Source organism: Dermacentor variabilis, chromosome 6 (genome assembly GCF_050947875.1).
Source record: "Dermacentor variabilis isolate Ectoservices chromosome 6, ASM5094787v1, whole genome shotgun sequence".
In the NCBI taxonomy this organism is placed as follows: domain Eukaryota; kingdom Metazoa; phylum Arthropoda; class Arachnida; order Ixodida; family Ixodidae; genus Dermacentor; species Dermacentor variabilis.
Genome location: NC_134573.1, coordinates 106337351 through 106409439, shown reverse-complemented (window position 1 = coordinate 106409439; position 72089 = coordinate 106337351). Strand labels below are relative to the sequence as shown.

Genomic DNA, 72089 nt, shown 5'->3' with positions numbered 1-72089 from the left:
ATAACAAATTGTGTCTCTCACGCAGCGGAAAACAAAAGTCGTCTCTTCACCACCACGAAGCTACAGGTGACCAACCCCAGAACAATTCGTGCGAAAAAATAAAGATGTCAGAATTTGCGAACTCAATTCGTCTTTCTGACCCTGGTTTTACTCGACGTTTGAACAAAGACGCGCAAATTTACTTTCAATGCTTAATTTAAGGAGTGCGTTGTATTGAATTAGTATGCTGGCATCACCCGCCACCTGAAAAGCCCCATATTGTTTTTTTAATGATCGCATCAATTGAGTGCTGTTTTTCCCTTTGTCGTCAAAGCACGCTTCGGAGATTCTTCGCTCTGCGCAGACGCCTAGCGTCAGTCGCGATTGTTGTTTATATTTAGAATGATTATGTAAGCGGCAATCCCCTTTGGAGATCGCATGTATGTGTTTCTGTTCGCTACTTAGTTCAGCGCTAAAACCACCTTGCTTCAATCTTGCCTACACTAAGCTTTACTTGGGGATTCGTTTTCGGCGGCTCAAACATATGGCCTTAAAATAGGCAAGCGAACCTTATTTATAGCCGGATGAACATGCTTGCTGAGGCTCTAGTCAGAGTATTGCGTCTCTCATTACTTTCTTTAAGCTTTTCCATTATTGTTATTTTTCTGGCTTAACTATGGATGCCAGCGCAAGAAATCTGCGAACGCAAGCAGCTTCCCGGGCCCTGACGTAGTTCAACAGAGTGCACCCAAAAAAAAAAAAAGAGAAAATCTCCACAACAAATACAACAACGCTTTTTCTTCTCTCTCCTCCCTTTTCAGCTGCGGAATTCTACCTTGGGGAGTAAGGTTCAACGCTCGCGATTAAAAAGAAAAAAGGCAACTGTAGTCAGCCATTCCTTTTCAGAGCTCAACCACAGACGGTCGCCCGATAACGCAGATTGGTCCTTACTATGCGCTTTGCCGTGCTTCGGGAGTTTCAAGTAGGGCGAATATTTTATTGGGCTGACTAAAAAAATATGTGTTCGAGCAAGGCACACAGACCTTCGAAGAAAACAACACGCCGAAGGGAAATTACGCTACCCGGAAAGATGAAATCAAACCGTTAAATTTTCTTCCACAAATTAATTAAAACGAGAAAGCACTAGGACGTAGAATGAGAAAGAAGTGTCGTGCTGTTATTCCGGGCAAATTATTGCGAAAAAAAAATAGAAAATGGCTAACACGCTCTGTCTATTGTCCTTTTGAATCCAAACGCGAAACGTTCCGCCAAGTATAACGCTTACGAGCCGTAATAGCTGATCAAAACCATACGCGTAAGGCGCTTTCGCGTTCCCCCCCCCCCCCTTAAAATCACGGCAACTATGAACAATATCCCTATAGTTCTACGAGACTTTGACAAGAAATGAGCGCATCTTCCAAGTATGAAGTCTATAGCCCCAAGCGAAGACTGACGTCAAAAGCATCGCAGCGGCTGCGTGATCAGTACCGTATATTTCCCGAGCAAACTTGCACTTCATAAAGTTCATGTGAGCTTAAAAGACTAAACTTTAGTTGGGTGCTCAGAGTATGGGCCTCGTTGTTTGAAATCTCATTAATATGATTGAGAGAAAGGCAGGGAGGTTAACCATATTAACCAGAAAAGATGAGAAAATAACAAGAGATATGATAAAATCTGTTCGCACAAACACGATGAACGCAAGTAACAACGAATATAGTTCAAATCAAATCAAACACGTTTGTTTTGCAGGAAGAATCTCAGTCGGTCCCGGTTCTTTAAAAAAAAAAGTAAAAACGCTTTTAGAGGAACTCGAGCTGACGTAGGCTAAGACTAGTGTTCAAGAATTCTCTTTTCCGTAAGGGGACAGTTGTAACTCCTGTAAAGCGTGGTGCAGAGCACTTCTCTTTTTGCAAAGAGGCGATTAAAATCGCACAGAGGGTGCGCAATCGTCTCTTTGCACCCACGAACTTAACACCTCGGTACTGAAATTTAGTATACAGCACAGTGACGGGGATGAAACCCGTCGGCAATAAGAAGCCCCGCGCAGAGGCAAATGGGTTCCTTTCTTTAAATTTTCCAAGAGTGAGTATTTCTAAGCGGAACAGTATGAACAGATCCTAGCAAAACTTTATCTGAGCATCTGCAACTTGCATTTAGACGGCGAAACTAATAATTGTGACCACATATCCTAGTCGCTATCGTTAGAAGTTCACGCTAAAGAATAGACAGGTCCTCTACTGACGCAAAAGATATCGCGGCAATAAACATCGAATGACGATTCGGAAAAGACCTCCGTAACCGCCTTCTGTGCTAAGTACTCGCCACTTCAACCGATATTCACCATCGTAAAAACAGTGTCTGACTAACGTTCTAAATGAGTGTCTCATTTCTTGGATTTAAAAAATGTGACCCGTTATTCGCTTGCCCAATTCAGCGATATAATCCGGTCTCTCATACACGACTGTTCTATATTTGCCAACAATACCGCAGAAATTGCCGGCTTCTCTGATCTGTGCGTGGTAGTTATTCTTAGAAGGGTCGGACCGGGGGTGACAGGGCACCGTGTCAAGCGATCGCGAAGCTCCGAAACCCCCGACGCACGCCACTGAACCGCCAATTGCCGATCGAGCTTTTGGACAGAACCCAGGCGCGCACGGGATCAGACGTCGCACGCTGCAAGCCGCCGATGTTTCCGTTGGTTCGTGGCCAGAAATCGCGGTTCTTAACTGGCGCGTGCGATCGGCGACAGAACAGAAAGCACAAATAGGACAGTAAGTCGTTATAAAACGAGGCAGTGCGAAGCAGGACTCACTGTTTGTACTTCTTTTTCCGGCACCGCGCCCTGACGAAAGACGCCATTCTCGCGATCCGATCCGATGGGGCCGTAAGGTCTGCGATAGTCGATGTCCTTCCCGGATGGTGACGCGACCACCAGGAAATGTCAACGCAGCTGGTAGAACCTTCTCGAAGGATCCTTCGGAAGAAGCGTCTTCTGCGGCAAAAAAACCGACTGTGCCGCAGACGGTCTTTCGTCGTTCCCTCGGTTTCACATCGGGCGTTGTCGCCGGAGGAGGAAGATGCTCGAGCTTCGCGCCGTACTTCCGGAATTGAGAGGCTGTACACCGGCGTTCCTGAATCACCCTTCTCACGGCGGTGCAGATCTTACACGACGTTGGTTTGACAGAATAATGCACTCACTTTTTATAACTGGGCACACGCGAGGAATTATGCAGTGCACTCTTCGCACACAACTGGGGATCCGAGTTGCGTGCGAATGTTGATTCACTTCGTGGAGGGTCCCGCAAGGGTGGAAACAGACGCACGAGATAACCGCCCAGCTCAGTGTATCTGTCAAGTTATAGATTATGGTGCTCGCTGGCGATTATCTTCTTTCCATTACATTAAACAATTACAAAGCAACAACGAAGTTACAGCGAATGCAGCCGAGGTCCACAACCATAGCCCTCATTTGCGTACAATGTGTGTCTCACTATAGGAGCAGCTATGTCACGCGCATTTCCTTTTGCTCTGTTCTGGACACAAGAACTAACGATGCAGTTGCCGCCTGTTTCTCCACTATGAGTAAACGGACGCTGGAGTACAGCAGGTTTTGTGCTCCTCCTGGCGGATGTTACCAATCAACGCATTCTTCTCTTCTCCCTGCAATATTTTTTCTCTGTGACCGTTTTAGCTTTGTAAACCTAGTAATAACGGCAAGCGCTCAATCCAACTTTGCGCCCTCTGTTTTCGTTGCTTCTCATACGTATCTGTGGGCTTCCCCGTATTTCCTGGAGTTATTTGCAGGGTTTTCTAAAGGCGTACCTGCAGTGTTGTCTAATATTTGAAATGAAGCACTTAGGATCACAGCAACGATTACGAAGAGCAACTGCGTTGTATGCCCTGAATTTTTATCGGTCTTGGCACTGCTGATAACTCAGATGAAGTTCATGTCTGCTAGCCAAGCGAGGCTTTTTCTTAGAGAGTGCAGCTCTGGCGACGTGTTATTAATCTGACTGCAATAAGGGTTGCGCAATGCTGCACATTCAAATTGCAGACGGGTCCTTTGTCGCAGACGGGATCACATAGACTTCTTCCGCAAGCAGACTGGAACGTGCAAACGAACACGAAGCGTTGCCGACGATGAAGGCTCGACAATCTTGGGCGTCTGGCACCGTCTCATCAACTGTCACAGCAGTGGCAAGGACAGTCGCAAAGCACGTACAACTGCCACGCGCGATGGCCGAGAGAGATAGGGTTAGAAGGTAGCAAATGTCTCACCGGCGACACAAGATTCCCGAGGCACGAGATATAACGGCCGCTCCAAATAGCTCCGATCAACAAGGCACGTTGACGTAGCTGTTGCGCCGGACTGCGACTTACCGGCGGGCTGCACAACCTTAAAGCCAAGCCAGGAGTATCGTTGCAAACTTTCCCGCTTTTGCGCCCCTTCTTACCCTCAGCCTCCGCACGACTCTCCCTCTTGAACTATCTCTTGCACGTAGGAAGAGGAAGAAGACGTTGACAGAGCACGCACTGAACCACGAGGTTGAGCGGTGAAGATCGATGGCCGTGGAAGACGAACCGCGGGTTCTGGAAGGCGCATGTACTCGGAGACGCTCGCGCGGCGGGAGCACGCCGACGACTCGGTGCTGGTTTAGTGACGAGACCACGGCTCGGCTCCCTGGCTCGAGTCGCGTGACCGCGCGTCCGTGCAAGCCCCTCGCTCGCTTGCTCCCCGTGTTCAGCTTTTTACCCCGGTCGGTCTCTGCCGCGCCTCGATGTGGAGTTCGTTACCTCTTTATATTTTTTTCTCGTTATTGCTGGCCGCGCTTTCTCGGTCCTCGCCTTTGGTGCTCTGTTTCTCTTCTCGGCGTTATCTACTCGGGCTGGCGTGTTTGCTTTCTTCGCTTCTCTTTTGTGCTCCCGCTACGGTGCGCCGGCCCTTTCCAACCATCCCACTCCCACCACTCCTACGGGTTCTAAACATAGGTGCCGAACTGAACTCTGTGCGCGCCACGAACACTGGGCTGGAGCAAGAGTTCGGGCAATTAAAGCGAAAAGAAAATGGAGGCGTAGGTGGTGGGTTGAGAAGGTAGCAAGAGGGGAGAGGGAGGGAAATGGGTACCGGGGGAAAGGGGGCAGTTAACGGTCGCGACTGTCGCAACGGCGGAAGCGATTTCATAAAGCCGCTGTCGGCGGCTTTATTTCCAAACTGTGGGGACCTGCATGAAACAAAACAAAAACAAAAAAAAAAGAAAGAGTATAGGAGTACTTCATACTCAAGCATGTGTCGCCAGCGATACTCGTTTGCGTTTGGGTTGGAAGCGGATTAGATAAAGATACAGATTAGATAAAGAAGCAATAACTACTAGTTGGCTTCAGTTATAATAACTATAATTCTCAGACAGGTGCGTACAAAAGAAGTACCGACCTAGGCCTCAATCAATGCGGATGAAGAGACTTATTCGACAGCTTCACGCTCGCTAAACGTCGCAAAAGAGCGCCCCGTAGGACGCAGCAAGAAAGCAACAAACTAAACTTGCGTATTGCTTACATCTGCGCAACCAAAATGGCCAGCGTGGAGACAATCTTATCTAGCTACATTAAGCCTGGAGTGATCACCTGGGTATTGGGAGAGTGAGTACTGCACTCCTAACGATACTTATAGAAACCACTAGAGGTAACATCAAGAACATCGCCTTGTTTTCACGCATCTCATTCTTCAGAATAGGTTCTGCAGCAGTCAACTGCCAAGCTATACGCTTGTGATGGAGCTAGATGCAGCAGTCAACTGCAAGCAGATTGTGATTCATTCCAATTCCAAGAGCCATATACTCGGCTATGACCGAAATTGGCGCGTCCCTATCATGAACGCTCGCGATATATATATATATATATATATATATATATATATATATATATATATATATATATATATATATATATATATATATATATATATATGCGTCTTTTTGTTCGCCTCTATCAGGTAGATTTTATTACAACAGTTGATTTCATCTGAAGAAGAATATCTTGGAGGAGTAATGCATTGTCTTGTAAAACTGCCACAAGGAAAGAAATGGAAGAAAGAAAGGAATGAAAGCGCGAAAACGCACACAGGTAGTTCCTGCCCATGTTGAAAAAGTATGTTGTAAAACGCAACTAAACCACCGACACAGACACGCAGCTAGCTGGCTTACTTCTATTAGTACAGTCTGATGAAAAAACAAACGATAATTTAGACAAGAGAGGCCGTATTTTATTATCGATCCATAACATACACTCTGTAATCTTTAAGCACTTCGTTATTGGCTCGGACGTGCGTGGTGCCGCTGTCGTCGCTGGGATCAGCCACTCGGTACGATGACTCGTAAGGAAACACCAACTAGTCCACTGTCGAGTTTTCCTTAATCAAGAAAACAAGAATGGCAGAGGAACCGGACAATTTCATAATATCGCCTCAGACAAAAGAAAAAGAAAAGGTTGTCAGCGTCAATGGTCACCAGCTATTAGGAAAAACGGGGGCCATGGGTTTCTCACCAACTGGTCCTGCGACTCCGTATAATGCGCCGTGTTGTGGTGCGAGTAATACATCCCCAAACACTTGCAGTACAACGCTCGCACTACCGTGAAACTGTTGCCACAGTCGAGCCTCAGTAACCAACGACGTTGCAGCAGGAGAAAACTTGTGTTTCTGATATCCGATATTCCTTAAAAAGGGGCCAAGTAAAAACCGGTGACGGCGATTTTTTCCATTCGCCGTAGCAGCTTAACGCATTCACTCTGTCGGAACTTTTATTTGTACCATTAACTGCGAAGGCTTTGGTGAACCTGGTCAGCTCTGGTTCCTGTTCACGGATGGCGCAAGCAGCGAAAACAAGCGTTTTCTGTTTGCTCCAGTTGACATAAAATTCACTCTATCAATATCGTGCCACACACTTCGCATTTTAGTTTGCCTCATAGCATCAGAAAGCGTGTGTTTGTGTGTGTGCGTGCGTGCGTGCGTGCGTGTGTGTGTGTGTGTGTGTGTGTGTGTGTGTGTGTGTGTGTGTGTGTGTGTGTGTGTGTGTGTGTGTGTGTGTGTGTGTGTGTGTGTGTGTGTGTGTGTGTGCGTGCGTGTGTGTGTGTTTGTGTGTGTGTGTGTGTGTGTGTGTGTGTGTGTGTGTGTGTGTGTGTGTGTGTGTGTGTGTGTGTGTGTTTGTGTGTGTGTGTGTGTGTGTGTGTGTGTGTGTGTGTGTGTGTGTGTGTGTGTGTGTGTGTGTGTGTGTGTGTGTGTGTGTGTGTGTGTGTGTGTGTGTGTGTGTGTGTGTGTGTGTGTGTGTGTGTGTGTGTGTGTGTGTGTGTGTGTGTGTGTGTGTGTGTGTGTGTGTGTGTGTGTGTGTGTGTGTGTGTGTGTGTGTGTGTGTGTGTGTGTGTGTGTGTGTGTGTGTGTGTGTGTGTGAAGGCGGCGACAATCAACATAGACCTCATCATTGGGAGGTCAGCGTGTTGTGCGTACGGCCAGGCAACCATTTCCAGCACCTATTAAAGAATGCTTCTCTCTCGCGAGCAAACAAAGATTCGAGCTGCTTGTGTGACAAAAAAGAAAGGAAAGTAGCAAAGTTGATAGAAAGGCATCCTACTGAGTGATGGGCTGTCGTCCATTTATCACTGCATTACATAACATGGACGCAATAAACGGGAGTGTCTGAACTGGGGCCAGCTGGAACGGTTGCCGATCGCTGGGGACATACAGGCCTCCGAGTGCGAAATATGGCTGCAGAACAAATACTGTATTTGTCATTACACCAGCAGAGTTTAGCGTCGCATGACATGGAACACATTTAGAGGGGTATAACACACAAGGACAGCTCATGTGACACGGACCAAAGCAGAACGCCGTGAAATGAGGCCAAATGTCGCTTACATATCTGTCACTTGGCTAAGGGCTGCTACAAGAGGGAAAGGTAGGGCGTATCGGCGGCAGCATTGGCGTTATCGACAAGCCATATCCAACCGCCATGCATTGACTGACGTGCCCAAGGTAAAACGAAACGTTGCGATAATTCTCCCCCATGTCGTCCTTTCCGTTCCGGACTGTATACATACAACTCACCCCTTTATGGTGGGTTTGAAGCTTCAGAGTCTGTGGCAGCCAGACTTTGGCAGATTATTCTTAAAATATGACGAAGTGAGAAGGTGTCTTATGTACTACTTCATTTCTTAACTAATCTATACCAGAAGTTCACCGCTACCAAATGAACACCCTGAACAAAATTAGGGAAGCGCCGAAAAAAAAAACGAAAACAAATTAGAAGACCCGCAACCAGCCGCTTCAGTGAGCGACGAACACCGAGAGAGAATATTGTTCCTTTCTTAAGGACATCTCAGTCCACGGCCTATCACCCGCCGTGTTGGTGCGGTGGCTTCGGTCTCGCGCTATTAAAGGGGTGTAGACATCAAAATTTTCGTTCATGCGTTTGTTTATTCAAACGTTGCGTCATGCTTCAGGGAGCACGATACACACAGCGGGATTCATATATATCCGATAAATGATTTAATAATAGCATTATTATACCGAGCGATTTCGGTTTCGGTTTCTGGGCTCCGGGGGATGCTATGACGTCACAGAGGATGAAACGCAACATGGCTTGGTCACGTTGGCCACAAAAAATAGTGACGTAAGACTATGCTGCGTCGTCTGCTCGCGCATACGCATGCTCTGCCAGCAGAGGTCAACAACTGGCGATTCGAAGTGCATGTCGCGATTATTATAATTATTGCGAAGAGCGACAACAACCGTAAGAAAATTGCGGCTTGGGAGAGTCGGTGATTCGTTCCGCAGCGCCGTAAGCTTTAGCTTTGAAGTGAACCGGAAAAGGCCTAGCGACGATATCGGCGGCGCCGAACGATCAGAGGCGGTGAAGCTGCCGTCGGTGCCAGAGTGATCACTCCTAGGTCTCTGATTGGCCGCTTCGCCGTACGGCTGCCGCACAAATGGGTCCCGGGGCCGTCCTCTATAGCGCAAGGAAATCTCGCCGTTCGCGAGCAAAACCGCCGGCGCACGGGGGCCCGCGAACGGCAAACTGCGTGCGGCGAGTTTCCGTGCCGGTAACGTGGACGGGCCCTCACATTGAGAAAGGCCAAGCGAACGAGAGACCGCTCCGGGCTGCCGAACTATGCGACTATGCGAGGAGAGATGCGGACAACACGAGCGCCGCATATCTTGGTCCGTTTCGGAGTCGGCCGGCTAGTGTTACACTCAAGCGTGTAAAGGCCCGTCCGCACGGCAACTCGCCGCACGCAGTTTGCCGTTCGCGGGCCGCCGTGCGGCGTTCCTGTTGTCCACTTCTGTCCTCTTGTGTCCGTGTCTGCACGCCTTACCCCTTCTTTGTATTAAGAAAGGATTTCTATATGCATGTAGCTCGGTCATAGTGGAGGCTATGCTCGGTCGCTCGGCTCAGCAGGCTCCGTAGTCGGCATTTCATCGCTACTCATCATACGTCACGTTTTTGTGCTAGTGTGCTATGACGTCAATATTTTCGTTCCTCCTCTGTGACGTAGCAACTGCCGCGCTAGCGATGGGTCTCGACTACGAGAAGGAGTTTTTAATGACTTTTTGGAGCTGAATTAAAATTATTTTGAAATGTTTGCAGCGTCCAATACCTCGTTCTGGGTGTCCTTGCATACGGAAGCAGCCTACAACATGCTTTTTATAGCCTCAAAATTTGGTGTCCCAACCCCTTTAAGCACGAGGTCGCGGGATCAAATCCCGATCGCGACGGCCGCATTTCGATGGGAGCGAAAACGCCCATGTACCGCGTATTTGTTGCACCTTAAAAAACACCAAGTAGCCAAAATTAACCAGGGGTCTCCCACTACGCCTCATAATTATATCCTGGTTTTGGCCCGAAAACTCCTAAACATTGTTTTTTTTTTTTCATGGCCTATTATCTGCACGACCTTAGACTTCGTGCCCAAGCAGATACATAACGCCCCGTCAGCTGATGTTGATCACACTCGACGGCGCAGAATTGCTCGATAAGCGCGGCCTGGAATAGCTGCGCCGGTTGCGATGGCACATACAGCTGGCGAGTGCGAAGAAAGCACGATCAGATACTCAGTCATAAAGTAGCCGCTGCAGGCACAGTGAGTAAGTTCATGGTGTTACTATGTTGACAGAGATTCAGCATGACTGCGGCAGACGGCACTTGCCTGCATTTGACGGATAAAACGCAAGTCGTGTATGTGTCCTCGCCTTTCTGAATGAAATAAAGATTAGTCGATAGCATGAACGCAACAAGAATTAATAGGAAACTGTGGTCAATTGAGCGACATACTCTGTCACATGCGCTGCACCAATGAGATCATGAGACATCTTTAAAGTTGGCGCATCGACCGAATGCTAAAGAAATTCACCAATCACAAAGAAATGCAAACGGCTTGTAGCAAAAGTCATACCCTCAAACTCCTTACCTCCAGAGCAAGTTTTCAAAGTAGGCACGTAAACGCGTATTCACTTATCACCACACATGTTCACCATTACCGAGTCACAGAGAAAACATAGTCAAGAAGAAAGCTGGCTGTGTCTACAATGGACCTGTTTACATCGATGCTGTTGGTCGTTTGCAACGAGGAAACTTAATGAAGGAAAATCCAGTGCGATGGAGGCTCGTCTCTCTTTTTTCATTCCTGCTTGCACATCTAAAAATGACACGTATGATTCTATAACATCCATATACACAATAAACTGATAGATCATACGGTATTTGACTCAGTGGGACATGTGGGATCGGTGTAAACGCAGGTTATGGTGCTTATGTATGTGCATATTTCAACAGGAGAGAACTACACTTTGCGTAAGTAAAGCAGAGGTCTGCCCATTTCCTCTCTCCTCAACAGTGTCCTTTGTGCATGTGTATACGCCTGCTGCGTCTAGCATCAATGAGTTCAGTCGTAGCAACGTTGTCACGGATGCTAAATTTTGAATATATCGTGCACAGGCGGGTTAAAGTATACCGAGGGACAACCACTTCCAACACTCTCCCAGGCCTTCTATCTTCCCGGAAAAGGAATCACTGGAAGAGCTTTTGTCATAGTTCATTAATCAACCTCTGTCAGAAATGAGTCTCTCCGGATCATAGCCCGACTCTCGTTGCCAGCGTGATATTCTAACGGCTATTTAGTTCTTGCACAGGCGTGTTCCTAGATTTGAAGCATTGAAAAACCTTCGTGGTTCATGTTCATTCGTACCACCGTTTTCCTCCTCAACGTCAACGCCTTCCTCTCTTCCTCCTTTTACTCCCCTTCCGCAATGCTGAGTAGCAGGTCAGTACTGTGATTTAGGCCAGCCTTTCCGCTTTTCCATCATAAAAGATGTCTCTCACTCCCTTGGGCTCCTGCGCACTTTTTTTCAGTTATTTTGTACGTTCAGCCGATAGCGTCCCTAAACTTTTGGTATCCTATTTCTAAAGCTCACTAATGGTACCGAGCGATGTGCAATGAAACCGCCTGGCAACTTTAGTCGAGAAGTGAAAGAAACATTCGTTCGCGACGGCTCCCCACACTGCGCATACACTGCTCACAAAAAAAAAAAAAGAACTGTGCACACCTATAGACTTACGTCGGCACCGTCTGATAGCCTGTATTCTGCAATGCCGTTGGCAACAGCAGCTGTTTGGAAGCTCGCTAAGAAAAAAAAAATCAACGTAAACAAGTTGATATGCTTTTCTTTAACTGCCCTGTCTGCGAATGGTTGCTTTACGATTCTGGTTTCACTGGCATAGTTTCGCGGTCTTTGACCGCAAGACCCTTTTGTGCGCTAGAACCCAACCGAAATTTCTCTACACACACTGCACGCGCCATCCTGTTCGCCGCGAATTCATTTCCTCTAAACGTTCACGCTGGGCGCCGCGCAAGTCACTCCTTAACTTCGACGTGCATTGAAAGGGCGAGCGAATTAAACACCATGACGGAGAAGTGCGCTTCTCTTTCACGACCTGTTTACCAAGCCTAGTGAATACATAACCTCGCGGCTGAAACATAATCCCGCTCGATAAATCTCGGTGTCGCGGAACCTGCAGCCGCGTCAGCATTCTTTCACTCTTGTTTGTTGAACGCTTGTATTTCATGGTAGCTACATGCAAATGCTGGAAGCATCCCGCTATGCAAGGTCGTCATTTACAAGCAAGCACGACTTTAGGAACACCGCAACTTCATCGGCGCGCAAGATTATTTGTCGAACTGCCGTCCTATAGAAGTCTCTACATTCGTTTTCATCGCAGTAACATACTTCATACATAGTTCAACGGTGTGCGGTTGGACAGAATGAAAGCGGCACAGCGGAAGCAATCTTCTTTCGTAAACAGCCCTTCAACGCCGTTTGAAAGTTATATTCCATCAGATAACTTCACTAATTTATGCTCTGATACAGGCGTTCGAAACTCTTTAGGTCAATGAAGTTATGGGCTTGTTTCACTGCATTTCACCAAAGACGCAAAAATAGGAGCTCCTGCGCTTTCATCGAGGTAAATTTGCAGAAAAAATAAACAAAACAACAATACTGGACGTTCTCTTGAGGCATGCGAGATTTCTCCAGAACATCTGCCCATAGTCCGTCGTATCATAATTGACAACTAGAGAATGCACAATAAATAAATAATAAAGCGACGGGAAAACCAAGCGATTGCACCAGCAAAAACTCACTCGATGAGGCTTTCCAAATGAGGCGGCGTCTGAAACGTGACCGACATTTCGGGAGGCACAGCGGCCTCGCTCAATCCAGCTCTTCGGTTTCTTCAGATGGGGCTATGTTCACATGGCAAACGCCGTGCACCCACAACGCTTCACGAAGTTGGAGCAACGGCGACGCGTTCAACGCCAGGCGTTATGCTGCACTGGACAACCGAGTGTCCCACGCACCGACACTTCTATTTGTTTCACGGCACCGCACGGCTGGGCACGGGCGAAGAGCACTTTTTCAGATTTCACGACACAGCATTCCACACGGGCGAGTTAATCAAGCACGGGGAATCGAGAAAGCGGAGCCCGTACGACACCGCTGGCCGAAAGATCGCGGGAAGCGAGAAGGAAACCAGGAAGAGCAGGGGGTTACACGAACGCAGTCGAGATGAGCGATGCCGGTGGTGCCACGAATCCTCGCGGCCACAGAGAACGGCGCCCGCCGCATGCAGCGATAAGCGGACCAAACAACGGAGTGTCGCGTGGCCGCACTCTCAAACGACGCGAAGCCGCGTGCCGCATTCAAATCGTTCCGCTATATGGCGGCAGCCGCCTTCACCACGGTGCACAGCCGCGCGCACCGAACGTATCCGTCGCTGCAACCAGTGCGCGGCACTACAGCTGCACATGCAGGAACGCACGCAGGACGGCAGTCACGAGGCAGGCGCAGTGCGACAATCCACGACAACGCATTGCGGATCTCCGCGGAAGCCTGTGTGTGTGGGCGCCGCTCGACTGCCGTCAGGCTCGGCGGATCGCGCGCGTTGCGCGCGCGGCACTTCCCGCAATGTCGGCATAATCGCGCCGCAGGAAACGGATGACGGAGATACGCGGCAATCACCGGCGCAGCGTCCGCTTCTGTGCGCTGCTCCCCTTCCCGCGGGCCGAGCAGAGAATGTAACCAGCGGTGTTTCTTTGCGCTCTTTGCACCGGTGTGACCTTTGACCGCGGCTGCTCCTTCGGCAAACCTTTCGACGATAACGCTCGAGAGGGAGAAAGCCACCGTATCGTGGGTCTCTTTGTGTCGATAAGCTCCGAATGACCCTGCGGGCTTGAGTGCCACGAAACTCGTGAAGGGGTTCGTAAAAAAAAAAAAAACAGTGAGCAAGTCGAGCTTCTCCTATCTCATTTGCACGCTGCTTCTCTCTCGCATGCAAATCTCCCAAGCGCAAGAGTGCGCGAGCCGAGAGCACTTAGACAAGAGTTTCTCAAGATCTAAAGCGTCCGAAGTAGTGCATAGCAAACAGCCATATTTGGGCAACAAACTTCAGGTAAATCGTCATGTGCGAACGGTTGCCTGTCGTTTGTGAGCGCTCGAGCAAATCATGGCGTAGTTTTCTTAACAAAACACGCAAGCACCTTCTGCCACATAAAATATCATCTGAGACACCTTCGCTTCGCGGCTCTTCTTCCATAGTGTTGCCGATAAAGTTACAGATCATCAGGCCATGCCTCAGCTGCATGCTTCCGTAATGCAAAGAGAGCAAAACAACTTTTACGTCAAGATTTAAACGTTCATAGGGAACAAGCCCAGCCGGCGATGTTCTACTGGTACTGCGACACATACCCATGAGGCCAACCATGCAGAATCCACACTAGCATTTGAGAACTGCGAAAAAAAAAAAAAACACGTTTGTTTTCCGTCGGATAGTCTTGGTACTCGATGAGCGCCTTTACTTTTTCTTTATAAATAAAGGTGCTGCGACCATAGTTTGATAAATGAAGGTTCCCGCAGTTACAGTGACACCGAAATCTTTTACGTAATCTCTTTATGAGACCACTCGACGGAACCAGCGGCTGATTAAGGCCTACCCAAAGGGATATACATGGAATCAAATCATTCGGACTAATATTGACTGCACTGTCCATGAATGAACTAAACCGCAGCTCTCCGAGACTTTCCAGTTTTCCATGTAGAAGAATCGCTCATTTCTCTCCCCCTTCCACTCCCGCCACCCGCCCTTCTTCACACCCACCGAAAGAAAGGATATGACGACTTTCTCGTGAGGCGAAAAGAAAGCAACGCTCCAGCCATAATAAATATGCCTTGTTTACATGAGCACGTTCATCTTGCAAAAAAGCAAGCGTCCAATGAACCCTCGGAAAGTCAGCTTCGTCGCTAACGACAGAGCAGGCGGAATTCGTGAGGGTTTACCTGAAGAATTTTTCCTTCCGGGAAAATCGTACCCACCGGCGCCTATCAGAAAAGCAAGGCACACGCTGCGTGTGGTTTGTTATGTCAGCCGTAGGTAAACATACGAGCACACTTGGAAATCAAAACAATTCCACCAGACACGAATTTGTGAGCATTTTCTTTCGTAAGAGTTATATGCCAATGGCTGAGTGCCTTCGCTACGTTCGTCGTATCCAAATTCACCGGCACCCGTTCCTGCGACGGAGCCTAGCGTACGACGATACTCTCGGTTTATAAGAAAAAAAAAAAGGATTTGCTTTTGAGGTCCACAGAGTGTGCGCGCTGTGTCAATTTCATTTTCACGGAGCCTTCAAATGTAAAATATTTAATTGTTGACGTAGGTCTCGCAAGAGCTTAGTTATTCGAAATGTCATACCTGTGTTAGTTAACTGCTAGTGGGGATGAGCTTCAAACGGCTCATTTGCTTCAGTCACCTAAATTCTTTTTTGAATGGAACCTAATTCACGTAACTTCGCTAGTTCCGCACAGAATCGTGCAACTTCCGCCTTACTCAGAGGCTGCCAAAGCGGACGCTCGTATGTTAACGAGAACGTCGGCGTCAGTGATTGAACTTAAAAATTTTGCGCAAGAAAAAGAACACTATATCACGCAAAATTTTCACCGTTAATAAACATTCTTCCAGTTCCCCAATAGTTCCGTGCATTAATCCACTAATCCACCATGAGACCCGATTTCGCGAGTGCTGTCATACTACAAGCGTCACGTGCCTGCGAGTCATGTCTACAGCAGCCACAGCAATTGACTCGCAGCGTCCGAGCTGCATGCATTCGCGCACAGCTGCTCCAACAGTGCAACCAGCGAACAGTTGCGCGGCTTCCCTTTGCGGATACCACGTATAGCAACGCGTGTGCAACGCGGCTTCAGACACTTGGCGCGCATCCCGTAACCAGATATGTCTCTCCAGCCTTGACGTTACGACTCTGGCGCTTCTAATGGACGTCGTTGTCCTTTCCTGGCAGTTATCCGTCATAGTCGCCTGCGGTGTTCGCATTCCTACTGTCTGCCACGGTGGTCGTCGCCATGTATCGGTGTCGGCCGGTGGCTGCGCCACAAATGATATCAGCCGAGTCGCGCGCGCCGTGACATTATGCAGAGCGCTCGGGAGCTCCTTCTAATTAGCAAGCGAGTTGGGAGTGGAGCTATTTAATGTACTCCCATTGGCACATAGCCACATGCTTGTATGACTTGCAAAGAAGAAGAAGAAGAAGAAACTGGGACCTGTGCCAGTGAAGAGGAGAGTCTGACGCCGAAGATATTAAGCTACTCGAATTCGAGCCACTTTGCATCGTTCATGCTGAACGTATACAGCCCGTTTCCTAGTATAGTGGCGCTTCATAAAACATATTTCACGCCTTGTCTCTATGCTTGTTTGTCTCGTGTTACGTCGCGGGGCGCAGCGAAACCTCTGCCTAGCACACCGTGTTCTTCGTACCGTAAATCTGGAAAAGAAGGCAGCTTTCGTATACACTAAGCAGGTCGCATGTGCTTCCGAAGAGACAGCACATAGTAAGCAGCAAATGAAACGTACCTCGAAAGTATAGTATTCGGAGTAGAAAATATCCGCGTCCGTATTCACAAGGCAGATGGCGGGTTCAATTTATTTTTTTCACAAGGAGAGCCGCAGGCGTACCATAGTGAGGGACGTATTTTAAGCAAAGGCTGTCTGTCAGTGAGAAACAGTTCATATGAACGAAAAGTTCGACGACAACGTCGCCGGAACAGTCTTCTTATGGTATGCGACATAGGAGGGTTACGAGGGCAGCCGATGTAAACTCCGTCGTGGACACAGACACATTGTTGCTTAGGTAAACCAGAGTTATGATTTTGCCTATCGCTCAGCACAACTCTTGCGTCCAATACGTTCATCGTTTGACATATGTTTTTCCCACTGCGTTCGGCGTTTACAGAAGACTACTCCTACTCCCTTCAGGTATTCCGCCACAAAAATCTCCGCCTCAGAACGCGCCTCGTTTTGTGATGCACGGCGAAATAAGCGCTCACTTGGCACCGGTTTGTTTCGCTTTCGCTCAACGAGCGAAAGCGAAACAAACCGACGCGCATTCTGAAAGCATTCAGCTGGCGCGCTTCCATCAAGTAGTCGATTATGTCTGTCATCCCATCACTACACAAAGATGCCTCAGGCTTTTCATTCACTAGTATTCCTCCTCGGTTTTGCCTCTAGTACTTCGGTTCCCTTGTCTTCTCTTTTCTTTTTTTTTTTCTTTTTGAAGTATCCTAAAAGACATCAAGGTGCGTTCGTCGGTTACATCGTCACTCACACCTGAGGTGACAGTTGCACTTCTAATAACGATTCGCCGAAGGGTACAAAACCACTGACGCTGAAAGTTTCGGTGAACGTCTTCGCGCGTTCATGCCTCTAAACTCGTCATTCACCTCTGCGTCGTCGCATACGGACAATAGGTGCCCGGATCCTAAGAAAGCGCAGTTACAGGTCCATCTGTCACTTCTCTCTTCGCTTGAAGTCTCCCCGGGCAAATCTCGTCCTTTTTTCTCCCCTCTCTCTTGCACGTGCGTCGACGCGTTTCACTTCTTCGAAAGCGGTGTACTCACATTTGCGGTGACAGCAGCCGTGCCGTCGAAAACGGCTCGCCGACGGCCAGCGGCGCATCGGGGACGTTTTTCTCTGGGAGACACCGCGACGTCGTTGTCGCCGCCCTCGCGACCAGCGACGGCGGCGGCGCGATGGGACGAGGAAGAACCATCGGCGAGCAACGGCGACAAGGCTGCGGGGTGTGCGTGTGCGACGTCGCGCATGGCTCAGAAAGCAAGCGGGCAAAAAAACACACAGGCGCTGACCTTCGCCGCTATACGAAGTCAAGCGGCCGTCGTGTGCGCGCGTGTGTGTATGTGTGTTCGCACGCATTGGTATTGTGCGCCCGACCCAGCGGAGCCACGTTCGGAAGGCGGTGGCAGCGACGAATACCGAATACGCAGGTGCGACGGTTGAGCTATTTCGCAACCGCCTGAACGCGGATCTGGTCGCTTTTTTTTTTTTCTCTCTGTCCGATAGCGACCGCCCGTTTGTCACACACCGAGGCACGAACGGGCCGAGCTGCCTCTCAGAACGGTAAATCACGTAAGTGCTTCCCGCGAATGAAATATGCAAAGCACCGTCTAGCTCGGCGGTGTAGGAATAGGTCTTTCACCGCTGAGAGACACATGCAAAGCTGACGGTAAGACCCGTGCTTGCAGTTCTGCAGACGCTCCAGCACACGAATATATATATATGCCTTTTGCAACGCATATGCATATGCAAATGCAACACATATGAGCTGGAAATGTTTTTCTAGACAAATGCATGAAATGCTACTGCAGATGATTAGAGTGAAAGGAGGAGGAAAAAGTGAGCCTCCAGTGATGAAAAGGAAGGCGAAAGGAGTAAATTTTAAAAGGATCGAATAATGCTGCGTCCTGCGATTACACTCAATAGCGTCTTTTCTTTTCTTTTTTTTTTTCTGGTACACCAAGCAGGAGCACTACTTCACGAAAGTCCGGAAGGATCTCGCAGTTGAAGAAGCGGCTCACTTTCGGCCGCCACTGTTTTAAGCTCGTCTATCGTGAGTACTCGACGAGGTTCATGGTGAAAGCGACGATAACGACTGCCCGCAGTGACGTAGGAGGCCTCGTAACAGGACCCCAGCATTGACGATCATCGGATAGCCCAGTGCCAGAAAAGCATCCAGAACTGTAAACCGGAAAATGAGGCCAATAGCAGGTTGATTGACGCGGCACAGATGGTTAAAAGACCTTCTAGGTAGCCAGAGCGCCCGCAAAGCAACGAAAGTCCAGTAAGCCACAAATATCAGCAGCAGCACTGCTTCCACAAATACTCGATTGCAGAACATTCGGCTCATAAAGAACCACTATCGTCATCAGCCTATCTTATCTGGCTGTAGGACGAAGATCTCTCTACCGGCGATTTTAATTACTTTTATCTCGCGTCAGCTGACTTCATGCCATACGCCTTTGCGAATTTCCTTATCTCATCACACCACCTAATCATCTTCCATACTCGTCTGAGAATGCCCGCACGCTTAACTTCGGAATAAAGAAAAAAATAGAGAGATGCTGGATTCTGTGGTTGCATTGTCCATTAAATCTACGGAGGTGTGGGAAGTACATTTTGTCCCCGCTACACGTTTCTATAGAAAACGCCTCCTTCTTCGCCCCACACTTGATTGCACATCTTTGAGCTCCCACAGCCGATTCGTTGGCAAGAGACCCCGCCGTGGAGGTCAGCGCACTACGGGTTTAACTGAAGTTCCGCTGCACGTTACCAAAAATTGCCAAACTGCTTCAGCGCGTCGGGACACAAAAGAAAGGAGAGGGGGGAGAGAGAATAAAAAAAAATCGAATTAGAGGGAATGGGCTTTCGGTGGGATTGGAAGTATACAACCATAACTTGTCGACAAGCAAAAAGGAAGCGAAAAGAATCAAGACGCAAGCTGTACGCGCGAGAGGCTTGACCATGAAACCATTGCAGGCTCGCGACAAGGCCAAGGGTATCGGGCAACCACCGACGCGGATCCTTCCGGTACCAGACACCCCCTCGGCCCCACACGTTCCCGCTGCCCCGTGCACGGCTAGACGGTGGTTGTTAAAGCCTGCGGGAGCCGGCTTCTCCTTCTGCAAAAAAAGAAAATCCCCTCGTGGGCAGCGAAGCGAGCGCACCAATGACCCGCGAAAGAGCTACAGCGAGAGGAACGATCAAAGCAAATGACGCGGGAAAGGAGGTTGAGCGGTAATTAGGAGCGTCCGGCCACTCGATGCGAGGCGCGGAGATAACAAGGCGATCGACGACGGCGCGTACTCGCGCCCCGCTGCCGCCGCCGTGCGTGCGGTGCGATGTAATAACCGCGGAAGTAAGAAACGGTCCGGCGACTGCTCTGCATTCGACGAGACCGCGTGCGGACCCCCGAGGCTCCTCGCCCTTCCCGTTCTGCGATGCACGTTTTCGAGGAGCCGTGGAGAAGGGCCCGTGAGGTCGAACTCGTGGAAACGACGAGAAGGGTTAGCGTTTCGCGATCGAACGTGCAGGCAGTGGGAGCGATAGCGGCAGACCGCGCCGCCGACGTCGCATTCTTAATCTCGCTCCGAACAAGATCCGCTCAGTATAAGCGCAGCACTTCTTCCTAGTGTCTTCCGCTTAGCTGATTGAACCTGTGTGGAACGACATAAAGATGTCTTACTTAGCGAAACTTTTGTAGAACAATATTACGAGTCATATGCACACAACAGTGGCAAGAGGCCCGACTAGAGAGGAAGCCGACGCTCGAAGAAATTCGTTCCAATCAGTAAGATGAACGCATTTCCAAGCGTGGTCCATTTATTTAGCCGAGCCTGTGTGGAATTACATTAGGAGTCTAGGGAGAGAGAGAGGGAGAGTTTGTCCAGCTTGCTGCACTACGCGTGGAGAGAGGGAGTTAAAGAGAAAGAGATGACAATAGCTCATATTATCTACGTGCACTGGTCGATTCCCAACGATTCCATACGCTCGGACACGCCAGTCCGTTGCTCTGAGGACCTGCAAAAGTGCACGTGTATACTTTCTTGGGGCTGAAGAACTCTGAGGCCAGGCTCCCAGAACCTCAGATTCAGGGATTTATCCTGACACCGAAGCGCTTTCTTTTTGTTTTCTTTTTTTTTTTTTTGGGGGGGGGGGGGGGGGGGGCTTCCGGTGAGGCGAAATGGCTGCGCTGTTCTGCCGTTCTGCTGTGGCTGCAATGGCCACATTGCAGTGACAGCGGAATGCACTAACTCAGGTCTGGGTTTACTGAGATCTAGAATTGCGTTAAAGAACCCCTATAACGATAAGAATAATTGCGGTAGCCTCGAGTACAGTGGTAATATAATAGCTCACGAAGCGGATTTTCGAACACTAAACGAGGATATTTAAGTTGATTGGCGCTGCAATAGCTAAAACACAGATTTAAACTACCTGAAAAAAGAAGTGTGAAATCTATCGTTTCGTAAGTTTGATTTCCTTGGCTGCAAACTTTTTGTTTATATCGAGCAGTGACGGTGCGGCACTACACGGGAGACACGACGCACAATTGGATGTGACGCCTTTTACAGCGGAGCTGTTATACGCTATAGGTTCTGGCGGTTCGCGTGCGTAGGCAAGAAAGATGGCGGCATCCCCAGAACTAAAAGAGCTAATGCATTAAGCAAAAGCGTATCGCCGCGGCTATGCCCCAGCTGCGTTTAATCGTGAGAAACGTCAAAACGTATTGTGATAAAAAAAATATCGTAATAGACAACCCAAAACCGGAATAGACACTGTTTAGTATGGATTGCGGTTTAACGTCACGGGACCTATAGGCAAACCACGCAACCTTATCTCAATTCCCTTCCAGCCCTGCAATGGGTAGGCCGCGTGTGCTGAGGACTGCAGAAGAACAGCGCGCCTACGAAGAACACCGTTGTGAACAGAAGCGGGAATGTGCGTGGCGACAGTCGGGCGGCACGCAGTATGGACGAATATCGTGCCGCAAACGCCAAGCGTATGCGCCGTTGATTGTATCACCTCTACCGACTTCACTTCCACCGTAATTATGGGTGGTTTCAACATAGATGTGTCTCGGCCAGACGGAAAGTGGTTCCTGGCGTTTCCTTTGAAAAGGTTCGGCATTCAATGTTACACAAACATCAGTGTGCCCACGACGCGTCGTCGATCGTGGTTCTTGACCTGGCGTTGGCCAAGAACTTTTCCATTGTCGCCGCAGAGCTACTGCACGTACATCATAACGATCGCAAAAGCGATAGTCACCTTGGTGACCAAATGATAAATCCAAAAGAGCAAAGAAAAGAAGGTTAAAAATAAAGAAAGAAATAAGTGTGCAATTTAACAAAGCAACAAAAAAATCGTGAGAGAACGAAATTCGTTGTGGTGCATGTCTTTTACTTTTCAATCGCCATATTCATTATCAACATATTTAAAACCATATATGCAGCTCCACTGGTCTACTTGTATGGAATTGATGCCACTGTATGCCATGCTATGGTGCACAGACCCAGTAAAGCCGCTTCAGGCTTTTTTTCCGTGCTCCAAACATCTGACAGATGTTGAATAAAGCTGCATTCAATTGAATTGAATCCATGTTCACAGAGTGGAATGACTCTGAATTTTTTTCTCCGGAGAATTCTCCAGAGAGTCATTCAAACGCAACTTTCTCTTTTAAATGCATCAAATTGTGTTGAGATTGGTTCAGTGATTGTCAAATAACAGCATTCCGCGGACACCGTGTATTTGGACAAGCAGGGCCCAATGCAATCTTCCATTTACTTGGTTCGGCTATAGCTACGGTTTTCTATGGCTTGATATTTAGTAGCGTAATTCTCCCTGTTGACGCAGCTATCAGATGGAAACACCTAAGAAACGTAGCAAATGGTTTGATCTTCTGGTTCGTATAATGACTGTAAGTGAACAAAGCCTTTAGGCTCTGAATCTGTAAGTGAACAAAGCCTTTAGGCTTTGTTCACTTACAGTCATTATTACTTCTCTCCACCTTGCGGGTTTCCGCAGAACTACTACGTCAAAGCCTAAAGGAATACTGAACAAAACTTTTGCCGCCGAGATTTTCAGCCCGAAATGAAAGCTTGGGTGCTGAAATTGGGCGGCACGGCGTTGTATTTAGGTGGAAAGTAGATTACAATAATGAATTTCGTGCACTTTTTCCCAAAATACTACGCCTAGCGGCTGCGCCATGCGCTAGACGAAGTGACGTAGCCTGTACCGGATACCCGCGTGCCAGCCATCGCCGCGTCTCTCCACCCGCACGGACAGCGCCGGACGGCAGCGAACGACGTCTCGACAGCGCAGTTGTTCTCGGCCGTATACTTTGTTTTCGCAAGCGGTGCTTGTGCCCGAGCTTCATGCAACTTCCGCAGTGGACACACCGCAGCGCTGGCGCAAGTAGAAGCTGGACTGGAGCAGACGGATCAGGTAACAGCAGATTTGTTGAAGGATGGTGGGCAGATTGTTCTAGAGAAACTGGCCACACTGTCTGTATACGCAATGCCTCATGACCTCGAGCGTACCGGAATCTTGGAAGAACGGTAAAATAATCCTAATCTATAAGAAAGAGGACGCCAAAGACTTGAAAAATTATAGACCGATCAGCTTACTGTCAGTTGCCTACAAACTATTTGCTAAGGTAATCGCAAATAGAATCAGGAACACCTTAGACTTCCGTCAACCAAAGGACTAGGCAGGATTCCGTAAAGGCTACTCAACGATAGACCATATTCACACTATCAATCAGGTGATAGAGAAATGTGCAGAATATAACAAACCCTTATATATAGCTTTCATTGATTACAAGAAAGCGTTTAATTCTGTCGAAACCTCAGCAGTCATGGAGGCATTACGGAATCAGTGTGTAGACGAGCCGTATGTAAAAATACTGAAAGATATCTATAGCGGCTCCACAGCCACCGTAGTCCTCCATAAAAAAAGCAACAAAATCCCAATAAAGAAAGGCGTCAGGTAGAAAGATACGATCTCTCCAATGCTATTCACAGCGTGTTTACAAGAGGTATTCAGAGACCTGGATTAGGAAGAATTGGGGATAAAAGTTAAAGTAGAATACCTTAGCAACTTGCGATTCACTGATGATATTGTCTTGCTTAGTAACTCAGGGGACCAATTGCAGTGCATGCTCACTGACCTGGAGAGGCAAAGCAGAAGGGTGGGTCTGCAAATTAATCTGCAGAAAACTAAAGTAATGTTTAACAGTCTCGGAAGAGACCAGCAATTTACAATAGGTAGCGAGACACTGGAAGTGGTAAGGAAATACATCTAGTTAGGGCAGGTAGTGACGCCGGATCCGGATCATGAGGCGGAAATAATCAGAAGAATAAGAATGGGCTGGGGTGCGTTTGGCAGGCATTCTCCGATCATGAACTGCAGGTTGCCATTATCCCTCAAGAGAAAAGTGTAGAATAGTTGTGTCTTACCAGTACTCACCTACGGGGCAGAAACCTGGAGGCTTACGAAAAGGGTTCCACTTAAATTGAGGACGACGCAACGAGCTATGGAAAGGAGAATGATGGGTGTAACGCTAAGGGATAAGAAAAGAGCAGATTGGGTGAGGGAACAAACGCGAGTTAATGACATCTTAGTTGAAATCAAGGAAAAGAAATGGGCATGGGCAGGACATGTAATGAGGAGGGAAGATAAGCGATGGTCATTAAGGGTTACGGACTGGATTCCAAGGGAAGGGAAGCGTAGCAGGGGGCGGCAGAAAGTTAGGTGGGCAGATGAGATTAAGAAGTTTGCAGGGACAACATGGCCACAATTAGTACATGACCGGGGTTGTTGGAGAAGTATCGGAGAGGCCTTTGCCCTGCAGTGGGCGTAACGAGGCTGATGATGATGATGAGACGCCGAACGGATGCCACCTGAGTTCGATTCGTATACGCTCGCAATTGCGCAAGGGTCGTCTGCCCGTATCGGCGTGTGCATATCATCGGCACAACGTCCAACGACACAACGAAAGAAAGAACGCACTAACGAAGTCGCATTCATTGCGAACATCTCACGCGAGCACTTGATTTGAAATTCTTTGTGGAGAGTTTCCTTACGAGTGTCATCTTGGCACAATGTGGCAACCTATACAGTCAGGAGCAACGTCGTAACAGTAGGCGCAGTGGCCATGTGAGGTTAAGGAACAATGAGAGACTTTTTTGGCGCCCCGTGATAACTCGTTCGATTAGGCCTGAGCGGACATCGACCAGAGCAGCCCATGGGGATATACGTGGCCGCGTCCACAAAAATTTTCGCTCGCGCAATGCTTTGTGTACGTTCGTAGAATGAACACTTGCGTCTAATTCCTTCGTATAGCTGTATGCATACGTAATTTAACCTGGATCTCCTTGATTGAATCCTTTTACCAGCTTTGGAATCTTTGCAGTTACAAACTCTCTGTCGAAAGTACATTGTGTCCACATATCGATTAAAGTTTCCATTTCTCAATGTCTAGCTCTGCAATGGCGTTATACCGTTCCAGATATCGTGCGAGATTTTATTGATAAATGGGATCACTGACTAAATAAAAGCAACAAAATAGAGCAGATTCATTCAGCTCTGACCTCATTTACGGCTACAGCCCCATTCTTACGCAGTGAAGACCACCATATTGTTCTAGCTTGCTTGCTTTTTCTATAAACAATTCCATTCACAAACAACGGGGGAAAACTCCATCAGCCGTAGGTTATAGCGTTGTTGGGGTCTAGTCAATCCATGAATTTATTAAAGTAAGACATAGAAAAGATTAAATATATAAAATCATATTTAAATGACAATAAGAAATTATGTGATATAACAAAAATAAAAGTGCGCTTTAGATAAAAAATTTGCCACTTTATCTTCTAGACATAGGCTACTCACTTTCTGTATGGCACAGCAATGCACGTTGTAAAATTCAAATACTTTCACAGGTTTTATCACTCTCAGACGCCCAATATCTAAGCAGACTAGATTTATTTATTTTAAACGTATGGCTATATAAAACCACATGCTCACAGCTGTTTGGACAAAGGCTTGTGACATTTTTCTTCCCTTATAGGTGGCGTCAGTTTTTCTTTTATTTCAGAAATATTCGATTCAGACAATGTTGGTGCATCATGTTTATTTGCCTTTATTTTTTGCGTCATCATGCTGCGGGTTTTGTTTTTCTGCTTTCTGTGCAATACGTTGCTAAAAGTTGTCCAAAACAGTGACATTTTTTCTGCCTCCATCGTTCAGCAGGTCAACCTTCCTGACGTACCGGCAGCGTGGCACTTGAGAATTGCTCGAAATTTCTGGCCAATTTCTAAGACTCGGTGCTTGTGTAAATCCGTGTTAGGTCGCCGATGATGAGGCTGTTGCTAAGTTCAAGGCTCCTTGCGTTTTCAGGCTCTATGAGTCATTTTTAAGGTTCCGGCTGGCGATTACCTAACTCGGAAGCCAAAAGTTCTTCCACGGCGGATGTCCGCCAAACAAAATTATGCAGCGCTGCCTGGGAGATTTGAGAGAAGGAGTTTTTGCCTACACATTCGTAGTATATCAGGCATGCTAGCACTTATTCTCTCCACTCCCAGCAAGTGCGCCTGTGCCCCCCCCCCCCCCAACACCGTGTCTTCTACTTTCCTTTCTTTTGCCAAGCGACAATTTCTTTCATGGTCTACCAGATCTGTTCGAACTGCCAATTACCGTATACTACTGAACACATACTTTAGTTATCTCCCCAGTTTCAAGGGCAACGACGGATTCTCGTGGATGTCCTCCCAAATAACTCAAGATCTCGGTGGCTTGACGACCTCCTAATTCCTTCACATCCACCCAAACTGCCAAAAGCAGTATGTGGCGGCCTTTTACATCTTGTCTCTCACCCTCCTAGATTTCGCCTGTTGATCCCTTTCCACAAATCACCCCAACCCTTTTCACTTATCTCTTCCCAAGAAGTCTGACGCATTGGCAAGAGACATCTGGTTTCCATTTTTTGCTTAATAAACGTTTGAAACAACAACAACAGCAACAACAAGAACAACAACAACAACAACAACAACAACAACTCTCGAAAGGCGCGAACGGTGCATAGCACGCTACTTCCGCCACGGCAGCGCCTTGGGGCGAGAGAGGCGCAATTATGCAAAGCAGCCGCCGCGGCACGTTGCGTCGCCACGAGCTGGAACGCGCCGCACTCAGCCGTGCCCGGCGCACCTCGCAGCCAACATGAGCCAAGTTCGCCAGCCCCGCAGCGACCTTCCCGCTGGCCTTGGCTGTTAAGTTCAGCCGGTCATTTACCCGTCCTTAGAGGGACGCGGCACTGTAGTGGTTGGCTTCGCACTCCCGACGCACTAACGGAGGACATAGAAAGCAACTCGCGCTCGCCATTCCAACCGGAACTTTAGTGTCCCGTGCGTGACCATGTAGAGCCGTCCTTTGTCAGCGTTACTGTAAAAAGTGTGCTACAAATTTTGTGCGCAAAGGTGTTCTCATCTAGAGTTGTTACCTCGTGTATCTGATTTATCAGCTTTCATTTGTGTTGTCTGCCGTCTACCGTATATAGGCTGTTGTAGCGTGGCCAGCCAACTGGATGGCGGACATGTTAGCCCAATTTTTTTGTCGATCAGGAGTGCACGATTGTATTTAGTCTTTAACTGTCTATTTTGAATATCCGGCTAATACATAGGTGCCATAAATAAATGTGCAGAAATCAGCGACGATGGTGCTCAGTGTAAGCGAATATCCGGACGTTTCAGGAAGGCAATATTCGCTTCATTAAGTTAGTGTTGCGCTTGACGGTATACGCGAGCTGCAGTGAGGATATTCAAGTAGCGTCTTTAGTTACATGGCGTAATGCCGCAGAAAACAGAACTGTTAATCAGCCCATGTAAAGCGGTAGTACACGTAAACGGCCCGTGCGTCTCTATTAGCGGGCGATCGGCAACGAACACACCACGCAACTCGGTTGCTCGAGCGCAAGCACCCTTCGCGTCGGCGCCTTTGTATCGGACGGTGAAAGTTCGACCGCCAACCAGCAAAAGAGAGCTATGCGCTTCGTAGCTGACACAGAGATATGCAGCGCAGATCGGTAAGGTCAAAGATTTGACGCATCCATAAAATGTTTACCACTGATAAAACAGAGCCGCAATATTACCCAAAAGCAATATTGCATGAAAAAAAAAAACAGGCAGGGGAAAAAAAAGAGTGGCCTGCGCAGGGATCGAACCTACGACCTTCGCGTTATTAGCACGACGCTCTAACCGACTGAGCTAGCAGGCCGACGAGCACTCGCAGCCTACAGTAGCTGTTACATCCCTGTGCCAACCGCCTCTGCGTATATAGTGCATTTTGCGTCTCCTCCATAAGCGTTGCATTGCCTCGGTGTTCTAGGAACGGGAAGTCATCGACGTTATGCGATATGTTTTAAATGAAATCGATGCCAACAGGCCGACAGGTTGAGCACCGGAGGAGCCGTGACATGGGAAAACTTAGTTGTTGTTTTTTTTTTTTCTTTTACGTGGTCATGATGAGCATAACAATAGTGTTGGCATCTTACCCTCAGACTTTCGTCCTGGAGTGTCCTTATTGGCTTCACTTAAGCCCGAATTTCGTACGCATTTCGCTAGCTCAGTTAATATTGCACAGCGGGCGTGTGTGGTGATTCGCTGCTTCTGTCAAGCGGTGTACGAACAACTTTAGAAGATCAATGTGCGCGGAATACTACTGTACCGCTCCCAAGCGCACCACAGCACCGCTACAGCAATTGTTTGTCTATAGCGACGGCGGTTCGGAGTATGTGCGTCCGAGATAAGAAGCAACGGATATTCTCAAGCTTTTTCCTTTGTATCTCTCTCTAAGTAAAGCGCAAATACCGTCGGGTTTGCCACACTCACCTCCAAAGGTGGGGACTGAAACCGGGGCACTTGTCCTTGCAGGTCAGGCAGGGCTGTCCTTCGTCGACTTCGTGAACCAGGACGCCCTGCAACGTAAACGAGGCAGCATCAAAAGCAACGTTCAGTGTCGTTCTAGTCACAGTTATAAGCCCATTTTGTTTTAAAAACCTAGGATTTTTCTTAAAGATTTAAAGAATCAATTCGAGCTGTGCGGTACTGAATTCTTCCTCAATAAAAGGTGCTTTACGTGACCTCTTCTCCCGCCAAATGTATTTTTGCTTTTCACTGCGCTTCTTGCGTAGGGTATTTGATTGCCATCAGAACGAGTATTCAACGATGAACTGCTCCATTAACAATCGCACGGACCCTCTCATTCCCTTAGACTTGCTTTATTCTCACGCGACAGCATTGTACTCATTGCTGTGAAGAGAGACACAGCATTGTTCTCAACTCATTGTACCGAGAAACTCCCAAAGGAATATTGACGTAGTATTTCTGACTGTATTTAATATAACAAATTTTCTACAGCCAGTTTCAATTTCATTTCCCCGTGTTGTGGCTTCATGACGCAGAAGTTGGTCACGCGGAAAATCATGATGTTTTGAGAGTCGCTCGGTCATACGCTATGCTGCTACTTCGGGCGTTTAAACGAGTAGGGACAAAGAAGGCAACCGAGCCGGAGCCAGTGCCGAAACGTCGCAACGTCCTGCTCCCACTTGACTACGTTGTCCACCATGACGTCATGACACGGTAACCTCCTCACAAACTAAACAAGGACTGTCTGCAGAAAAGCAAACATAATAAGTTATCTAGGGAGATCTGAGGCTTGCTATTATGTTTTCTATGGACTCGAAGTCTAGAACCTTCATTTAAAAAGAACAACAAAAGAAAATGAGTCGGAAATATCAACGTCAGCACTGCTTTCAGGGGCCCTGAGACATTTTCGATAATTCATTCTTTTTTCGTCATATGAAGGTTTTAAACCTGTAAACCCTAGAAAAAATAAAGTGACAAGCCTCAGAGCAGCCTAAATATTTTAATGTGGTAGCTTTTCGACAGCCAGTATTTCTTTCGTTTTTCAGGAGGAAACTGTGTCGTGGCGTAACGACAAAGTATGTAGTCACGTGGTAGGCGGGCATTGTAACGTTCTGACACCCTTCTGTGGCTCGCTCGGTCGCCTAGCATTGCCATTTGTTGTGAAGGTCGTTGTAGCAGTATAGCGGACGAGTGAGCAAGTCGAGCGAATGTCAAAACGTCGCAATGTCCTGTTCCCACATACTCCGTCGTGACGTCACTACACAGTAACTTACTGGAAACGAAACAGAAACTGGCTGTAGAAAAGCTGAAATAACTATCGGCGCTCTGAGTCTTCTACCTATCTTTTCTTGTGTTTAGAGGTCTATGGGTTTCATTTAACGCATCAAATTATTAATCGAACATGTCATGTCAGTGCCACTTTATGACTGGGACTACTGCCTTGCCATCATAGTCATCTGTTGTAGCGCATAGTATCTGTGTAAATTTTCTGCTTTCCATTTTTTCCCTCGTCTTCTTCTTCTTTCTCCTTTTATTCCCTTTACCCTTTTCCCCAGCACAGGGTAGCCAGCCGGTACTTACACTGGCTAACTTCCCTGTCTTTCCTCCCCTTTGTCTCCTCCTCCTCTAACGGGAAAAACTTCCAAGACATCAGCTAATACTCAAATTTGCTCTTTTCCCTCCCACTTAGTGTGACAAGTATAAAGATAGATAAGAAAATCAACGATGAATATCTAAACCCTTCCAACCCTTACCCTTTATCATTCAAGTAAAACGCATGTAGAAACTTGAAAAAAAAAAAACGATTCTTGTTCGTTTCTTAACGTTTTTAAAGATTGCGGTTGATTGCGCAACTAGGCTAGAAACAGAAGAAATGAACAATAATTAACGCGCACTTCTCAATAAAGCAATATCATGAAAACAATCATTGGACGACGTCCTAATGTGGACGAGAAGTAGATTCATATTACAAACGCAATTACCAGAACGCGGACTATAATAATGTTGTCGAGGGGGGTGGACGTTTCTGGCTTTCACACGGGTGAACAAGGCTTCCTTACGCAAGGCGAAACGTCTAAACCCCTTCGATAGCACCATTTGGTCGGCATTCTATAGACTCTGTTAAAGAAAACATAAATATTGAAGAAAAAAAAGTCACACGCAGCACAGTCACAGCGTAAGCTGGAGGACCGGCTCCAGTGGAGCTCCATTCTTGGCAACACGCACAGCAGGGTCTTCGCGGCGAAGTCCCTTCGCGTTATTTTCACGAGAACGATCTGAACTGTCCGCCCGGCGTCGACGGCGAGCTGAGGCTTGTGCCGCTCTCTGCACAGTGGTCTGCTGAGCCCGACGTTGCCTGGCTGCAGCCGCGCGCGCGTAGCTCACAGATTCGCTTCTTCAGCAGCGGTTCGTACTTTGCGAGGTGACGCCATAACGTGTACAGAAGAGTGAACGCAGGTGTCGAGACTACGCTGCGCACAAGTCGCATCCCTCGACACGTGGCCCGATACACTGCAACTGCTAGATGCCGTGACACCTGGTGGAATACAACGCAAGCGCAATGCAAAGTTTGAGCGTATTTCCGTTGCAGTCCTCATTTTTGTTATAGTCACCTGGCCCAACATCACCGGCGGCAAAACCGACAGCATTCTCGCCCTACATCAGCTATTCGAAAGCAAGTTCCTGGCTGACGACCTGAGATTCCTACAAGTGGACGACGAGGCGGAGGTTAGTGTGCCGGTAGGATCTGAATATGTATGGAGCTTGCTCACAGGCAACATTGGCCGCTGCACAAGAGGACTGGTAGAACAACCTATTCGGATGGACGTCGCGAGAGCCAACGCATTATACAGCCTTTCCCAATCAGAGCACAGAAATGTATATTAGTGTCATTGCAGTTCAAACGACTTTGCAAATTCTGCACTTTTTTCTGGATGCGAGAGCTAGAGGACATCAAAGACTTTCAAAATACCAGCCGAAAATACAGCGGCGGGTACTCCGCTGCAGTGTCGGTCTTGCGCGCGCGTTGTGTGTGCGTGCGCGCATGCACGCGTGCGTGCTGCGTGCATGCTGCATACGTGCGAGTTCCATGCCAGTTCATATTTCAGCCCTCATTACGAGAAAGCAGGTCAGTTTTAAGCTGCGATATCCGTGTTCTTTAGAAAGAACTTATTCCGCACAAGCATGAACGTACGGCGCGAGCTGATAACTAAATTTGAAGCCCTTTCTTGTAAACGTATCCATACACATTGAGAGCCTTAGGATTTCCGAAAACTTGTTCTACCGTTTTGTGGATTACTAGGCCACCAGAGACGTAAAGGTCAGCGGCCGGTTTGGCGGCGCCACCTGCTCACTCTTAGTTGAACCAGATAATAACCAGGTAATACTTGGCTGGAGGTTTAAGTTTTCGGCAGCGGCGCAATCACGAACGCGTTGCTTTTTTCAATTTCTTTTGTCAAGAACACTGATGTAAGACGAAAAATGTACCTAAGGCATTGCGATTAGACGAAGCGTCAGAATTTGTCGCTACCAGTGTTGTTGCTGCCGTGTTGCTGCTCCGGTAGCCCGGTAAACCAAACACTGTAAGAAATTTGTTTGCGGACACGCTTTTAAAAACGGTCTATTATCTGCCAATTCAGGTCCAGATAAAGCAGTCGGAAAATGCTTGTTGCTCCTCTCTTTCAGACGGGGAAAAGAGCAACAAGAATCATCTGTTAAATTCGGCGCATGATCTATCAGTGAGGTGAAGTGCTTAACCGAGTTGTTGCGATCACAAGCGGACGTATAAGACTTCTATATTGCATATGTTTCAGTATAGTGTCCTTGTTTGATATGTCCTTTCTCTACATTAAGACGAGCTCTTTCCATACCGTGGCACATAGTGCTTGACATCACCTATTCTTTTCAGCTACAGAACTTCAAAATTTAAACTTCTCATTAAATTTCACACGTACAGTGCAGCTAATGAGAAATGAACGCGCGTTTGGGTCGACTTCCAGGGCACCGTAGGCAGGTCATCACTGACCTCTTATATGAAGTGTGCGGATCATGGTTGCTCTGAAACGCGCTTGAGATGATTCGTGTATACGAAATTGCCAAATACATCACCTGGCGCAAGAGAGCCCAGTCACCTTTTGCGCCGGATAACCCTACATTATAACTAACTAACCAACTAACGAACTTACTGTCTTACTTACTTACTAAATAACAACGAACTAACTAATGACCAACTTTCACGAACGTGTATTAGTTAATACAGAAAATCTGGCAAGTTGGAAACATAACACTATCAAATATTTCCAGCGCTTTTAAGAAAGATGATCTAGGAAATAGCATTCCTTCCGTCTCATTCTCTCCTGATTCTTTCTTAACAGCGCGGGGAAATCTCCAGCAACTTCATGAGCGATAAAGGCGATTGTGCTAACCTCACTGTGCCCGATGCTAACCCACGATGCGTGCAGAACGAAACCGGCAAAACCATTGTCAGTAGCGGCACAGCCTTTCGGGAGGTATAGATAAAACTCGCAGTTAAGAACCGTACGATGTCAGGCAGCGTTATTTTAGCAGAATACGGCTGCCACAACCACCAGGATTATTCATGGCGGAAGCCGGTTACGCTCCCCTGGGTGCGATTCGCGCAACAGATGAACTTCTCTATACGCCGCAGCCTCGTTCTGAATGTACGGGTATCTACAACACAAAGCTTACCTCTCTCTCTCTCTCTCTCTCTCTCTCTCTCTCTCTCTCTCTCTCTCTCTCTCTCTCTCTCCCCTTTATTTTCTAAACCACCAACAAGGGGGTCGCATTTCCGGTTTAATGAAAGTATTCATGACCACAGTCCATGTTCACAGTAAGGTGTAAAAAACTGTTCTCTGTTTATGGTGTGTACGCAGACTAGCCCTAGGACTATATAGTCAACAAGTTCATGTTTCCGTCGCAAGAGGCGTCGGTAGCAGGTTTTACTTCCCGTTCGCTTCACTGCGGCTCTAGAAAACGCAAAAACCGGAACGACCAAGATACGCAGTATACACAAACAACTGCGCAGCAAGCACGCCTACGGCGAATGTTGTTTCCGTGACATGGATATACATGTCTGTGGATCAGCACAACCTGTGTACCATTGTGAGAACACACACAAGGACACGGACACAGCATGCAGTGGGGTTATCTTGGCGAGGAGCTTCGTGGCGGCATCTTTAGGAAGTCTGGTATAGATGACATCGGACAGCGACCTCTCAGCACTTCCGCCGCACAAAAGAAAAGAAAGAAAAGAAAAGAAGAAAAAATGGCCAAGCCGGCGACCGCCAGATGTGAAAGCCATGACACCGGAGATTACGTGCAATCTCCTCCGGTTCTCTTCTTCATTTTCTTCCTTTCTTTCTCGTTTTTTTTTTCTAATGCCTGGCACCGCCATGTGTCGTCGGTCAGTTCGGCTCCTTGCTTTGAATGCGGCACTAAAACATGGCCACAGTCATGCCGCACCGAACTGCGTGTTGCTGTCTCCATCACGGGTGAAAGCGTTACGGCGATAAGCCAGGGCTTTTCGCGCTAAAGCAGCTTATCAACCCCACGCTCCCCTTCGAACAACGACGCCACTTCGCTGCCTTTATGTAGATGTTACGTCTATGAAAATAAAAGAGAGTGCCTGCGAAAGGGGGTATGGGGAGGGGAGAGAGAGAGATGCCGATAAAGAGGCACACGCACCCCGAGCGCGCAAACACTCCAGCGGGTGCTTTCTGTAAGAGTCAACGGCCACCCTACTGTTTTTTTTTTTTGTTTTTTTTTCATGGCGACCTTTACTGGCCGCACCTTCAAACGCCACTATACCAGCCGTTAATGTTTACGGTCCACTCGAGCCACAAAAGCAACACCAACAAAAATATTTTTCTAACGTTCAGGCAACTGGCCTTCGTTAACTCCTACAGAGCCAAGCAGCGCCATGATCAGTGGGACACACTGTTTACAGCGGAGGGCATCGGAATAAGTTTGTAACAATCTGGTGTCACATAATGCGCTCGCAATTTTTTTTTTATTATTCTCATCGGCGCAAGAAGGAAGGTCACACAGACGAAGAAAAAAAGGCACGCGGGATAAAGACAACTAGTTTAGACCGCGCGAACAAACAACAAATGAAGAATGTCTGCGCACGCATGCACTTGATCATACTTAACCCACAGTGGTTGCTCAGTGGCTATGGTATTGGGCTGTTGAGCACGAGGTCGCGGGATCGAATCGCGGCCACGGCGGCCGCATTACGATGGGGCCGAAAACGCCCGTACACTTAGATTTCGGTACACGTTAAAGAACGCCAGGCCGTCAAAATTTCCGGAGTCTTCCACTACGGCGTGTCTCATAATCAGGAAGTGGTTTTGGCACGTAATACCACATAATTTAATTTTGAAAAAAACTTGATTACACTTAGTCGGTCCAAGTTTTTTCAGGCTAATACACCTGGAGTTCAGGAACAAGGGTGCACGAGCCATTCACATCAACCAAGCGTGCTTTTTCCTTTTTTCGGAAATCACTTTAAGAATTTCAATGCTTCGGAACCTTTGTATTTCATAATTTGGCATAAATACGCTGTCAACTCATTCGGGTTGCTACTTCTGCGAATAAACGCATGCATGTGTTCCGCATTGCGTGTCTCAATCCACTCCCCCGGACCTTGCTGCGAGAAAATTTGTTTCCCAAATTCATCTGCATTTGTAAGGCCTTCCACTTCGGCACCCTGTCATCACCATGCCTGCGCACACTCGTAAATTCCTGCTGCTATCGACTTCGATTGCAAATTGCTCATGTTTTATTTTATTTGTGCCCATCTGTTTCGTTCCATGCGAACACTCTCTTGAGGTACAAGTCACTGCATAAATATGCGAGTTCGCGCGCTGAAGTCTCAGCGAGCGACTGCGAATTGAATAACTAACCGAGGTCACCTTATGGCTTTAGATAATCTTGGACTCCGAAAGAAATCAAGAGAGTTGTGTTTCCAGCTTTTTAGAAAGACTGATAGTGTACGCGGTATAAAGATATCTGCTTCTGCTTTGTGTAAAAGCAGAAGCAAGATAATTATTGTGTTATTGCGGATATTACTCTTACTAAGCATAAGATGCTTTTAGCTTCCGTTGTCGGCAACCTTCACGTCACCATGAGCCAAAAGCGAGATCCGTTATCCGGGCAAGTTCCGAGGACAAAAAGAAATCATCTGGGCAAGCAGTAAAAACATAAGAAAATACCGTCTCTGGCCCGCAACCATTTGTACAGGACCGCATCACATAGGCTAGCTACTGCCCAAACAAGTTACAAAAAATATTACTTCCGAGTACTTCTTAATGTTTGTTCACAATATCCCTCAAGCTGTAACTTCTAGTACGCTGAAGTTTTATTTGTCATTTCCGATAGCGACGTTCAAAAGCCATATAAAGAGCACCATACACTTTATTGTCATCTTTCGGCGCTAAGAGAGGGTTGCCTGTGCTCTTTTGAACGCCAGCGGTCCGTGAGTTCCGCGGCGCGGGCTTTGCGCCGCCTCGAGAGATGGCGTCACACTCCGTGCCTCCACCCAAAAAGTCACGTACTCGTGACGCCTGCGGCAGAAAGGATGTTCCACATCCGCCACCAAGGCTTATGAGTGGTAAAACATAAATACCCAAGAAAGTGGATGGGGAAACGGCGCCGCGGTCGCTCAATTGCTTAGAGCATCACACGCACAATGCGAAGACGTGGGATCGTGCCCCACCTGCAGTAAGTATTTCTTCATTCACTTTCATTGCCATTAATTTATTATTTCATTAATTCAATTGGTAAGTACAAGTAACTTCCCCTGTGTCGTCCTTGTTGTCTTCGTTTGTTGGCTTCATATGATAGATTCATCGAAGCCCGTCATTCAGCATTCGCACAATAGCAATGCAGTGAAATCATCCTTTCTTTTCCCTATCGCTACTGATATCTATCCATTCGCGCACTTCTTTCGCACTTCGTACATTGTTCAGTTCCTACGAACGGCCATCATTTCCTGCTAACGCTTCCTGCTAAATCATTTACTGCCAAGGCCTTAATTGATTCTTCGGGTTTTAACACGTCATAACAACGCAGGAGCTAAGAGGGACGCCCCAGCAGAGTTCAGTCCGGGTTAATTTTGGAGCGCTCGATAATTTCTTAAAGTGCAGCCGAGTTTCTGTACACGAGCGTCCTTCCATTCCCTCGCCAGAGCGCCACTGATCTAATGAGGGTGGAGAGCGAAATAAATAGTTTACTTCATGCCTTTTATATTCAGATGAAGATAAGGCTATAATAATAATAATAATAATAATAATAATTATTATTATTATTATTATTATTATTATTATTATTATTATTATTATTATTATTATTATTATTATTATTATTATTATTATTATTATTATTTAACGATCTCATCAAAACTATGGAGCATCTTATTGTGGCGTCGATCACGGTGCTGTTGTAGCTTTTAAAAACCTGAGGAGAGCGACAACAGAGAACTGTGACCCTGTTTAGCCTCCAGCCACGTGTTAAAGACATACTAAAGCAGCGACTGCAAAACAGCTGCAGAGCCAAGCATATCCAGCTGCGTCCAGACAATACATCGTACCAAGTTATTTGCCGTCGAAGCAACTGTCATCGAGGCAGTATATCAAGGGAATTGGTAATTCATGCACTATCCTGTTTACGCCTCCCAATGATTGCGTATGGTTCCCATTATTTGTGCAAGCAGCAGTGGAAATGACGCAAGGTGAGTAATTTGTGTTATTAGGATCACGTCACTGAATTAGCATGATGCATATACGAGCCCGCTCGCAGGGTGACTGTTCCAACCTCTAACCGGGTGGTCTCTCTCTGTTCGTGGTCAGGACAAGACAGCTACGTGGAGGGCAATGCTTAGCGCATGACTACGGCCTGGCTGCCTTCGGAGGTAACGTGACATTGAGTCTATTCAGTTTGAGTGGACTGGCTTAGAAACGTTCGTTCTAAGGAGTGTAACGCGGGTCACTTCAAGAACCTGAAACAGGGACGATCCAACGTAAAGCTATTCGATGTTGTTTTCATTCCAAACTCTCTGCCATTAGGCCTCCGTGATTGATCAAAATGTATCGAGGCGCTCCCAGGGCCACGCCCACGCGGACGCGACCCGAAGACATTTCGATTAATGGCAGATGGCTAACAGTAGACTTGGAATAAAAATAGACATGAAATACAGCTTTGCGTTATCCCGACCCATGGTTCTCGCAAACGTCTCTCCTCCATTCAATGACGAGCGCCTCAAAACTTTCGCAAGCCGCGGCTATGCCATAATACCTCGGTCGAGGCATCGCCAGATGACTGAGTTTCACGAAAGAGCACCGAGTCGCCGAAACAACGACGCGCACAGAAGCGCCACTGCAGTTACTCCAATACCACCCAACACTGGGCCCACCAGGCGAAGCCGAACCCGCGGTAACGGTCGCTCGCCGCCGCTTCCGTGCCTCCTCCGCATCCCGACGCGGCGTGCCACTCACGCCCCCTTATCTGAATGCATGGCCGGCGAGACCCTACATCAAGCTCGCACTTGGCGCGCCGGTGCGCGGACGCATCTCGGCAACGCCGACCGCTGCCGCCCAGACCCGTTAGACGTGTTCCTCTTCGGCCAGCCACCCCGCTCGGCGCGGCGGCATTCGAGGCACGAACGACGGTGCGTCGTAAACAGCGATCCCGGCCTTCTGACGCATGCAGCAAGGACGATGACAACAACAAGCGCGATAGCGGCGAAGACGAAGAAGCGGCCCGCAACAAAGCGCCGACCACCTCCGAGTGCGACAAAGCGGCAAGGCGACGACCGACCGCGCGCGCCTCGAATACTCCAGCCCGCCCCTGCACTGTAGCCATGCACGGCGCACGACCGAGTGTGCGTGTGTGCCGCGCGCTCGTTCAGTCTTTCACGCGATCTATTTCCTCGCAACCAGTCGATACGGTTAGCTGGGTTTTGGTCTGGTCGAATTGTTTGATGTGCCCCCGATCGCTCCGTCAGTTCTTCGTGTCAGGTCATCCGTTGCTGTCAGGAAATGTATACGCGGCAGAAGAACGCCTCCTCGAGTGGAACGAACAAGGGGAATACTGCTCTCCTGTGCTTTTACAGCGAAGCTGTTAAATGCGACTACACAGAAGCGCTCAAAAAAAGAAAACTTAACATGCCTGTTTTCAGTGTTTTCTAAAAGAAAGCTAACTCATTCAGTAAATTATGTTTTGAGGAAATTTGGGGAATGCTGGGGCAATGTGCTGGCATATTTTGGAGAGAGAGTGTCAACCGGGGGTTCAAAGAAAACTGCTAGATCCCCGTTTTCGGCCCGTTCAGAGGCGTTATATGAAACGCTATATGAAACTTTATATGAAAAAGAAGAAATTTCATACTTACAGAGAATCGGGACCGCTCTACATATAGGTGACATGTACCAAAAGTTTAAAGTGTGTATATGTTAGCTAAGCGCTTCGAAAATAATTAAACACTCGTCTGGTTCCAATTTGTATGCTTATATGCGAGGCATGTAGTTCTTTTTTTTTTCAGGTCTCCTTGGTGATCCATGCGAGACACGTTGTTTATATTCCGTTGAAGCAGTAAATATGTTGTGAGTAACGGACAATCAGTTTTTAACCTCTGTACATTCATTAGAATCATTGTACTAAGTTACTTATTCAAGCGTTCCAAAGTGACATACTGCTATCATCCGCAATCTTTTCCGCAGTCCTAAAGCAACTGTAGAATACACCAACTCCAAATTCAATCAAAATAAGCGGAATGGTAATTGTAATGTGTGTCAAAACTTTCAGACTCTTGGCTTAATTATAAGCGTTGCAAAAAAAAAAATTACGGAACCTTCTTTTTTTTTTTTCATGCGTCATGCGAGGTTCGTAGTGGATTTCTCCAGTCTCCTCAAGGAACTAAACAAGGCACGCTATGTTAAATTTGTGTGCGATGTTAAATGCGTGAGGATCAAATACAGCGCTTGTCACACACTTCTTCAGCAAGGGTTCGAAATCGTTATATGGCCGTCTTACGCTACGTTTCCTAGTGTCCCAAGGGAACTCTGCATTGCACAAGTTTTATTTGTGGCGAAAATAACGGGCGCGTTATGCAATAAATTGTAGGGAAAATTCAAAGTGCTTGGAATAATTACAGCCTATGAAATGAACTACGTATTCAAGCGCTCCACAGAGTGAATGATTGAGTATTACAAGCGGCGCAATATTTAGCACGTATACGTGGCGCAACTATACAGATGCCACCAAGATAAAGCGCGAGTATCAAACACAACTTTTTATAAAAGAAAACCAAAGTTTCTTAAGTGTTCAAAAGTCTCACGCGACCGTTATCAGCTACGCTTCCCAAACGGTCCCGAGAGAACTCTGCGTTACAGAAAGTTTGCATGTAATAGAAATGGGGGCATCTTAATTTCAATTTGTCACAGATTTCTAAGGTTTATAGATTAGTTAGGAGCATTACCAATAATTATTGCACTCTCGTTGTTATTACTGAACTCTCGTTCTAGGCAGTATGCAAGGGTCGCCCGAGGTCCTCGGTGAAATCAGTGAGGCACTTTCTTTATGTTCACTGAAAGTTAAGGCCAGGTAATCGGTGTTGTATAGGAAATGTTCAAAGTGGCTGGGTCAGTTGTCTCATTTGCAGTAATTTTTGTATGCATGCGGTCCGTAGCGTGATGAGCGTTCTGCGAGGGCGCAGAATGTAGTCCGTTTACCTTGCGCAACTACGAATGAATACCAAAACCACGTATAGCGAGAATAGAGGGACGGCTGCGGCAAAGCTGTGTGCTAAGGTAAATGCGTGTGAAATAAATACAGTCTTTGCAAAAAAAAAAAAATGTCCTAATTGTTCGGAAGCGTCATACGGCGGTTATCAGCTTTGCTTCTTAATGTACCGAGATAACTGCGCGTTACATCAAGTTTATGTGTGGTGAAAACGGGGCTCATGTTAAGTGCAATGTGTGACGAAACTTTAACGTCCCTTGCCTAATGAGAAACGTCACAGATTATTACTAAGCCGTCGTTGTTTTTCCCTTTGTTTATTTTTTTTTTCCTGTTATGAGTTATGCGAGGTTTGTAGTGGGGGTCTCCCAGGTCTCCCAGTCGTCGGTCGACAGTCACCGGTCATCGGAAGAGATAAACAATGCGCGCGTGTCAACGCTGACTCGGGCGGCGCGAGCCCTAGCGTGGAAGGCGACTTGTAGACCTTCAGACGCGCTGAAGCTCGCGCCGCAGCACGCGCCTCTCGAGGAACGAGCACGTGCCGCTCAAGCGGGTGCGAGAGGGCGCGCGCCATTTGCATTCGGCGCCTTTCTATCGGCGTTGAAAGTCCAACCACACCGACGGTCAACCGCCGACCTCGTAATCGGGCGGAAAGAGCCAAAAAAACTTATTCGCCTTAAAAAAAAAGAAGGCGGGGGGGGGGGGGGGGTAATTACGTATACGATGCTCGGACCAACCCACGGTTCCCCCTATGGCACAAATACTCGATGTTCCTCCACCCATTAGTGTAAAAGCGGCATGCGTATTTCTCCGGTGCCACCGCAAACTAGCGTTTCTTTTTTTTTTTTTTTTAACGAATGTCGCGCGCGCGCATCGCGTCAAGTAGGAGCAACTTGCGGGAAAAGGCGAGAAAGCACACGCGGGCGCTCCGGTCTCCAAGGGCCACAGATGCAGTATTGGAACGCGCTAATAATTTGTCAACACTGTACTTCGCGGTCGTCACGTACGCCCAGCAACAAGCTGCTCACGAAGTCCGCTTTAGAATAGGCCGTATCCTAACGATACAGGCTATGACACATCTTCGCTGGAGTACAACAAACCAGTTGTCATGCCACCGGCGTCGTAATATCGTCGTTTCCTACAACTCGTAAGTGCCTTAACGTAGCGTTATAAAAGTGCGCGCGTTCCCAAATCGACATGTGCAGCCACCGCCGCATGCTGAAGCACTCGCGAATTATTCCTGCGTGAGGGCATCTACGAGAACCGGCATTAATTCTGTGCGGATTTCGTTAGCTATCCTACACAACACACGCAATTATATTAACGAGCATGGATTGATAATGCGTGGTTACGATAGCAATAGCGTTTGTCCTCTATACCGCTCTCGGGGCTTATTCGCGATTACGGTACAACGGAACTGTTACAAATTCGTCAAGCTGGCTTTGCCACAGTGCACAATTTCCAGAATTATGGCGGCCATGCGAGATGGCTACAATGGCGATTACTCGTCAGGTGGCGCGTAGCTATTGCTGCGAACGAACACGCTGAACCAGAAAAAACGCACTAGCCGCACAATATTCAGAACTGTAGCGTTGCGTGGGTCGCAATATCGTGAACGATGTGCACTGCCGAAAAGTCAGCTTGTGCCTCTTCTAAAGGGCAATTCGTGTCGTCCGCGGCGGCGAACGGTGCTTCACCAAAAAAGAAAAAGAAAAAGCAAGAAAAAAGTCAAAGACGTTTCCATCATCTCTACTTTATCGCCTATTAGCTGTACCGAAGATCTTCACTGAAATACGCAGCTCACTGCAGGCGCGGTGACGTTCTTGTTTGCAAGCATACCAAGTGGTCTATTTCAACGGGAAAAAAATTTTTTTTGTAAGGTCTTCTACGTCATGCTTTCCGCCTCGTTTCGTTTCTGCATGTCTATGCGTTCGGCGGCTGAACACGTCCCTTATGATATTTCCTCGCGAAGTTCATCTGTCGTCGACCTACCGTCGCTTGCGGTACTGCCCTGTGACAACGGAATGGGTGCTGGATGCCTGAGCAGGTTATCCCAGTGGACTCCTCTACGTCGGGACAGCGTCGAGAATAACGTGCACAATGCCTACGGCACTGTGCAACGCGTGGGAATCGGAGCGAAAAAACTACGAATACCTCAACAACTGACGGTGTCTGCGTAATTTCTTAAAATGCCCCCACCTCCCGCGGTACCGTATACAATAGTACTTCAATGCAACGTGGGGTTTAAAACTAGTAAATAAGAAGTTGTGCAACAAAATTTAGTCACCTAAGGATTGGACTGCAGCCGCTACCCGACCATCAAGTTTCCCCTGCGCAGGTGAGACGAATGGTGAAGAAATCACCGTCGAATCGGTTATAAAATATTTAAAAATTTATTTCAATCGCCGTAATGTAAACAGATCCTTAAAAATATCACTGGCGATGGTAGCACAAAATTCGAGAGGAATGTGTCAGAATTACGACGCTCCTCTTTCAGGTCCCGGATCTGTGATTAAAACCGCGTTCACCAGAGTGCAAAGTGTTGTTCAGTAGCTCAGTCGACACACGTCCGGCCTCTTCGACAAGCGAAAGTGCAACAGATCCAGAGCAGATCACTATCACTTGTACTTCCTCTCTCTCTCTCTCCCTCTCTCTCTCTCTCTCTCTCTCTCTCTCTCTCTCTCTATATATATATATATATATATATATATATATATATATATATATATATATATATATATATATATATATATATATATATATATATATATACCCTTTTTTAATCTCTCCCATCCCCTCTCTACCTCTACTACGTGGCTGGCTTCCCACACACACATACACTTTTTTTTCCGCTTTGACACTCAATGCTAACGCATTAATGACGCATAGAGTGTGATCTATAGAATAAATAATGCGGTATACTAACAATATGCTCGCTGTCTCCTGCAAAAAAAAAGAGAAAGGAACACGAAAGAAGGCTTCTTTGCACACTACATCGGATTGTGAAGAAGCTGGCTTTAGTGATACCTATTTGCGCATATGTACAGCCCCAACGTCAGCCAAGCTCTAAAAAAAATAAAATATAGAACACATGAGGACGGAACCAATGGTATTCTGTCAGCAGCGACGTACCGCACCAGGAGAACTGTTTTCAAATTAGAACTATTGATAATTAGATGAGATTAATTGAAGAACTTTTTAACTACTCAACTGAGGGCGCGAATCTTGGTAGAAAAGTAATAATTGCGCCCGATTCAGTTGTTTTCAGTGTGCGATATGTTCTGGCGTATTTTTTTTCCGCGTCATAAAAAAAACGTGCGACATATAAAAAATAGCCGCATGGTTACGCGCGTCGCGGTGCCAGTGGTCCCACGCGTTACTCGGAAGAATTAACTCTGTTCAACGCTTGGTTCGGCGGCCACGTGTAAGCGGCCAGGCATTGGTACTGGTGGCGGTCACCGCGAGCTGCCTTTCCCCGCGTGAAGCGCGAAGCCAGTTGATGCCGTGCGCGGCGTCATTGAAGAGGACGACAAAGGACACCAAGCACACGTCGCGAATTTCGGTTATACCCTGGAAGTTGTTACGTGCCCTCCAGGGAGAGTTCTACCGCAAGAATTTTTTTCCGACTTGGTTCCATTTATAGCCGGAATAGAAATATTTCAGTGCCGCGAACCCATGATTTCAGGAGAGAAATTATGGGGTTTTACGTGACAAAACCACTTTCTGATTATGAGGCACGCCGTAGTGGAGGACTCCGGAAATTTAGACCATCTGGGGTTCTTTAACGTGCACCTAAATTTAAGTACACGGATGTTTTCGCATTTCAGCCCCCACCGAAATGCGGCCGCCGTGGTCGGGATTCAATCCCGCGACGTCGTGCTCAGCAGCCCAACCCAATAGCCGGCGGGTTCTTTCAGGAGAGAAGTGGTTCTCTATGAAGAAAGGAAAGGTTGGCACGGTCTTCTGCAGCCCTTGAGAGAGCTCAAGACAGGGCCGCCTCGTTCTGCTTTTTGATTGTGAAACATATTTGCTGGAAAATATCGTGCATCGAGTGTGTGTGAGCGCCGATTTCGGTTCTGCATTTATTCTCCGTTCATGTCATTTTCTTCTGTTTCTTGTTTTTTTTTTCTGTTTTCTCTTTAACGTGTCAGTCGACGTACCTCGTGCGCTACAAGCCAAAGTTATGGGCTCAACAGATAAAAACTGTTAGAAGTGTTGCAGTTGAGAAGCGCTCATGTAAGATACCCCATGTACTGAGATTTACACGCACGCTAGATTATACCACTCATCGGTAATTAAGTCCGCAGCTCCCGTGTCTCGCCCCCCCCCCCCCAACACCTCCTCCTCCTTTAAGAAACAGAAGAAAACAAAGAAGGTCACCGAATTCTCAGGCGCAGCTTCCTTAAAGCTTTAAAATGCAGCAGCCACAGAACTCCCACTTTTAACAAACCCCAAACGGCAACGCCTGCCCGAGAAAGCGCGATTTGTTTCCGTTTCCATGAAGCTCCACAATTCGCGTTCAATACGCTCCTCACAGGTATGCACTTTACGCAACGTGTAGCTATTCTCCAGCAAATCTTAACCTGGTGCCGATAACGGAAAACTATTCCAAACTTTTCTATTCCAATTCGGCAATACGGCCTGTCAAAAACTTTTTTTGGACCACCCCCACTTCACCTGTCTGTCACGCGACATCACGAAAACCGCGATAGCTGCCCATCTGATATGACGTGCACACACTGATTATGCATGATTCGACCGAACAAAAGAAAAATAGTTATTTCTGATTCAACGCCTTTTCGCCATTAGACCTCGGCTATTGTTAAAAAATTTTCGGGCTGCACCCACTTCACCTGCCTGTCACGCGACGTCACAAAACCGCGAAAGCTCACCGCGTCAAAGTGACTCGTGAGCGTTAAAGATGCATTAGTATGCCGAACAAAACTGAATTTTCTTCTGAATAGCCGCAGGCAGCCCCGTTCTGAAAGGAATAAAAGATGGGTGCCGCCGATCGCTCAGGCACTAGCTACTCGCACCTGCCGGAGATAATATGTTTATTTGCGTATAATAAAACTTCTTGCGTGGCCGTGTAACGTTCTCTAGCACTTTCAGCACGTTTACGACCTTGCTCTGCCAACTCTTCTTTGCTGAGGATCCGTTTTAGCATCATTCTTAAGCTTGCGTTGCATGCCACCGCAATTTTCGACCCGCCACCGCAGGCTAAGTAAGGGGAAGCGGACCAATCGCAGACGCCGGCACCACCCTCTTCATCCGGTTATCGATTTTCAGTGCATGACTCGGCCCCATCGAGTCCCTCTTCACTTGAGGGTGCTCCTCACCTCTTGCCAGCCAATAATACAAGCCGCTCAGTGTAGGCAATGTTATTCGTTTTTCAAGCAAACAAAAGTGACCTCCTATGAACAAGGAGAGCGTTTGATTGGTCTGTTCAGAAAACCCTGCGGGTGACCGCCCTATGCTTGCGTCAGCGGTTACGCAATTTTAACGTCAGGAGATTGGGATAAAAACATATTGGAATAGTTTTACGTTATAGGGCCACTGAAAACAAGTAATATTACACGAAAGACGGTTGTCAGTATAAATAGGCCGATCTAAACGGGAAGGTATGAAATGATAGGTTTATTTGGCAACTGAAGGAAAACTTATATACACGTGCTTCTGAATCTACCACGAAGTTAGTGGCGCACGTCGTCATAAGTAGTTATGAGTCGCTCGATGTTTCCTGCGTCGCGCTGGGTTTTAATCTACAGATTCTCTCGCCGATTCGGCACATTACGCCTCCTAAGCTCACTGCGCATAATTTGAATTTTTCGTGCAGCCGTCTGCAAGCGCACACGGAGCGACGAACCACCTCTGACGTTTGTGCGTGTGTGTGCGTGTGTTTGCGAGGTTAACCAGGCTGAGCCTCGGGGTGGATATCCTGCAATGCGCGGGCGGAGAAAGAAAAGAAGCATAATATAGTGAGGGAGAGAAGAACGGGCAACATCACCCATCATTCGCTCAAGAGTTCGTTGTTCAGGTGCCGATGGCGGATACATGTGGCGAATGGCACAAGGCGGGTCTTCGCACCCCCCCCCCCCCTTTTTTTATAGGCAGCTCCAAATCGCGAGGCAAGAGAGGGGTGCCCGGAGTAGTTCGTCTGTCCGTGCCGTATCCCACGCGTCCGAGGCGCGCCCACGTGCAAGAAGTGCGGCGCTTTTGTTGTCTCAAAGGGGTCGGCCTGCCTTCCTCTGATCTGGTCAGCGATCGAGAGAGGACGAGGCGGTTTCGAGGAGGAGGGGGAAGCTCACGCCCAGAGCCCGCAGGAGGAGAAGAGCCCGCGCACAAGGTCAAGGAACCGACGCTGTGCCCCAGTAAAAGCGTGCACTGTCGCGGTAGCCGCGTGGATCCCGGTAGTAGCCAATCGGGCCTCCCCACGCGTGCGACGGCATGACGAGTGGGCAAAATTTTAATGCGAGGATCACCCACCTTGTCATTATCGTATTTGGGTGAAGATAAGATGTTGCTGGACTTCGCGGCGTATAATACTCAACCAGAATGTCTCATAAAACGCTCTCGCGTTGCACGACTCTTCACGACATTACGCCCATAATAGCAACGTGGAGTATCACGTTTTCGTCAGAATCTTGTAGCTAGCAAATGAGAACAGAGACGCGCATTCTGACTTACAAGAGATATGGTCCTGAGGAATATTTACTGAGAATCTTTGAAAACGGCTGTAGATGCGGTGCAAGTCCTGCGCGTACTACACCGCTATGATGGAGCCCATGTGCTTCGAAAATTCGCAAGTGTCTGGACTCAGCATGGAGTGTGATGCGACTTGTCCTCGGCTTTTCTCTCGGCATGTTCCGTCGGGTTTAGGCCATGCGCTGATTTCATTTACTACGTTTAGCTATGTCGGCGCTACATTTTTCGAACAGCTTGCGTTTATTTATTTTTTTGTTTTATTTTCATAAGGTATGTTTCTTCTTATTATTGCTGTTCCCTGAAAGGGAATAGTCGTCCCCATTACAGAGGTCAAATCTCTGTTATCTTCATTTCAATAATACAAAGAAAGTGCACACAAATTATATTTCATATATATATATATATATATATATATATATATATATATATATATATATATATATATATATATATATATATGCGTGTCGAAACTTGACACTGCTTTATTCCGCGCGCTGATGTCCACCGCACCGCGCCCCGCACTACAGTGCACAGTTCTCCCGAGGCACCGTCGGCTTTTCTTCGTTCTGTTAACGCGCCGCGCGCGGCAAGTAGAATCGCCGTGTACAGTGCCAGAGACTTATCGGAAGAAAGAAGAAAGAAAAACAAAACACGGAGAAACAAACGACTTCGGAGGGGATGTAAGGGGATCCAGAAAACCTGCTCCGACGCGCCTGTCGGCTTCCTCTACGCGGTAGCCGTTCGCGACTTCTTCTTCGAGCGTCGGCGACGGACGGCGCCGCGCAAGCCAAATCCGGGTGCTGTGAAAGCTCGCTCCACTTCGCCTGGCAGTACTCACGGGCGTTCAGCGCGCAACGCCGCTGTGGTTAGCGCATTAGGTGAATGTCTACAGACGCTGCGAGCGCTACAAGACGCGATCCGTCTTGTGTACGGGCTGACCGAAGAGGAGAGAGAAACAAACGTACTGCTACGCGTGCCTATGGGCTACACTTCAAAAGTTACGTGCGCCCAACGTTTTCTCGAGTTGGCCGCATCACGCAGACATGCCACGCCTCAAAGGCAACCTTTAAGATTTGAGTCAGCTCCAGTCTTCATATTCAAGCAGACGCAAGAACGCATAACACCCCCCATTAAGCAACCGGCGAATGCAGTTGCTATATTCGTTCTGTTGTGGTTTTTTTTAAGCGAAGCTTATTGTGCCTCTTGTTCCCACTTTGAGCGCGCTGGCTACTGTCTGCCGCTGTCCTGCCTACTAAACACGAGACGATTATCCGCTACACGTTACAGCGCTATTCACTAGCACACTGCCACTAGGCCGCTGTCTAGCCTCCATGCATGGTGGGGAATGGGGGACATGTGGATGGCTTCACGCAGTCCCCATGTTAAACCTGTGGAGGCGAGATGCTCTGGCTAATACTCCGAGGGCAAATTTTGTACACGTCACCATCGTCATCAGCCTATTTTTATGTCGACTGCAGGATGAAAGCCTCTCCCAGCAATCTGCATTACCCCTGCTTGCGCTAGATGATTCCAACTTGCACCTGCAAATTTCCTAATTGCGTAGCCACCTCCTAGTTTTCTGCCGTCCTCGACTACGCTTCCCTTCCCTAGCTTGGCGCCCATTCTGTAACTCCAATCGTCTTCCGGTTATCTGCCCTACGCATTACACGGCCTGGCCAGCTTTATTTTTTTCTTTTAATGTCAACTAGAATATCGGCCATTCGCGTTTGTTCCCTGATCCACACCGGTATATTCCTGTCTCTTAACGCTACGCCTAGCATTCTTCGTTCCATCGCTCTTTGCGCGGAACTTAACTTGTTCCGGGGCTTCTTTGTTAACGTCAAAGTTTCTGCCCCAGTCAGTATTTGGTAATGCCTGCCGTATAAACTTCAACGCATATTTATTCTTCTGTAAATTTCCTTCTAATGCGGAGGTTACCCCATGAGTAAGCGACCCAGGTAAACGTACCCCTTATAGACTGTAGCGGATGACTGGGGATAATGAATTCTTGTTTCCTTGCCAGGTTATTGAACGTTACCTTTGTCTTCTGCATATTAACATTCGACCCCACTCTTGCGCTTTCACCGTTAAGGTCCTCAATAGCATTCACACCAAGGAAATGAGCGACAGCACCAAAGATAGAGACAGAAAAAACCTTGCGTCCGTTCTTTCCGTATCTGTGAATTCGTACGAACTCGCGAAGCTAAGAACATTATCAGACGAACGTAAATTAGAATCTCATATATATATAGCATTGAATGTTGACCGACCAAGTAGTTCCTGTGAGCGCACATCTGTTCTGCGTAACCGCAGATCACGGAAAAAGACGTGTGCATATAATGGCGGCTCACAGGTGTCTTTAAAGCGCACAACCCACTTGATAGAACAGCGCATCAACTTAAATATATTCTTTGATCTTCAGAATTTTTTCCCATTAATTTTACTTATTTTTATTGACTGTTTCTTTCTTTCCTGCTCACTTATTTTTGCGCTACCCATATCATGTTGAAGTACGCATGTGCAATCGCACGTTCAAATTTAGAGAGCACAGAATGTTGACCGACATCGAAAAAAAATGTTAATGACATAACTGTTTTTTTAATCTTGCAAACGCGAACAACTTAGCATAAGACTAGTTAACCAGAGACAAACGTGCTGCGCATGCCTGTCCTTTATATTTCAAAAGTCACTTACGCATCACGCTATCTAAAGTGTCGACCGCATCACGCGCCACTGGGTGGTTACCCGTTCTTGGCTATATCTCAGAATCGGTAGGTGCCACTACGACACGGGGTGTTCTATTACGTATGTGTGCCTTAGATGTATTCATGCGCGTGTCTTACTTTTCTGCGCCTCATACACATCTCCTGTCCCTTCTTGCTGGAACAAACACAATACCGTGTGTCCCAGCTAACGTTAGCCAAGCTGTTAAGGTGAAAAAAAAAAAAAACTCATGCTAGTGGAGGTAATCTCTTATGCTCTGTCATGTTTCCCACGATGACTGTACAACTACTACCTTCCTCACAAAGAGAAGTGTAATGGAGTGAACTGCGTAAGAAACTCCGCCGATAGAACAGTCCGCGCAGTACGTTCAATTATAAGAACCCAGATTATGCCAGCACTGAACGAAAGCGTGTTTAAAGTACTGAACTGTCGCACTGAGACTCGTAGTGTCGAATCTAATGCAACCCATGTGATTTCTACAACCCCAAATTGCTTGTTGAGCTGTGAGAACGTCGTCATGGAGGGCTCCAGATTCAGTGTCACTCAATCATACAGTGTAAATGGGGAACTTGAACAGCAGTGACGCTAAGAAAGAAAGGAAGAATGAATACGGTCACAGCGTGGGCAGTGATATTCATTGTAACATGACTAGATGGTTAAGTAAAACTACGCGCAGGCAGAATGAGGAGAGTCAACTATCCTATCCAATATAACGCACGATTAAGAACCGAGCAGCTGTCAGCGTCAAGGCCTTAATTGGCAATAAGCTTCTATAGGTATGTACATAATTTTATTTTTCGTTACGTCCAAACTGTACCGAGAGAATATACCGAGAAGATATACGAGAGAAAAAAAGAATAGAAATAAAAATTATTGCTGCCGTCCCCGCTGGCATCACTATTAAGAGGCGGCAAAAATACAAGCACTGGCGTGCACAGATAAAAAACCGGAATGATTGCTGTATCGACAACAGCTTCCCAGAAGCTTGCAGACGCGACATCCTCCAAGCAAAGTGACTTCATTCTTAGGCAGGTGAGAACTTCAGTTTTCCGGTGAAAAGAGAAAGCAAAAGAAAGAAAGAGAAGAAAGGGCAACTTAACTGGAGGTTTGCCAGGACAGAAAGCAGCGTTCAGAAATAAAGGGACAGCACGATTTATATATGTACAACCAGCCCATGTCAAAATTTACGTGGCGCGGGCTTCGCGAATAAGCTGTATTCCCGCCTAATGTTTTTGCCTGCGGGCCAGTAAAACAACACACCACTGCGTTGGTCACATCTACTATTATAGACTGCATGTGTGTACTATAGGCTTCAAGGCCAGGTAGAGGAAATATTCAGCTTCTTCCGATATCATACCGCGCCCTGTCAACTTACAACACCAAGTGTACCTCGATTTCAATCCGTTAACTTTGGCTCTACTATTACTACTACTACTACTACTGCTGTTGCTACTAGTACAAGTTCTACTACTACTACTACTACTACTACTACTAATTATTATTATTATTATAGTTATTACATTAGTCCAGCCTTGCTCAACGTATAAACACGCTGAAACTGAGCTTCTAGACAAATGTTTGCATAAGACAGTTTTTCGCTCCTTTTATTACAGTGCTGAATAAAAATTCTGACGGAGGACACTTATGGGGAGGGCGGGGGGGGGGTGCCTTTAGAACTTTGTAAGGCACTTACGGGAAATATGGACAGGGTGTAGAATGAATCATGGTCTCCCCAGATTACAGCTACAAAGTCCGTACGGCGCACATCACACATGATACAACGTAGACAAGAGTCTAGGGGCTACTTGTCGAATTGTGGACAGAGAGCTGTTCAATTATGTAGCATTTGCCCCTTTGTCGTATGCAGGGCAATGCGACATAGGGTGTAGAGCGCAATGAAATGTCATTATCAACGGTGGATCGCATTACACCACCAAACTAGAAGTACCTGCCGTTTAACCCGGCCGTTATACATCTGAACAGCGGCCAGGGAATTAGTATTCTACATTACTTTTAGTTCATCTATATAAGTTGACCACCATCTGTGGCATTGTAACCGCACTCTACCACGACCTCCATTCCTTCAGCTCGCCTTAACGTTTCCACAGCGCTTAGCATGTTTGGAAGTTACACGTTTCAGCAAAGCAAAGTTCTAGTTCATGGCCGTGAAAGAAGAATAAAAAATAGAGAGAAAGGAATTCCTAAGCCGAAAGTAATGTTTGCCGTATTCTAAGTCAAGCTCACATCGTCCTGCCTTGCGATTGTAAAATCCTGCCGCATCAGTAATTACAGGTTCATTTAAGAGCCTGCTGCGAGCACGTTATGTCGCTTGTGCTGGAGCAAAACAGCACGCAGGCAAAGGCTCGCAACTTTGAAGCCAAATGCGAATTACGGGCAGGCGAGGCAATGAACTTAACCTACCGATCCTCGGCGCCTGTTCCAGGGGAACTTGCCGCAAGACGCTTGCACCCACTGAGCACCGCTGGACAGGGGCACCGAGTAGAGGCAGTCTAGGCAACGCTGGTTCGGAGGTTGCAGCGTACAGGGCCAGTTGAGGCCCTTCTTTGACCCCAAGCCGATTCCCAACGACTCTTCGGCGTCGCCTTTGCTCCTGACGTCCTGTTCGCAGCACTCCAGGGGTAGCAGACTCGGAGAAAGCTTGCAGTGGCAGCACACGTCCTCGCCCTCGGACGTCGCGGCGCGACCGGAGCGCGCCGACTGCTGCTGCGACGGCTCGGGAAAGCTGGCGTTCTTCGGCGGAGAGTGCTTCGGGACCGGAAGGATCAGCTTGGGCCTGGCTCCTCGCAGAGCATCGACGGAGCTGTCGTCGCTCTCGACTTCGAGCGTGTCGAACGAGGAAGCCCTCCTGGTCCCCTGGAACCCGGCATCCGCGACGTCCTCACCCCTCCGGGATTCCGCGTCCGAACTAAAGTCGCTGCTGCGGCGGTGCTGGCCGTACTGCCAGAAGTCGGATATCTGCAGGCACTCTTCCCGTTCCTTGTACGGCCCTCCTCCTCCTGCCTGGTCGTGCCACTTGAAGCCGCCCGACCAAATGTTGCATGGTGGCGGGGGATCGCCGAGAGCGTTCAGCTTGCAGCCAGGCGAAGACGACGCCGAAGCCGAAGAGGGCAGAGCTTTGGGAAAGAGGCCATCGCCACGGCAATGCTTGCGAGTGCCACACGAGGACGACACGACCACGCTAGCGTCAGAGAAGGGAGACGAAGACAGGGACGCCGACAGACCGGGAGAGTGGCCCTCGAGGCTGGAGGAACCGGGAGGTGTGGTGGAGCCGGACCACCGAGGGGACGTGGGCGTCGACCACGGAGAGAGACGCGTCGAGTCGAACGAGCTGGCGGGCGAAGAAGGCGAGTCGTCTCGACCTCCGCGGCGCACCACGCCGCTGCCGTGGCGCGGAATCGGCTCCCGGATAGTGAGGAAGGAACGAAGCTCTTCGTCCTCCTCGTCTGAGCTGAGCTGCTGCGGAGACGACGGCGGTAGCCTTTGGGATGACATCTGGGACGTCGGCGCCGCGACTCGGATGGCTGGTCCCGAGAAACGGCTCGCACCTGTGGCGTTGCACTGCGACGACGACATTCTTGGTCGCCGCCAAAAGGACTTCGTGTCCCCACTCGAAGTACTGGCAGCGCGTGACATAATGCGCCTCTACTGAGCTATCGTTCTGTTTCTTCAATAGGAAGGCCGTACCACTGTACTCACGGATCGAGGTCACACCGATCTAGACCGTGCAAATGCGCTCGAATGTAGTGGTTATAACTTCATTTAGTATGAGACATGCAGGAATTATATACTATCAGCATGTTAGTTCAGTGCCGAACGACATGTGACAGCAGCACGTTTGCTTCTTGAATCACGAACAAGACGCCACTGCAGAGCCACCTACTATGTATGCAGACGCGCACGTGTACACGGGCACAGCGGGTTCAAAAGCTGAAAGAAAGTTGTCAAAGAACTCGGTAAGTAGACCAATGTCAAAACAAGGAGGAATAAACGCAGCACAAGTGCGCGCCACTGAACGTTCAGCGCTTGAAGACAAGCGCGCGCGCGGAACAAAGGACACCAATCCTCGGTTTACACACTACCGCACAAAAAGGCGTCAACGTGACGTCAAACACAATGGACTCGCAGACACCCCAGAAGCGACAACTGCCGGCTCAGGTGCAATAAGATGAAGACCGACTTCCAGAGCACAATAGGTGACGCGATGTGCCCGGCGACAGCGGTTGTATCCGTCGAGGAGAATCGGGTAGCTCGCTGCCTTTCCGCACTCTTGTGGGCACGACTGCAGCGGTGCGCAGCATGCGTCGTAGAATCTCAAGAGCCGCAGATGATGCGGACACTACGAAACTGCAAAACGGCGAGAGCTACGGAGCTCGCTGTTTCATACGACAGTGCGTGCTCATTCAAACGATTAGCACCGACGGTTTGCAGCGCATGTGTCACACGCAACAGCACGCAGCGGACACGATCGAGTTCACAAAAATTCCTGACAAACGCGGGAATTGCGCGTTTTGCTCGAAGCGCACAGTGCTATTCCAAGCGCGGGAAATTTAACAAGCCGTGAAAAGAGGGGCACGAAGCACCCAAAACAGAAGCTCCGTCCACTGCTTTCCTGTGGTTCCAGGTGTTACGGGTGATGCCTCGGAGAAGCAGGGCGTTCTCGGATAAACACCGGCACTCTGAGCGCACGTTTCCCTGCTGCACTCCAAGAAACACTTTGCACAGCACAACACAGCACGTTCGCGCGCGACCAACTCACAAAAGGAGAACTCCGCGGCACGGAACCCCACCGGCAGCAGTCACAGCTCCTAAATGAGCAGACGCAAAACGACAACTAAATAACGTAACGACACCGATGAACCTGGAAGCGTCTCACTGTTCACGGGTGCGGTCACCGCACTGTGTCACCGCAGTGGCGAGGAAGCTTTGCTCGCAGGTGGCGACGATTCACCGGCAGTACTTCGGCATCAACGGCGACGAAGCCGACGGCGAAGACCACATCTGATCGGGCGCAACTGCCACGCGCGGGCCAACAAACCGATATGACCGTCGACGTCGTTGGGAAGGAAGCCACCACATCGACGGCAGGGCCTCGCTTCCAAGAGAGGGGGGACGAGTGAGGGAGTGGCACGAGCGAGAGAAAGGGAACGAACAGATGCGCTTGCACGCCCTGATGCTGCTGCCTCGAACGGGAGGAAGAACGAAAGATGAAGCGGCGTTGCGCGGTGAAGGGAGAGACAAAAATATATAGTATAGGAGTGGCGCACAGCACTACCGGACAGTAGAGGCGAATCAAACAACAAAGAAAACGTACACAAAAGTTGAAAGTAAAAGAGTGGCGGCGGGTAGAGTGCTCTGTGGGCACCCTGCAGTGCGGACGGGCCGCGCCGCACCGGTCGTGCAAACAGTAGCAAGAAAAAGGATGAAAACGCGCATAGAGGCAGCGGGCTGGATTCCGGATCGGCAAGGTGGTTGCGAAGGAGGGAGAGGGGGGAGTCGCGCCGCCGCGCGTGTTCGCGTGCGAGCGTGCGCGCCGGGGCCGATGGGACGCAGTTTTTTGTTCGCGTCTGGTTCGACGCGCGGCCAGCGGCGCTCAGCTTCGTGCGACGATGTAGAGATGGAGCCAGCCTCCCGGACGGTTCTGCACCGCCGCCGTGCGAAGTTCCCGCCGCAAAATCTTGACCGGCGCGCTCATGCGGTGCCGGGGCCCGTGTTTACCATATTAAGACAGGTTTACGCTACCCCCTCTCCCTCACATCATGCCCCATCGCGTTAGACCACAATATCACGTCATTAGAGTATTTCCGGATAAAGTGATACTCCCGCATATACAGTAGCCGAGCATGCGAGTCCCGGTTCCGTAAGTTTGCCGAGTAAGAACACTCAGATATATTCAACTTTCTGTGGCTATGAAGGGAAAGCTACACAAGCAAAGCGCGCACAAGTGGGAGCGCTTCTGAAAAGATTCCCGCGTTTTAATCCATCGTAGTTTAGACTGGGGGAACTAAACACCTTATTAGCAACACTTAAATAAGACAGAACGCACCAGTGAGTGTAAAGGTTTTTTTTTTTTTTTTTTTTTGCGGCTTTTCCCTTCCGCGTCTGGGCAAATGCGAAACTGTCGCACGTGGAAGCTGCGTCGATTCGGTGTCTGTTCCAAGCACTGACAAACGCTGCCGAACTACTTGGCGCGGTAATACATGTGCAGCGGCCACACACCCAGAATGTCCACACAGAATGTCCGCGAGTATAGCAGCTGTGGTAAACTTTAGTGGCCCTTCTTGACTGCTCTTTTCGGCTGCTCAGCAGCCTCTCACATCGGCCTCTGACCAGTGTTCCGAACTTTGAGTCCCAGGTGCCATCACGTGCGAATATACATAGTATGCACGTGACGTCACATCCGCTGATGTCGTCTGCTTCCGATACCTTCCGCCATCTTGGGGAACCTTATGAACAGGCGCTCGCACAGGCCTATAGGTTCCCCAACATGGCGGCGCCGCAAACCGGAAGTCGCGGAATATCCCTGAATGACGTACGTGCGTACTATGTATATGAGTCTGTTTTCTGACTCACACTCGTTTTTAGTAGACATCGTTCTTCAGTTTACCGTTGGGTCAGTCGGAGTCCTCATGAATGTGATTCGTCCAGTGCTACAGTTTTTAAAGACTGTAGGCAGTCGTTCCACGTCTCGCATTTCATACTCGACAGCGAACAACCTCCTTAGAGATACGATGGAAGCAATGTGTGTGTATCTACAAAAATATCCAAAAGACATTGAGACGCCTGCAGGACTGACTGCAAGACACAAAGAAATTGCATTATTCAGTTATCCCGAAGGCTATGGTGTGTGATCCTCGAACGTTCAAAATTTCTGCCAGGTTTTGTTTCTAGTACTACCACGTGCAGTGAGACGTCGGTTGGAACTTCGAATGTTAGGCAAAAAATCTAAGGCTGGTGATAGCTGCTTCTTGAATCATATTTCTGCGTCCCTGCTGCTATTCTTCAGTTGACGTTTAAAAATTGAGAGTACAGTGATAGCCAGTGGTGTAATGTGCCGATTCATGACATCGTTGCGCAGAAGAGTCGTGCATACCTGTGCAGAGTTCAGGGTTGGGCGATTGCTTACTTCTCGCCAACAGTAATAAGTCCAGCACAGCATGTCTAATGGCCCATACTTTTCTTTAATTACGTAATGTCATAGAGGAGGTTGGCGGCTTTAGGTGGCACCAACTTGTCCTCTTCGCGCAGCAAACAAAATTAAATCCCAGAAGTGCCCAACAACGGACGATACGGTCAAACAGCACGAACCCTTGCAAAGTTCTGCTCACTACTGCAGACTGCCACAGAAGATAGTACACGAACACGCACTAATGCGTACAAACGTGCATAAGCGAGCCCACTTTCATAAATAAATTAAAGTACTCGAAGTCCGCGAAGACAAAACAGTTTGCAGCTTTGCAGAGGAGTGGGTCGTGATTACACAGCGTACGGCATACCTGCACCACATCACATAACTAAGCTAGACTTTCATATAACGTACTTCTCTGTCCGCGCCACGTATTTATATTTTTTCGCTGCTTTTCAAATATTCATTCCAACTGGCACAGCGCTGCTCCGGCGCACTGTTTTTTTTCCGGATGAAAAACGCGTCCTGGTTTTCTGAATCCCTGCATTCGCAAGTCCGCGTTCACGGTTGCCACGAAACTACAAATGCTTGGCCAAACAATGATATACGTCCACCGTGCAACCCGCGCAGTTTTTCTAAGCCACGGCATTGCAGTACCAATCAGCGAGCGAAAGCCTTTTTTATTTTTGTTAAGGCGCAGTTGAAATTAATTGTAAATTTTTAATGAATGCGAGCGAGCACTGTTTTAATATACCCGACAGCGCAGTCTCGACGGTGAAACTACCTTGCTGCTTAATCAAACAGATTGGAAATGAGCAAAAACACAAATCCGCCTCTATGCTGTTTAGCCCTCACAACAGTCGGGCCATAATGCCGTCCTTCTATACTACATGTAATCTAATAAAACCGCACGTAAATTCATGTAAAAAAAAAAAAAACCCCAGACCGCCGTGGTGGCGTACAGCGGCTTGGGTGTTGTGCTGCTAAGCTCGAGGGCGAGGGATTGAATCCCGGCCGCGGCGACCGCATTTCGACGAGGGCGACATGCAAAAATACTCGTGTGCCGTGAAGTGGGTGCACGTTAAAGAACCCCCGATGATCATATTTATCCCGGAGTCCCTCCTCCCCTCCCCCCCCCCCCATGGCGTGCCTCATACTTGTATTGCGGTTTTGCCACGTAAAACACCAGCATAATAAAGTAAAACGGAAAGAAGACCAGAAGGCAGACCTGCGCTACCTTGCATATTCACAACCCAATTTCCAGCGATGCTATTTCTTTGCAGCAGTCCCATTAGTATTGCCCGTTATAGAACCCCAACTTTAAAACATTGCTCCCATATCACCCGCGACACGATCACCATTTCCAGATAATTGAAACCAAAGTTACAAAGTTCGTTCTCCAAGCACACCAGAAAAACATCCGTACAACGCCTATGCAGCGCTTTTGAGTTGTTAAGTAAATAATTTACTACAAAGGGTGTGATTGACCTAAACACCGTAAAATTTGCGTGTAGATTGTACATATACATGCCCGCTATTTCAAACAAATATACAGTCGGTCCAGTTCTTTGAGCGCAGCGGTCAAACATCCCATAGATTGTTTACGCGTGCACGCGCTTCATATAACGCCTGCAAATATGGAGTGAATGAAAACTCAGTAATTATCTACGAATGCCGTAAACAACCAACAAACTTCAAGCTCTGGTTCCACATAAGCCCTAATATGCGCGCAGTTCGACCAAACGTGAACTCAGTGTCACTTTCCGTTCTCCCAGGACCGCTGAGCACATTATGAACCCATATAACCGCTCTATAACGCTTTCGGCCACAAGCATAAATAAATTACTACATAGGTCGTATTTGACCCACAGATATTGAACTTTGCGAAAAAATCAGCCATAATTAACCCCCCCCCCCTTTATTTTTCGCCTATATTGAACTCAATGCCAGACATCTTTCTTCCAAAGAAATTTTGTTTTCCGCTGAACAATTGGACACTCAAACAGAGATACAACCGCTGCACTGTCGATCCTACAGGTTTACTTCCGGAAAAGACAAATTATATGTGCACGTAAATTACCCATAAAATTGGTGCGCAAAGGCTAAACTCGCCTTTTTGCTACAACCCACCACCACCACGTCACACATACGCGGCCTTTAGAACATGCTGCAGAAATCATATTTATTTTTATAACAAGGACGGAAGGCGTGCTCACATAGTTATCGCGTTCTCGTGCTACGCAGTGGCCTCCTAAATAGCTTTGTCAATCGCTTGCGGATACCGTCGAAGAACACGTATCTTTGCAACATTTAATGCATACCCGCATCCACGGCAACGATATCGTATACATGGTCCTATCATCATGCTTTGGCGATGTGTGTAAATGTGGGATCAACCTGGAGGTTATTGTCCATGTACTGCAAGAAGTCATAGGTGAAATGAGTCAGTTGGGTCTTACAACACAGTAATTTCCAAAAACCATGCTGTAGGGTGTTAAAAAAGGTTAATTGAATCAAGATCTGTCTTTATGTTAGATGCAATAGTCGGCTGTAGTAGAAGCTTGGACGCAATGCTGGTTAAATAAAGTGTAGTAGACAGTTAAGGCTAACTCGCGGCTCTGCTGTATACTAAAGATGGCTTGCAATGACGCCATCGTAGCCGCCATGCTTGTGCACCGGCAGAGTGAAAAGCTGGGTCTTTGGTGTCATGTGAAAGCTATCGATATAGCGTAATGTTTTAACATTTCATTTTTTTTAATTGTTAGGAACGTTCCCGGGTTCTGAAGATTAAGTGAAAATATTCTGCGATACTTGGCCTGATAGAGACATTGTATTTCTCAGTAATTTTACCGTTATATCCTCACATCCTGAGGAGGATGATAATTTAGGAGGGCAGATTGAGCTCAACACGTCTTACACGGTAATCTGGATTTCTGACATTGCTATGAAAAAAATTATTCGGTAGCGGTTCTATATTTGCGTCGACAACTGCGGTAAACGCCGATGGAAGCTAGATATTAATGTTTCTGGCGCGTTTTTAAAACCAACTTAACTACCACCTTGAATAACGAGTTGTAGCTGGTTTACTACATGGTTTGGCGGATATAATGCCACCTAATTCATTGGCATTACAGAATAGAGAGCAATTCAGAGGAAGTAAATTTAGTTTTAGCGGGCATTAGTTTACTTACGCACTATAGTTAGTGCACAGCTGATAGTGTTCTTATGTTCCTGGTCTTTCATTTTTATGGGTGGTTCTGAAAAAAGCGTACTTTTTTCACCTTTAAAATGCTGTTTAGACCTTTGTTAACTCAAGCATCGCCACAATTTATTTTTCACGAATGGTAAGGATGTGTTTATATTTTAGGTTTAACGCTGTGCTGTTGAATAATTCCCAGTTAGCCCAGTTCACAGCGTGGTTAAGTGTTCTAAAAGTTATCGTAGAACCGTGCAAGTACACTATTATTTTTTAGGCGAAGCTGCTAGCCTCTGATTGGCCGGCATTTTTTGTGTCCACGTCTGGGCGCAAAAATGTGGGCCGACCCCGCAGGTAGTGCAATACGAGGCCGATCAACGGCGGAGGTGACGAAGACTTCAAGCACTCACTAATGCGAAGGGAAAAGCGCATACATTCCTTGGAATCGCGCATTGGACATACAGAACACCATTCGTTTCAATAATGAACAAGCACAAAACAAGCATCCGAACCACTTAATTGATGATAAGGCGCTCCTGGTAACAATGCGAACCACTTATCGCCCTCCGCACACATTTCCCGGTAAAGATTGCTGTTATGCAAGCTGCCGTGGCGACGGCAGCTTGCGACGTGACGAGTGACGTCACTAGCCTTTCATATATAAAATAACAAGCCTAGCGAGTGATTTCATTGTTGGTGCAGCACCGTTATGGGTAGGCAGCGCATAGTTAGGATTCCTGAGGAGCAGCGCGAACCAGAGGAGCGGCAAAGTGAAAAAGAAACGGCAACAAGACCAGCGGCGGCGTGCTGTCAAATTTACATTTACTCTCACTACTACCATTAATCTAAACCAATGAATCTTTGCATAGCCCACTCAGCAGCTGTAGTGGTGGTTTTCAACACCTTCGCTGGACTTTCTGTTTAGCAGGGCCCGGGACCGCGAGTCAACTTTTTTCGTAACTTCCTGCGTTGTAGTCCGTTAGTTATCAGTTTTATTGCAGGAGCTTTTTCTGTATAGTGGTAGCGAAATATACCTATATCGATAAGGCTATGGTCACTGTAACACCGAAGCAGTGCTTACCCACCTATTACGTTCGTCGTCAATGCGACTGGTAAGAAGTAAACAGTATTATCTCCTTTAGTACGGATTCTGATTACTTCAGTTAGGCTGAAGTCTAGCATAATTTCGAGCAATTCTTTGAAATCGCTTGGTGATAACCAGTTTGGTGCACATAACACGGAGCAGTTAATGTTAGACAAAATTAAAATCACCGGAAGCAACAGAAATATGGGCCGTCAGGGTACTTTGGTGTTCTGTCGAGTGCTGAAAAAGGGCGGTAGTTATCGGGTGGCCTGTAGCAGGTACCAAGAAGGATATCACGGAGTGACTTTAAACACAAACCCACAATAGCTCTAGGTTTTTACATTTTTACCATTTATAAGGGTGCTACTACCTCTCACGTATGGGATGGTGACAATATAGCACGAAATTTAAGTTTCGGGAAAATACCGAAATCTTCTTTGTCCTCTGTTAGCCAGGTTTCTGGGATGAGTACAATATCGGCGTTATTGTCAACGATAAAAGTTTGCAGGTAGTCACGTTTGGGTATAACACCGCAGATGCTAGTGAAAACAACACTGAGGGCTATAGCGATGAGTACCATGGTTTATATGTAGAGGTAACGGTATTGTTATTTGTACGGCGTCATTTAGCCACTGCTGTCTGCGGTCAGAAACTAGGCTGGGGGACTTCTCGAACACATGGTTCACGATCGCCTCACCACATACCTCGAAGACTCAGGACTCATGCCCGACACAATGTTTGGCTTCCCACAGCTCCTCTCCGCACAAGATATACTACTACAGCTCAAGGAAGACCTCTTGGACTACCTAGAACGCCACAAAAAGTTACCTGTTTTAACAATAGACATAAAAGAAGCCTTCGATTATGTGAAGCATGAAGCAATCCTCCAAAATCTCCAAGACACAAACTGCGGAATCCGGGCCTACCAATACGTACACGACTTTCTCAAAGATCGCACGGCTACGGTGGGCATCGGCAACATCCGAAGCGACAAGTTCGAAATGCCCAACAAAGGAACTCCACAAGGGTCAGTCATTTCACCTTTGCTGTTCAATTTCGCCATGATTAAGCTCCCACGACAACTGGGTGGCATCGATGATTTAAGCCATGCAATATACGCCCACGATATAACGTTATGGACAAAAGCGTCCACAACCGGCCAACAGCAAACTACCCTCCAAGAGGCAATCGATCAGATAGAACAGTACATCTCAAAATGCGGTCTCCAGTGTGCCCCCCAAAAAATCAGAGCTACTTATACTCAAGGTAAGGACCCGGGGAAGACCACCAGCCTACGTCGCTCCAGATCCGAACGTCACACTCAATGGAATCGATATCTCTCAAGTTGGCTCCCTCCGCGTTCTTGGCCTCACAATACATAAAGACGGTTCTGGCGCAGCTACACTTCCGAAGCTTCAGAAGGCCTTAACACAAATAACCCATTTCATTCGGCGTATAACCCCCCAAAGAAGAGGGCTTAAAGAGCAAGAAGCTGTCGAATTAATCCAAGCACTCCTTATAAGCCAGATTACATATGGCACCCCGTATCTACTCCTCAAGAAAGCCGAAATTGAAATACTCAACATCATCATTAGAAAAGCAATCAAGAGCGCACTAGGACTCCCCAGTACGACCTCAACCACGACGCTCCTCAAACTTGGCCTCCATAATACTTGGGAAGAAATGAGCGAAGCGCAGAGGGCCAGCCAGCTGGAACGCCTTAAGCTGACTCAAACAGGCAGAGCATTGCTCCGAAAACTCGCATACAGCGAAAACTTCATAGCAGACTCAGACGCGAAAGCCCGATTGCCGCCACTTCTTCGCGAATCTGTCTCAGTTGCTCCAATACCTCGCAACATGCATGCAACATACCACAAAGACAGAAGACAAGCAAGAGTTAGAGCGCTTAGCAAGAAATACTCAAAGAACCCCAACACGAGATATACAGATGCGGCAAAATACCCAGGTAGAAGAGCATACACAATTACCGTGACCAACAACCAAGGGAACCAAGACAGCTAATCGCTGTCACCATACCGGCCAGAAATCCAGAAACGGCGGAGAAAGTGGTCATTGTCCTCGGCATCGCCACATGCAAAGACACAGCAATCATATTGAGCGACTCGCAAACGGCATGTAGAAACCTACGAAAAGGCCGAATTTCTGTCGCAGCAGTGAAGATTCTGAAAGAAATAACAAGACGCCAAGAACTACCCGAAACCTACGTCACATGGAACCCAGGCCACGAACATCTGGCCGGAAACGAATCAGTACAAGCTGTCGCCCGAGAGAATACCAGCCGCGATTTCCTGCCGCACGGTCTCCGGAAAGCGACGAGGGTGGAGGACATTGCCATCAACTACGCCGCAGTATTGCAACATTACCGACTGGAAAGAAGACAATACCCTCTACCACATCTAAAATTAAGCAAGGAAGAAGCCACCGCCCTCCGCAGACTACGACCGAATACGTATGTCCATGGAATTATCATGCACAGAATGCACCCCACCGAATTCTCATACCTGTGCCGATATTGTGATGTACCAGACACCCTCCAACACATGGTGTTGGGGTGCCCACACCGCAAGAAAAACAGTCAAGAAGATGCCTCAGAACCGCTACAAACGATCGAAAAAACGTGGGAAGCAATGTTAAAGGCACAGAGCCTGGAAGATCAGCGAAGTCTGGTGGACCGGGCCCGAGCTGCGGCATTAGCCAGCGGCTTTCTGGACTAAGAGAGCCGCCGACCAAGGGCGGAGAAAGAACACTTTCTCGCTTTCTTACAATAAATGTTAATTCCTCCTCCTCCTCCTCCTCCTCCTCCTCCTCCTCCTCTTCTTCCTCTGTTAGCCAGGTTTCTGTGACGAGTACGATATCGGCGTTATTGTCAACGATAAAAGTTTTCAGGTAGTCACGTTTGGGTATAACAGCGCAGATGTTAGTGAAAACAATACTGAGGGCTATAGCAATGAGTACCATGAGTTATAGGTAGAGGTAACGGTATTGTTATTTGTACGGCGTCATTTAGCCACTGCTGTCAGCGGTCAGAAACTAGGTTGGGGGACAATACTTAAAGAAAAGTGCGGTGCTTCTGGAGGCATTTCCGAGTGTACTGAAACATTTGTTTCTATGCTGGTCGACGTTGTATAGAAGAAATAAACCTCCTCGCCAACGTAACGTTTATCGAGGGCGAGTTTAAAAACACATTTTTGAGGCTTAGATTTCATTAGGGGGTTTTATGTGCCAAAACCAGCATCTCATTATGAGGTACGCCGTAGTGAGGGACTCTGGGGTTCTTTAACATGCACCTAAGCCTAAGTACACGGATGTTTTCACATTTCGCCCCCATCAAAATGCGGCCGCCATGGCTGGGATTCGATACCGCGACCTCAAATGTTCTGCAGCTCAACACCATAGCCGCTAAGCAACCAAGGCGGGTGTCTTAGGCTCGACTAACTGCTACAACCTTAATCACTCATGGCCCATGTCAGGTGTGAAATTTTCTCTGATTGCGCAATATGTTTCTTTAAAATTTTTGCCACATACTGCCTTTTTTTTCTTTTTGTAGACTAGTTTGATCATAGCAATATCAGTACTTTGGAAAGACAACATGCCAATGCTTCTTTATCTTTTTTTATGCGGCTAATTTTTTAATTCGGCCATTTCTTTACTGGAGAAACTTTTCCGATACCGCGTGCGCGTTCAATATTGTTCATATCAAGCTGCATTCCAAGGTTATTTAACTACATCGCCACCCCTTCCTGCACCTAATATTTCAACGTTTCGTTCTCTGTGTCGCCGAGATCAAGACATAGCAAGTTGTTTCTGTTTAGTGTAGATGCTTGATGTTTGGACGGCTGCAATGTCGTGCTTAATCTGAGAAGTCTCGTTCAGCTTGGGGTTGATATTATAGGCCCGTTGTGCCATTTCAAACGTGGCTAGGCGGTCTCCTATTGCCGTCAACTGTTTGTCATGCAGGAACATCATAGGCAGCGTTTCTTTCTTTTAGTTCCAATCGGATGGCCTTGTAGTTTTTCTCTAGTCGCTTTACGTTGTTGAAGATAGTGACTAGCTCTGGTGAATAGGAAGGACTCCAGCACAGCTCAGCGTCACCAGAGAGCATTCAATAACAGCTGAGACAGCAAGTCAAGTTAAATCGCTGTTGCGCTTCAGATGGGCTGGTTCATGGCTCTGCTCTCCATAAAAGTTTAAAAACTAAATTGTTAGGTTTATTGCGCCAAAACCACAATGTGATTATGAGACACACCGTAGTGGAGGATTCCACATTAATTTTCAGCCCCTGGGATTCTTTAACGTGGGCCCAATGCACGATACACAGGTGTTCTTTGCATTTTTCTTCCATGGAAGTGCGGCCACTGTGGCCAGGATTTGAACCCGCGACCTGGTGCTTAGCAGCGTAACGCCAAAGCCACTAAGCTAAGAGTCTCTATAAGATTACGCAAAGGAACAACAGAGGCTAGTTAAATGTGTCCACTGCAACAAACCTAAGCCTTCAAGCGCATCGTTGCTTTAAGAAAACGATTTAGAAACGCTCTGCTATTCACTTACATTGGCAGTAATCTACGATGTGCTCAGCATAGGTTTTTAATCTTGATAATTTCTTCTCGTATCTTGTCTAAGGTTAAAGAGAATTTGATACTCCGACGCGTTCCCCACCCTCCCTATTTCTTCGCTCGTTTGCTTTCCTTCTTGGCTATTCTTTCCACGTTTCTTTCCCACCTTACCCTTCCTCCAGAGTAGGGTAGCAAATCGGAAACTTGCCTTCCAGTTAACCTCGATGCATTTCCCACCTCATTTCTCGGTCTTGTTAGCCTAAGATATGTAAGAGTGTTCACGCAACCACGCAAGCACTTACGAGCGCTGGCACTGCAGCTGCTTCTCTGCTTCTTGAACCTAAGTCACGCGTCGACACGCTCTATTGTGCACTTTACTCTTTTCACGCTTTGCTGAAAGAAAAAGACAAACCGTGCATTCCGGAAGGGAGGGCACAGAAAGAGCACAGTGCTCACGGCAAAACAATTCAATAACGCACTGATTTAAACTTCTAGTTCATACGAAAATGAAATTATGTGAAAGAGAGAGATAATATGAGGGCGGGCTTCGACTAATTCAGGGTGCGTCGATCCGGGTAACCACTGCGTGGCATCATAAATGTTTCCCAACATCCACAAAAAGGTGGTTAATCCTAAAGCTTCTTGTGCGCAAACAAACAGGGACGAAGAATAGAAGAAACACAAGGACGAAAGCGCTCGTCCTTGTGTTTCTTCTATTCTTCGTCCCTGTTTGTTCGCGCACAAGAAGTTTTAAGATGAATCTGTTCCAACTAGGCCGACTCGCAGTTAGGTGGTTAATCCTTCACATTTTGCCAGGGAAAGAAAAAAATTGGCCAAGTGAGGCGAGGGGGTTGCAGTATAGTATCAACGACTAAACAGAAGGAATAAGGAGTACGATAAATAAAAGAGAGAAGGGTGTGTGCGTGTGGGAGGGGGGGGGGAGTTGAGTGCGAGAAGGGTGTGGTGGTTCGATCATAAAGTGCATCGAACGAGGCCGAAGGGATGCAGTGGAAAGGGAGAAAAAGAAAATGTATGAGGAAAAGGTTTAAAGTGGTTCGCAATGGCAGGACGGCAGAATGTCAAGCGTATAGAACGAGCGTCGCTAGCTCCTCGAGCTTCTCTGCCTTCAAGGCAGCGAGCCAATTGCACGCGACCGGTCACCGCTTCCTCTGCGGCACTGCAGGTTATCGATAAACGCGCCTTCGGTTTCGCGAGTAAGGGGAGGAGGGCTATCACGGAGAATCTTGCGTTGTTTTTCGCAGCCCGTTATACCTACTAGAAAGAGGCTGTCTCACTGCCGTGGAGCCGGGAAGGTGGGCAAAGTCATCGCAACTTTAATGACGCCAATTGGCCATCGGAGCAGGCAGAGCAAGAGACGGGGATGCGATCGATGGCGTGCATGCCAGCTGTGCGCTTCCGTCTTTCAGAATAATGACTCTCTCCTAACGTGGCGGTGTCGCCAAGAAAAAAAAAAAGCAAGGACGAGCGGGTACCAGCCAAGAACGGTTTGAAGCCGCTGCGGTGGCGGTGGCACAGCATCAACAACAGAAGCGGTTGATCTGGTTGCGGCTATATACGTGCGCTCCCCTCTACAGAACGCTAAGAAGAACGGGAGAGAGTGAGCGGCATAGCGGAGGAAATTAACGTCGTTGACTGATCGGCCGGAGGTCGAGCGCTCGGCGTCCACTTACTGCGCCAAAAACCGGAACGCCCTTCAATGTGCGGTAGAAGGTGGTGTTCGTGAGAAGTAATAACACCGGCCCTTCAGCTGCGAAAACTAGTGGAAAATCAAGACGACATCGCGAAGCGGTCTATGATCACCATTCAGTGAACTTCCGGTGTAAGGGCGTGCGTCTTGTTAAGCACCAGCGCCAAGGACTCTTCGATGCAGTTACGGTATAGCTCTGCCCTGTTCCCATGCAAAGTTCTTAGCAGCGAAACTCCTTTTAGTTCTGTAGGCATCATGTGCTTAAATTTGACTCATAAGTGAGTAGCGACAATAAAAATGTTGACACATCTTCTTTCAGACTAATGCCGTAAGCGCCCCTGATAACGAAGTCATCGGAACAATAGATGTACTGCATCGTAAGCGGTTGTTTGTTAAGAAACGAGAGGCCCTAAAACGAGCGGTGGAATTACGGTAGGTAAACTCTAATAGCGCAGAAGGTTGTAAAACGTATATTGTAACCAAGCCGCCCTCGATAGTAGTCGCATTACAGCACATCATTATCAAAAGCATTCATTTCTTTCTTTCTTTTTTAATCAAAATAAACAAGTTTAGTCACCCAATAATTGTGACGGCTGCTTTTTTTCATTTAATAGAAACAACAATGCGAAAGATATTGTAAGATAAGAAGGAACCGCCTCAAATTACCCAGCCTCTAGCAGTACATTTCATAAAGCTTTTTTACACATCATGCGGTACTCCTTTCCGCCATTGCGCCCCCCTCCCACCTCCCCGAACCCTCAAGAAAAAAAAAATACAATTGCGGCAGATCCAGCGTGCTCCCTCTTAAGAGGAAGCTTTACCAAAAGGCAACTTCTCATTGAAGTATCCAAATGCAAGTGAAAAGCGCAAATGATATCACTAGACATTCGTGATCGAACCTATTTGAATGAAAGTTGCTGCATTCACAGGGCCCCTCGCCAGACCCCACTGCAAAGTTCGCTTATACGACGGAGGTTTTACGGCGCCGCTGTTATGATTGGGGGCTCAATCACATCGCTCGTGATCCGTTGTCAAGAATGGAGTCCGGCATGAATTAGAAGGTAGCCGGCCCATGCCGTCGTCCAACATATCCACACTGAGGACGTTGATGAAGGGAAGGACTGCTTCTCATCGAGAACGAGGAATAAGGGTTTATTTACGGTATTTACATGCAGTTCATCAGTCTAGCATGACTGCGAGAGAAAGTACGTCAGTCTAACACGACTGCTTGAGAGAGTGTCTCAGTCTAACACTACTGCGTAACAAAGCCTATCAAGCATCCGCACAACAGCCGTTTATAAACACTCGGTCCTCCCCCGATTCCAAGGTCGCGGAAACGTTCGTCCAGTCATCGTAAACACGCCGCCTCTCCGCGGGACGGTTTACACACACACACACACACGCACACACACACAAACACACATGTTCTCGGTCTGAAACCGTAGAACTCGGAGCGGACCCTCGCAGCGCGCCGAGTAGCCTTTGTCTTGCGTCTTGGTCGGCGCGTGGGAACAGGTCTCCGACGACGTTCCCGCGGCAACTCCCCCACTCATAGAATATCAGGTCCGCGTTGGTGGGCTCGGTAACAATAGTTGGCCCGCCGAACTCATTCAGTCACAACGGCGACGAGGCTAGACTGTAACGGTGGCGATTTCAGCACAAAACCTGCTTCGTCAAACACATCCTAGCTGAAGCGACGGAGAGTGGAGGACGCGCATATTGTTCCCGACACAAAGCCGACTTAGTCACGCCGTGGCTAGAGGTTGGCGGCGGCGCTCCAGGAAAGTTGCGGCCACTGTCGCAACTGGCCGGCAAAACTTGCACTGCAGCTGGCCGTTCTTAACAGCGCCTCCATGGCCCGGAAAATCTCGACTGTCTAGCGCAGATAACCGCTGGGCAGGAAGAGAACGGCAGGTGGCCAGGGGGTGATGCCTTGGCTCGCAGCGACCACTTGTGTAATGATGTCACCGCCCCAAAACATCCAACAAGGACAAGCAACTGCAAAACGAACCCCACAACACGGCTCTGCGCCGAGATGACGTACCTTGGCTCTCACTTTAGACCCGCTAGGCTTCAAAGAAAACATAAGTGCAGAAACAAAAACTGCTGCATTTCGCTATGCCAATTTTTGAAGCAATTTCGTGCTGACAAATTCAGCAATCATGGAGGGAATCCTGCTAAATGAGAGGGAATCTTCTTGGCCAAACAAAATTAACACTAGTAACCCTAAAATTTAGGCGGGACTCTCAAACGCAGAATTCAAATTAGTCTGCTCAAACCATCGGCATTGCTATGCAACTTTCCCTTCTTATATCTAATGGAGAAGTACTCTTGGACAGTGAGACTCCATTGGAGCAAGCGGCCATTTTTGTGTGACATTTGATTGAGCCACGTCAGAGGACAGTGGTCGGTCTCGAAGGTGAACTTCGCTCCGTACAAGTAACACGACAACTTCTGGGCAGCCCAAATTAAACAAGCGCATTCCTTCTCTGAAGCGCTGTAGGCTTCCTCTCTTACATTTAGTTTACGGCTGGCATAGAGGACAGGGTGCTCCTCGTTATCGTCGCCGACCTGACGAAGTACCACGCCCATACCTCTGTCGCTTGCGTCGCATTGAACTATGAATTCCTTTGTGTAGTCAGGCGCGCGAAGCACAGAACGAGAAACCAATAGTGTTTTCAAACTTTGGAAAGCGTTCTCTTTGTCCTTATCCCAGTGTTCGCTACTCGGTGCTCCCTTTCGGACGGCGTCCGTTAATGAACTTGCCATTTGCGAGTAATTGGGAATGTGCTGTTGATAGCACCCCACAAGTCCCAAAAATGAACGAAGGTCTGTTTTCGTGCGCGGCTGAGAAAATTCTCCAATCGTAGCTATTTTCAGCTCGGCCTTGTAGTCTGGTGCCCTGGCCGACAACATGGCCCAGATAAGTAACCTGTGAACAACCTAATCTACACTTTTCCGCTTTCATCGTTAAGCCGGCTTCCCTAAACCGTGAGAACACCTGTTTGAGGTGCGATACGTGTTGTTCCCAGCTGACCGAAAAAATTGCTACATCATCAAGATATGGCAAGGCGAACTCCTGCAAGTCTTTTAGGACAATATCCATTAACTTAGAGAAGCTAAACAGCGCGTTCTTCAGCCCGAAGCTGAGTGCGAGAGGGCGAAAAGTGCCTACAGGTGAGATGAATGCGGCATAGCGGCTGGCACTTTCTGAAAGGGGAACTTTCCAGTACCCCCGCACGAGATCTATAGTTGAAATGTATTCAGCAGCGCTTACTCTTTCAATTCGTTCCTCAATGTTGGGCATCGGGTACAGCTGATCCTTGGTGATGGCATTTAACTTCCTGTAGTCAACACACGGACTAGGGTCCTTGTTAGGGGTTTCTACCAGTATTAGCGGTGACGTGTAGTCACTCTCAGCGGGCTCAATAACTCCCAACTCTAGCATGCGCTGTATCTCTGCCTCCATAATCTCTCTCTGTCTTGGAGACACCATGTAAGGCTTTGATCTTACTGGTTCGGTTGATGTCAGCTCTATTTCATGCGTTATTAGTTCGGTTCTACCCGGCCGATTGCTGAATCTGTCGAGATATTCCGCTAACACCTCTTTTAGCTCATCTAGCTGCTCGGGTCATAGAGCGTGCGAGCTTACCGAATGTTTTACTACTTCTTCTATGCCGATTTCAGAGTTGGAGGTCGCCCTATACTCCTTAAACGTGTTAGCGCCATCCTGCTCTTTGATGGTATAGTTAACGACTCCGCTCCGCTCTACATACGGCTTCATCAAATAGCACTGATATATCTTCACCTCCTTTCTGCGACCGGGCATTTTCAGAGCATAGTTAGTATCTGAAAGTTTGTGCAACACTTTAACGGGCCCGTCCCAGTGAACTTCAAGCTTGTTCTTTCTTGAAGGTTTGAGGATCATTACCTGGTCTCCGGCGTTAAACGGACGAAGCCTCGCATTCTTGTCGTAATAGAATTTGGCGTTCTATTGAGCTACTCCCATGTTCTTTTCGACTAGTTCTTGGGTTGCGCTTAGCCGTTCCAGCAAATTTAGCACGTATTCAACCACTGTTGGACTCTCCCGTCTTTCCTCCCACATCTCTCTTAACATTCTCAGTGGAGAACGGAGTCTCCTCCCATACACTAGTTCTGCTGGCGAGAACCCTGTCGCTTCATGTGGAACCGTTCGCAAAGCAAACAAGGTTGCCGGCAGACAGTTCTCCCAGTCCTCCTTGTGCTCGTAACAGAGCGCACGCAAAACTCGCTTAAGCACCGAATGCCACCTCTCTACACTGTTTGACTGAGGGTGATAGGCAGAACTGTGTATTAACTTTACCCCGCACTTTTGCAAGAATGTGAAAGTCAGTGCGCTCGTGAATACTGACCCTTGGTCCGCCTGAATTTCGGCTGGAAACCCAACTCGTGCAAACACTGTCAAAAGTGCGTCTACTACTTCGGTGGAGCTGATCTCTTTCAGAGGGATTGCTTCTGGAAACTTTGTAGCCGGACACAGCATGGTAAACAAGTACCTGTAACCTGACTTTGTTTTTGGTAGAGGCCCTACCGTGTCTACTACAAGTCGTCTGAAAGGTTCTGTTATTAAGGGCACTACCTGTAGTGGAGCTTTCTATGTCTCTCCTGGTTTACCCGAGCGCTGGCAGGCCTCGCATGATCTTACAAAGTTTTCTACGTCTTTGAAACAGCCAGGCCAGTAGTATTCAATAAGCAATCTTTCCTTTGATTTGTTTATGCCTAGGTGGCCGGACCACCCATTTCCATGACAGAGACTCAAAAGGTCCTCCCTATACTTAGTAGGTACGACTAACTGATCTAAACTCCTACA

General features: G+C 47.8%; 1 protein-coding gene and 1 non-coding gene across 2 annotated transcripts; both read right to left on the bottom strand.

The window, feature by feature from the left end:
* Positions 1-27630: 27630 nt before the first annotated feature.
* On the bottom strand, positions 27631-27704 carry TRNAI-AAU (transfer RNA isoleucine (anticodon AAU)). Its single transcript has one exon. It is a non-coding gene; the product is annotated as a tRNA-Ile (tRNA).
* Positions 27705-28281: 577 nt separating this feature from the next.
* On the bottom strand, positions 28282-55101 carry LOC142584997 (uncharacterized). Its single transcript, XM_075695412.1, has 2 exons — positions 51956-55101; positions 28282-28404 (listed from the first exon to the last, which is right to left on the bottom strand). The coding sequence occupies exons 1-2, from the start codon at positions 53186-53188 to the stop codon at positions 28315-28317; spliced, it is 1323 nt and encodes a 440-aa protein (XP_075551527.1). The 5' UTR covers positions 53189-55101; the 3' UTR covers positions 28282-28314.
* Between the last annotated feature and the right edge of the window lie 16988 nt (positions 55102-72089).

Bases quoted from the DNA above. Each gene is read 5' to 3' on its own strand.
- LOC142584997 (XM_075695412.1), bottom strand. From the start codon at position 53,188: ATGTCACGCGCTGCCAGTACTTCGAGTGGGGACACGAAGTCCTTTTGG. The intron at 28,405-51,955 runs GTAGGTTAAGTT...TTTACGTTGCAG, and splicing joins GGAACAGGCGCCGAGGATCG to GGCGTCCTGGTTCACGAAGT.